General features: G+C 31.0%; 1 protein-coding gene and 1 non-coding gene across 4 annotated transcripts; both read right to left on the minus strand.

Moving 5' to 3' along the window:
• Positions 1-3,366: 3,366 nt before the first annotated feature.
• On the minus strand, positions 3,367-41,111 carry LOC129290264 (disease resistance protein TAO1-like). 3 transcript variants are annotated; one of them, XM_054926987.1, is made up of 2 exons: positions 40,493-41,111; positions 3,367-3,477 (listed from the first exon to the last, which is right to left on the minus strand). In XM_054926987.1, exons 1-2 carry the CDS (start codon positions 40,978-40,980, stop codon positions 3,447-3,449), a joined length of 519 nt encoding a protein of 172 aa, XP_054782962.1. In that variant the 5' UTR covers positions 40,981-41,111; the 3' UTR covers positions 3,367-3,446. The 3 variants fall into 3 exon arrangements, with proteins under 3 accessions (XP_054782962.1, XP_054782961.1, XP_054782960.1); XM_054926986.1 differs by lacking the exon at positions 3,367-3,477 and adding an exon at positions 3,697-3,939; XM_054926985.1 differs by lacking the exon at positions 3,367-3,477 and adding an exon at positions 12,283-12,503.
• Positions 19,675-19,781, minus strand: LOC129291900 (small nucleolar RNA R71). The gene has a single exon (XR_008588795.1). It is a non-coding gene; the product is annotated as a small nucleolar RNA R71 (small nucleolar RNA).
• Positions 41,112-72,089: the final 30,978 nt, after the last annotated feature.

Here is a 72,089-nt window from a genome sequence, read left to right on the forward strand (position 1 = left end):
CTAAGCAAGGAATTCATGATAAAAAAATTTAAAATAAAGATGATAGATCACTCAAGATTATAATGTTGAATCAGCCTTAAAATGGCTTAAGACTCAATTTGGCAAAATGTGTTCGATTGACTTGATGACATATCATGTGTAGATACCTTCTAAATAACGCATGAAATGAAACTTTTTAATATGCAAGGGAACACATATGACAATTCAAGCGCGCGTACCTAAAGGTAGCTTATGTAAAATGGAGCACAAAAGCAATGTCAAGGCATCACACAAACACAAGTGACAAATCACATGTGGATCACTCTTGATTCAGGAGTGAAACATAATTTGGTGTGCCTAATAGGATAAATCACATGCGTGACTATGTTGAATCATGCGTGAATCATTAAAAAGTGAGAAGCTCAACTTCTATGATTTAATACAGGCTAAAATGACATAACTCACAAGTTTAAATATATTAAGATAAGTCTTAAGATGGACAAATGAGACTTATGAGTAAAGATTTATGCATTCATTTCAAGGAAAATAATTTTTGATTAAGCTTAAAAGTTTTTAATTGAATATAAGAGAATTAAATAACTTATCCCATAAATCTTCATATTCTCTTGATTCTTCATGCTTTTGACGTTTTGTCTTCATCTATGATTTTTTATATATCTATACACATAACAAATATCTCTTCTTTTATTTTTGTAATCATCAAAATACATGATCCAATAGGAGCCATACGAACTGCCACATGTTAATTTTTAGTCAACAAAGTTTATTTAATAGTTAAATTTTGCTCCAATTAATGGCAGGGTAAGAATGATCTTATTTTAAAAGTTAAGGGCAAGTATAAACTAAGAAGAGTTTAGAAAAAATGGACTTTAACCCTAACAACAAAAGAAGAAAGAAAGAAAGAAGGGTAAAATAGTGAAGAAAAAGAGAAAGAAAGAAAGAAAAGACTAGAGAGGTGGTGAATGTGAGATTGAAAGCAAAAGAATAGAGAGCAAAGTTTGATTTTGGAATAAAATATACTACCATAAACACAAAAGCATTGCGAGATAACAATAAGAATGAGAAATTATAGTCATGAAAATCCAAAATAGATCGCTGTCTTCTCAGCATTATTCATGCAATCATATGTCCTTTGGGCTTCCTTTAATATATAAATCTTTTGTCAACATCCTCACCATACACCAAGTATATTACTATTCTCTTTATATCAAACTTATGTGCAAAAGTTACTATAAAACTCCACTTCATTGTTGGGCTCCAAATTAGAAATTATGTTTTCCCATTTATCATCATTAGAGGTAGTTATTGCATCTCGTTTGAAGAATTCAATAGTAGCCTTAGTGTGATTTGATATCAAGACACTAAGAGGATATATAGATGCCATGCTATCTTCAGAAGAAAAATAGACAATGTATAGGATCAATCCTTTCAAGCTTCTACAAGGAACTTGAGGAACCTTAAACAATAATGAGGATCCTTGGCTATTAAAGTTAAGCTAATTTGGATAATTGTCTCCTGGAAGAGAATAGTCACCAACTTTGCTCAATCCCTAACTCATCAGTACAACAAGACAAAGGGCACATAAATTAGGATGAGAATAAAGATGTTAATTATGATCAAATCACCAGTGTAGACCTACATAACTAATATGGAGTTTAAAATTAATTAGGTTTCCAAAACTACTAGGGCTTAAAAGTGTATGAGCTTGATGTAATAAATTATACTAGAATTCATGTGTTGGGGGGAGTGTGTGTATTAGTATGTGAGTTTTACTTAATCAACATTCTAGTGGATTTATATGAAAATGAAATGAAAGTAAAACTACCATAAAAGGTGAAAAATACAAATAAGGCATTACCAATACATCACATTTACAATAATCTTTTGAGTCATGCATGAAACAATTATAAACTATATATTCATATCCTTGTATCAAGTATATAGATATTGCACTTTAGAGAATGCCTATGTTCTCCTCAAGAATTATGTGTAATATTGATCATAGGAATGGGGAAAAAGTCATGATTTAATAATTTAACACTTTATGTGCCTTCTAAATATATGTTTCTACACAAATTAGGCATACTGCTTGAGAACTTTGTACATATTATTGAAATATATGAAATTGAAATAGTAAGGTGAAGGAAAAAGAAAATGGATAAGGCATTTTACTAAAGATAATCAAAATGATCATGTCTATGTTTGACATTTGAAATTAGTCAAACTAATATGTAAATGACTTCACACTAAAATGTCAAAAAAAACACCACTTAGGTGTAGAAATAGGTGAGAAAAAGTGTTGTTCATCATCATCATCATCTCATTTTGATATAAATTAAATGAACCAAGGGAAGTGAGATAAAGAGAAGAACCTGTGATATACTCTTCAAAAGTGTATCTATATCTTTGTTGAACTCTCCTACATGAATAGTTAGAGAACTCATGAAATTTTATAACCTTGCCATGTGAACTTGCTGAGGAAAATCAATTGTTACCGGAGTGTTCTTGCATGAAACTTGAGATTTACTGATCTTGGTTTGAATATTGCATTACTTTTGGCAAATAAACTATTTGAAAGACCTTGGAGGTAATATGGTATAGTACTCCCAAATACTTAAATCAAGGACTTTGGAATATTTTTTGGCGATGTCCAAGACCAAATGAGAGATGGAAATACATCATGAGAGAGTCTTTCATGGCCGCACAAAGACACATATTTAATGCTTTTTGATCTTATCAATGAAAAAGGCACTTGTGTTATTGCAGTTTGATTTGCCATTAGAGTAGTCAAAGATTCCATATGCTCAATATCTTCTTCCAACTTATCAATTTTTGTGCAACCATCGATATTGAGAGTTTTTAAACTCTTTAAATTACAGATACTTCTTGGGAGATAGATGAGCCCTTTACAATCCTTTAAATTTAACAAAATAAGATATTTAAGACATTCGATAGATGAGTGAACTATAGACAAACTCTTGCAATCTTCAAGAATCAACTTTTCAAGATTTGGCAACTTTGAAAAGTCTAGTGTTTGTGTCAAGTAACAAGAGTGACTAAGATTAAGAATTTTCATCCTCTCCAATTTTTGCAAAATAAGAAATTTTACATGAAAACTTTGATATCTATTGAAAAGAATTAGAAAAAGATAGAAATATAAATATGATTACTAATCCTAAATAACAAGAATAAATTAAGTACCTGGCTATTCTTCCACACTTGTATGAGACTACTATATTCTAAGTCAATAGCAACTAAATTTTCTTGGCAGAAGTTATCTGGCATGTAACTTAAAGAAAACCCATGCCAATGAAGCCATCGCAATTCTTTTAAAAGATTCTCATAGTTCCCAAAAAGTTTTACATGATTAAGTTAAAGCAATCAAAGTTTCTTCATCCTCTTAAAAGCTTTAATGTTGAAGGATAATGTATTTTTACTTGATAAGTTCAAAGCCAGCCCCTTAATAGTTTTAGTCCCCTGCAAAATAGTAAGTGAAGGAGAATCAACTTTTAAAATTTAAATAGTAAATAAAACATTCAGGGAATTTTTAGATTCAGAGAATAAAGGAAAAGGAGTGATTACATCTAATTTCTCCTTGGAAATTTTGATTGAGAAGAACAAGTAAAAAGTTATAATTTTTTTAACAAGATCATAATCAAAATGGTATTCTTTTACTTCCCTTTTTCTTTATTCTCCTTAATACAAATACAATCACTTGAATTAGTGCATTCAATTCATTAAGAAAAGATCTCACAGTATTATTTTTCAAGACATGGAGTACATCATCATGAAACCATAATCTGCTATGCTTCTTAGGCTCCGGTGATATCTCACAAATGATCTCTCTTCCCATGTCACATAATAAACTATGCATGCCAAGCTTGTTATTCTTGTCAACCCTCACAAGGCTATGCTGTACAAGTCATGTAATTCCAATTTCTGCATGAAGTCCACACTTATTTATATTTGTGTAACATAACTTCTATCTTTACCAATGAAGAAACAACAAATGTCAAGAAATATCTTTCTCCATATGATCACTCAACCCATCATAGCTTATTTTCAACTTTTCATATATATGATCATGTGGAATTCCTTATAGCTTTTGCAAAACACTCTCCTAAGCAGATGTTGTCCTATCAAACAAATATGAACCAAGAACTTCAAGAGCCAGTGGCAATCCTTTAGAGTAAGCAATTACCTTTCTTGAAAGTTCAACATAATTTTCTATTGGACTTGCTTGCTTAAAAGCATGCCAACTAAAAAGTTCAAGGGATTCAAAGTCATGCAATTCTTTTATATTGTATACTTTATCCACTTGAAGAACATCAAGTATATGCTTATCCCTAGTAGTTATAATCTTCTACTTCCTGGACCAAACCATTCACGACTTCGGCATAAAGCATTAATTTGGACCAACTTATCAATATCATCAAGCACAACAAGTGCCCTTCTATGACAAAGCCTTTCTTTCATCACATTTTTCCCCAATCCATTGTGTTGTAGATTTGTTTTTCTTTCTTTCAAAATTCCTGAAAGAAGTTGTTCCTGTAAATTGAATAGGCCACTACCTTGCTCCCACAATTTCCTTATATTTTCTAGGAAAAATTTCCCCTAAAATTTCTTTCGAATTTATTGAAAATGGCTTTAGCAATAGTTGTTTTGCCAATACCTCCCATTCCCCAAATTCCGACCAAGATTATTTCATTTGAGTTACACTCAACAAATTAGTAATCTCTTGCACACGAGACTTAACTCCCACTAAGTGATTAGCAACAAACAAGTATGTTGTATCATCTAGTTTCACCAAAACATTTTCAACAATAAGATTAATTAAAGCTGCATCAGTTTGTTAAAAAAATAAAAGATTGAAATTAAAAAATGGGAAATCATTTACAAAATCTTTATAAATATCCAAAACAAGTTATTATAACAAAAACATGATATGTGCTTTAAGCTAAGTAAGGGCATTATCAAAACTAGGAATAAAACTAGAAGATAACTATCTTTTCTAGATTCTGTGTGGAGAGGGGAGGGGTACGAGTAGAAAGAGATGTAAAATTTGTAAGCTTTTAGGTAATTTACATTTGTTTATATATAGTAGTATGATATGCTTACAAAACAAAAATCAATTATGTATTTCTTATTAGTTAATCATCTTTCATTATAGTGATATTGTTAATGGGATGCCTGTAGGATTATATAATTATAACTCATGAATAGTATGTACCTTATGAAGACCCTATAGATTCTTAATTAATCTCTCAAAAAAATGAGAGAAGCATTAAAAGGTGGGGCAATATCCTTCTAAATAATATTTTAAGAGTAAAACCACTCTTCCATTAAAGACCCTTCATCTTTTTCATTATATACTAATATGAAATAATATAAAGCTTATGCACAGTGATAGCAAGGCATTTTGCCCCATTTTAACTATCTAACATGGGCCAATAGAGTTGAAAGTGAAAGTAGTAGGAAACAGGCTTGATTTTGGTAATGAAATTGTAGCAAAACGGGTCAAATTGCCTTATTGTCACTATGCATGAGCCACACAACTATTCCATATCAACAGATAATGGAGAAGATGGCAGGTTTATAAAGAATGCGTGATTTTGCTCCTGAAAGAAATTATTTAAGGGATATATTATCCTACTTTTAGTATAAGATGCCCAACCTCTTAAAAAAAATTAGGGAGAAAAAATGGTCTTCTTCCCTTTTTTTCTTTTTCAAAGCATGTGCAAATAGAAACATTTTCAAGTTTATGAGAATCTAAAATAGTAGGCAAGTAAGATAAAAAGATTGAGTACATTTACACTAATAATACTATAACTCAAACATTAGCTTTGATGATTCCTTTGTTTTCAATTTCAAAGAATACATAAAAAAAGATGTCTAAAGTTTTAAGAATCCAAAGTGATAGGCAAGTAATAGAAGATCACCTGTAATTATATAAGTCCCACCCAAATATATTGGTAGCTGCAGTGAGCTCTTTCCTCCAGGTTTTTTCTTTTCTAGCTGACGTTCTAGCAATAAGTTCATCAAATGCTTTTCTAAAATTGCCTAATTGTTTTCTTACTTCAAAATCTTTCACATCATAGAATATAGGCAAAATTTCTTGACCAGTATTTCTGTGACACTCTAAAATTTTCTCCAATTCTTGCAAGCACCAACTAGAATTTGCATAATTTATCGAGAATACAACAATTGAGATTTTAGAACCTTCAATTGCGTGTAAAAGTGCAGATGAGATGTTTGTTCCCTTTTTGAGTTTTTCATCCATGAAAACTTTTAAGCCAACATTTTTCAAAGAAGCATAAAGATGACCAACAAAAGACTTACGAGTATCTTCACCTCTAAAACTCAAGAAAACATCATAGATGCATTTGGGTCGGGTCTTAGAAGGATTCATTCCTTTTCCCATCTCTTGCAAATATTCATGCATTTCAAGCTTGTTATTCTTGTCAACCTTTAGAAGGCCTCAAGCAATAAGCACACTTATGTCAATTTCAGCACAAAACCATAATCATTTAATATTTCTGTCACATATTGTCTATCTTTACCCACATAAAAAGAAGCTATTCATGGAATACATCTTTCTGAGAATTTTCTAAGTACTCATAGCTTAGTTGAAGCATCTCAAGTATTGCATTACTCCTAAATCTTGGAAGCTTTTTGAACAAACTTTTCCATTCTCGTGATGTCTTATCAATTAAAAGAGATCCAAGGACTTCAAGAGCCAATGGTAACCCCGCACAAAGAGTAACTGTTTTCTTGGAGAAAGTTATGAACTCACTTGGAGGACTAAAATGCTTAAATGCATGCCAACTAAAAAGCTCAAAAGATTCAACTTTGTCCATCTTTTTCATTTCATACAACGAGCTCACTTTAACTTGATCATGAACTTTAAGTTGATTGAGAATATGTTTATAACGGTGGTGATGAATACAACACTCCCTACACCAAGCCATTCAATACTTCTACACAATACAATTATTTGGTCTATTTATTGACATCATCAAGCACTATGAGCACCTTTTTCTTATGCAGTATTATTTTTATTTGTCTACTTCCCATTTCAATTTGATGTATCTTATCATGTTTTGTTTCTAATATATCAAAAATAAGTTGCTTTTGTAAACTAACTAGACCATCTTCTTTCTTTGATACATCCTTAATATTTGTAAGAAAACTGTACTCTCAAACTTATTTCTAATTACATTATAAACAGCTTTGGCAATAGTTGTTTTACCAACTCCTCCCTCTTCCCATATTCCTATAATTCTTACTTTTTCATCAAAGTGACACAATTGAAGCACTTTTGCCACACGACGCTCTATCCCTACGGGATGATGTGAGATGAATAACAAGGACTTATCATGTAGTATTCTATGGATAGAATTAATAATATGACTAACAATTATAGAATCACTCCTGCAAAAAAAAGTGATAAAATCAAGAACACGTTAAAAACAAAATTAAAATATGTATCATGACAAAGTACATGTGATTTATTCAAAGAAAAATTATATGTGCATAAATTATAAAGATAGTACATTTTGTAATAGAAGAATGAGACTAGGAGACAACCATTTGATTTTGTTATATGACATCACAAAAAACATTTTTTTTTGTGTTTGACCAGAGATGTGTCAACTAATATTGCATATAACTAAAAATGTCTTAGCATTCTTATATAGCCTTGGTTTTTTTTTGGTTGAATAATGTAGTGCGCATTACTATAGGGTTTGACTTGACTAAATGTTATAGACAATTTAAGGGTCTATTTTTATTAATTGTTCAATCATGGTTAGGTTATATATTTGTTTGAAAAAAGAAGTAAAATATGCATTATGACAAGTGCATATGATTTATATATAAGAGAAAGTTATATGTGCATGATGCTTAGAGTACTATCATCATACAAATTCCTAAACAAATAATAAATGAGGTGTAAATTATAATGATAGTACATCTTCTAATTTAAGGATTTTTTGTCCTTCCTAGTCATGCCACTAAACAATCTTGTAACATAAAAGGGTATTTTACTATGACATTTTTTGCTTAAGGAAACAATTTTATTTACAAAAGTTCCAAAGTATTACCTAATGCAAGTATAAGCAACAATTTTGTATGTTCCTATTGAGTATTGGTTTCCTAATTTAAGCAAACAAATTTTTGGCATCATTTAAAAATGTCCCTAAAGTAGAATAGGCAACAGTTTTCAAGTGTTGAAATAAAATTTTTAAATAAGCAATATAAAAACATTGCTTGTGAAGGTTCTTTATGGAAACATTTCAAAAATGCACTCTATCCAATAGGCAACATAGATATAAATGTTGCTTATAGATCTTTTTTTTTTGCTACATTTAAGACACACATAAAAATTTATTTTTCTAATTTTTTATATACTTTTATTTATTTATTCTCTTAATTTTTAATAATATTTGCATAAATTAAAAAATGAATTTAAAAATTATACATGTCTGTATGTATATAATATTTTGCATTAAATATTAAAATGTCAAGTTAGTAGAGTGATTAGAATCACCTCTTCCTTTCAACAGGTTCAGGGTTTAAATCTAGGTATAGAAAAGAAATATTAAATTTTATTTAATCATTTCACAATAGTTTTTAAATGTTTCCTATTTTATGTAGTCAACATCTCCAAGGTGTTACAATAAGTCTTTCAAAAACTATTGCCCATTCTTATAATTTTGGGTAATGGTTTTACAAATGATAATGTGGCCTAGTGGTTTATGATTGATTAAATCAACTCATTCTTTTGTTATAGCTTTTTATTTACTTGTTTTCATTTACTAATTTAATATTCCCTTAATCCCATAATTGTTTACTTGAAAGTAACAAGGATCATTGTTCTCCTCTATGTACAACCTAAATACTTTGCAATTTAACTACATCAAACCTACACACTTGTATGGCTGATCATAGCCAGAGGCTTACTCAGACATAGGAGATTGACTATTAGGAGACATTTTCTATAACATCATGAAATTCCTAATTTGAAAACAATAGTTGATTAGGAGTAAATTGGTAAATTAGTGTGATTAGGATTTTAGATGATGAAATGATGTTTTGACTCTTTGAGGTGTTGAATAAATAAGATCGAGTGAAAGAATAGTGCAACATCTTTATTTCTTAATCTTAAAATTAGTTACTAATTGAAGGCAAATTGGTAATTAAAAGTGATTGGGTTTTGAATGGTAAGTTGATATTTGGTTGATTTGGATGTTAAATGATCATATACGAGTATAAGAACAATATTTTAAGATGAAGCCTGTGTGCATAGTGAGAATTTTTCTCGCTGTATCATGCCACCACAGCATATGGCGCAGAAAATGAGTTCGTAAGTTCAAATTGAGCTCAAGAAAAATAGAAGGAAACCTAAGGAAAACATAACAAGGAGAGGGAAAAGAAGTAATGCTCTACTAGGGCATGGATTCCTAAAATTGAGGAAGAAATTTCTGACTGATAATTTATCAAGTAAGCCTTGTATTGACCTAAGCTTCTATTTTACTATAATTTCTCTTGGAATAGTTGAGGGAGAAATTGAATCAGGGAAATTAAGAGATTTATTTTTGATTCCACCCTAATAAAAGATTCTTGGGGTTCTAATCAAGGTTTTGTGACTGATTTGGGATTGAATGATAAAGCTTTGAAGCTATATGCTTAATTTAGCCCTAAACCAAAAGGAAACTTGGGTTGAAGGAAGAAGGGAAATGAATTGGAACTTGTAGAGGTATAAAAAGTGGTAAATGAGTGGTGATGGACTTAATATAACTTAGTGGAAGTGAATAAATGATTGACAATGGCTTTAAGCAATATTTAATGCTTTTGGTCAATTGTATTAATTGTTTTATTATGCCAATTGTGTGTAGATTAACACATTACACATGTGACTTAGGGTAAAGAGTTAGTGTGGTGGCTTTAGACGAGTAAGAAACCCACGGGTAACTTTTTTTATGATAGAAGCATTGAGGTAACTGAATAATTTTCTTGATTCGATTATCTATCGTAACTATTTAGAAGTACAAATGTTATTACATGAAAATATTTTAAAAAGAGTATGTTTGCCAATTGATTATTATTATGCATGAAACTAATTTCTAGCAAATTTATCTTATAAATTTACATCCTTTGTGAATGAGTATACACACACACACAAAAAAAAAATATATATATATATAAATATAATTTTACATATGAAAGGAGGTGAATTATACGAAAGCATGATCATAGGGGTGGAAATTTACTCATATGGAGGAGTAGTAAAAGACCATATGGCATTATTCTCCTTAGTACCCGATGGAGTATGGTGTTGGAGAATTATTTTCTTAGTGCCTTTTGAGGTGCGGTATTAGAGATTATTTCCTTAGTACCTATTGTGGTGCAGTGTTGGAGATAGGAGTTCCTTAGCATCAATGATGCGGTGTTAGAGCTAACAATACTCCATTGTGTGTAATGGGGGAGACTATAGTCTAGAAGTGAGTTAGAACATCTTAGCCAGGTAATTCTATCACTAAAGGTGAGTTTAAGGTTAATAAGAGTTTATATTGGCCTGAGGTGAGCCTATGGTTTTAAATCGGGGTGATTTGGAGGTTTGGTTGAAAATGATCATGGTATTATTTCTATAAGTGATGATCTGTGGTGAAAATGGCTTGTGAAAGTGAATAAATGCTATATTCACGTGATTTGAAATGAGATTTTACATTACTACTATGTTTACCTATATATTATGTAATACTTGCATATGGTTGCATGTGATAATCAATAGTAGTAAGTTATTTTGTTACTGAAATGTTATCTCACCCTTTGTTACATTTTTCAAGATACAGTAGTGAGTCGAGTAAAATGAAAAAGATAGGACCAGCTTAAAGTTGTGAAAGCTGTGTATTCATGAAGCTTGTGTAATGAACCTTTCTTTTGTATTATTGTATATGAAGTTGCTGTAGGAATTTTCATGTATGTGTATAGTTGTGATATGTTGAGAGCTGTGGTGATTTTGTGGATCTTAGCCTATATGTTTGAATATATGGTGAAACAATAACCAAGGGCTAAGATTTAGCTTAGAATGTATTGTGAATGTGTAAATATGAGAAATTATAGTGAAATTATGGAAAATGTGACTGAACTTGTGTTTTGAGTAAAGTGGTGAAAAGTTGATTGCTGTGAAATTAGGCTATTGAGTCGCCAATTCTTGATTTATGAATTTGAATGATGTGAATTGTGTTCAATAGGTGTTTAGGTCCTTTTGGATTTTGTTCAAGGCTTAGAATGGTCTAATGAGACAATGAGTGTGATTTGAACGCTTGAATGCATGGAAATTTTAATAAAAGTGACTTTTGATACTCGAGTGTTTAAATTTTGATTGAACTATTAGATTATGCCCAATCCTATATCATTAGCTAGCTTATGAAATAAGCTTTGTGTGGATACTTATATCATTCTAACTGGATGTTATACGTGAAAATGATGCATACCAAAATTCATGCTACTAATTATCAAATGACAGTGGTAGAAACTAGCATGTGTATTACGATACATAGTACGATTATTCCATGGTGCATGACACAGAGGATGCTAGCTTATGGCTTTGTGCCACATACCGTGATGCATGTGGTACATGTCGTTACATACCCTTATTTTTTAGACTTAGTTTTGTTGTTTTAAATAAATGCATTGGGCATGGTGAATGAAATTGTTAATCTTCTACTGTGTAAATGATATTTTATATTGGATTTCAAATGATTTTGATGATTTGAAAACCATAAGTCTTAGGATCCAAGCTTTTCAAACAAAAATATTTAATACAATATGGTTTGTAGTGTGGTAAAGAAGTTAATCTCTCCTAATAAGTGGTAGGAATTAAGGAAGGTTACATTGTGGTATTAGTTTCTTGGATTCTAATACCTAGTTCTTATGCTTTCTTGTTGCATTTATCCTAGCTGTGGAAACTTTTCAATGTTCATTCTTGATGCTTGCTTTTCTTATTTTTTGTCCTTAGGAGGGGAGAAAGTTGTATACTATGAGCAGAGGTACTTGTGCTAGAAGTGTTGTTTCTAGACGAGCTTATAATGAGGAACAAGAGCTAGAAGTTCAATCAATTCAATCATAGTCAAGAGATAAAAGGGATGAGCTATTGGAAGTGCTCAAAGATATAATGGTAGATATAAGATAGATAGAGTGAAAGCACGATATAATTTTAAGAGTAGAGAACAACAAGAGAGAATTGAGGCTCAAGGTATCCCAATACAATAAGAACATATAGTAGGCCTAGACCATCTCAAAGTTTGGGTAGTAGACAACAAGTTCCTAACACTAATCCATCAATAGATCGTGCTTGGAAGACTTTCATTCGATTCAACCCACTTACATTTAGGGAAGGGAAGCAAAGTTATGGATTGAGTGATTGGAGACCATCTTCGAAGTGGTAGTCTGTGCTACTGAGCAAAAATGTGTCCTTGCCATAGTGCAGTTGGTCAAGACTGCAAAGAGGTGTTAAGAATTGTAAGACCTATCAGTAGTGTTCGTTTGAATTTGGGAGGAGTTCAAGAAGATATTCTTTGATCAATACTTCCTAATTTCTTTCAAATCGAGAAAGAATAAGAAGTGGTAGGAATTGGCACATGTTACATGTGCTATTGTGCATGGCATAAAAAAGTGATAGTTATTAACATGGATAGCTTATGAAATTCAGAAGGAAGGGAGTGAGGAAACATGAGAGAGAGAGAGGTAAGTTTCATACTACCTTTAACTTTAATTCTACCCTAATTTCTCTTAGTATAAGTAATAGATAAATGAATGGAGAAGTTTTAAGGGGATTATTTCTTACTTTTTGGTAATAAAATGATTCTCAAGAATTGAGTTAAGTTTTTTTGACTAGTTTGGGAGTTAGTGATTAGGCTTTAAAGCTGTAAGCTTGAAATAGCCCTAATTTGGGATGTATTGAAAGATGTAGAAGTGATAGAAAGGTTGATTATGGTGCTTGAGGCTTATATTTACTAGTGAAAGGAAATAAGTGGTTAGTTAAGATTAAGAGTAATAATTAGCACTTGTGATCAATTTGTAAATTGACTAATAGTGTTAATTTATGTGTAAATTATTATGTTGTGCATGAGCTTTAGAAAAGAAGTGTGTGGTGATTATAGGTGTGAGAAATCTAAGGGTAATCTTTCTAGTAATAGAAGGGTTGAGGTAACCAAATAGCTTACTTTCTTGAATCATCTAGCTTAATAGTTTAAGTAATTGTATTATTATTTGAATTTTTTTCATAGTTGTACATGTTTATGAAATTGGTGTTTTTATGCATGGAAATGGTTTTAAGAAAATGAGTTTGAAAATATATGTAAATAAGTGGTTACATGTGGATCAAAATATAGACATGTGATTTGTATGTGAGCATGATCATGATATGGGCAAGAGTTCACTTGTAAGGAGAAGTAGCGAAAGTCCATATGGCATTTATTCTCCTTAATGCCCGATGGGGTGTAGTGTTGGAGAATTTCATCTCCTTAGTAGCTAATGAGGTGTGATGTTAGAGATTATCTTCTTAGTACTCAAGTAGGGTATGGTGTTGGAAATTTGAGCTTCTTAGCATCTATGTGATGCAATGCTAGAGTAATGATGCCTCGATCATGTGTGATAGGAGGAAACCATAGTCCAAAAGTAGGGTAGAACACCTATGGATAAGTGATTCTACCATTGAAGGTGTGCTTAGGATCAGAAGTATATTATCAGCCTAATAAAGCCTATGGTTGCAATTAGGATGATATAAAGGTTTGGATGATAGATGATCACGCTAGTAGTGACAATTTGATATGAAAACAATTTCCTAAAAAGAAACTTATGTTTATATAGTTGTACTTATTTACAAATAAGTTTTACTTATTTACATTTATGTGTGGTTGTTAGTAGTAGTGAGTTATTCTATTATTGAGATATTTATCTCACCCTGTGATTACATTTTTATAGGTTTGAATAGTAAGGTAGGAAATAGGAAAGGCTTTGGATAGGCATAGTGGTACTATAGTCGTGCTAATACAAGAGTGTGTAATGAATTTATTTTGGTTATAAATCTATAAATGATTTAAGTTGCCATAGGATGCATGTGCATAATTTGATTATGATATGTGATGTTTTTGTGAATCTTATCCTTGTTTGTGTGAAAAGTGGTGAAATATGATTTTTTGGGCTAAGATTGAATTATGTGTAAATTTGTATGTGTAAGAGTGGTGATTATGTAGGGATTTTGGCTGGGAAAGTATGTAAATATGAATTGTGAAAAAAGGCCCTATTTTATGTAGAAAGGGTTATTTAATGGCCAAATATGTGTGTAAGTATGTAGATGATGACACTGTTGGTCAATCAGGTGTAATTAGTCCTTATAGACTTAGTTCTAGTTCTAAAGTGGTCTAATAGGACAAAATGTCACGTTTGAATGCTTTGCATTCTTGAATTTTTCAGAAAAGTAACTTTTTACACCTGGGTGTTCAAATTGAGATCAGATCATTGGATCATATCCAAACTTATCTTATTAGATAGCTTATCAAATAAGTTTCATGTGGGTGTTTGAATCACTTTGATTAGATATCGTATATGAAAATGGTGTATGTCAAAAATTCATATCTGTGAACTATCATATGACCATAAAAATTTATCATGTGTGTCGTAGTGCTTGACATGGAAAGGGAACCTATGGCTCTATACCAAGTACTGCAATGCATATGACACATGCTGTGGCGTATGTCCCTTTTTTGAAGTTGTGTTTTGTTCCGTTTTCATGTAGTGAGGGCTATGTAGGCATCTCATTAGCTTTTGTTGTGCAATGTAATGATACTTTTAATAGTTTCAAATGTTTTTGAAGAAATTTTAGAATCCCAAACTTTATAAAACAAATATTCTCTTTTTAATAAATTATTGAATGTGGGTAATGTGATAATCTTTTCTAATATCATAGGGATATTGGGGTAGGTTACAGTTTGGTTTTAGTTTCTCGAGTTTCAAGATCTAGTAATTGTGATTATCTCTTGCATTCATTCTTAGATATGAAACTTATCTTCATCATTACACAACTCTTTCCCTTTTGCTTACTTTATTTTATGGTTTTCATCCTTAGGAGGGAAGAAATAGATAATAAGGAGAGGTACTTGAGCTAGATGTGTATCGGTGAATAAGGAGGAACCAATGCCAAAAGTTTAGTTGGTAGAGTCACAACTGAGGGATAGGTGTGATGAACTATTAGAGGAGTTGCAAGACATGATGATTGATATAAGGCTAATTGTCTAGAGACATAATGTATTGCTAAGTGATAAAGATTAAGGAGAGAGGGTTAAGCACCAAGGTAGACTAGTTGATAAGACAAATTATTTACATACTCTATCTACACAATTAGGACCCATTTTACATGTTATATTTCCCACTCTAGTGCATTTGTAGTCTTAATTGTGAAAAAATGGCCTACGGGATAAAGTTATGCATTAGGGTATTTTGGTCCAAAAATTTGACTTTCAAAAAAATGTACAATAAAATTAGTCTAAATGTATTTGATTCCTGAGAGAATGAATATAAAATTAGATTTTGAAAATTCAATGTGGCTTGGGAGATATTAATTAAAAATCCTAAAATTAGGGTTGTTGTCTTTGTTGACCTAATTAGGGTTTTGTGCATGTGTGCGCATATTAATTTTCACATAAGGCAGCCCTTGGATTTCATTTTCTTATTTATCTCTCATCTAAATAATTAATTTCATGTTTGTAAATATAAATTATTATGTCACATGCATTTATTTGATCAACTTTATTCTTTATGTGACATAAGTGACACGTGAACTTAGACTTGTATCAATTGGTCAAGAAAGTGCAAGTAGGAAATTTTGGACAATAATGGCATGCTAAATGGATAAAGATGGGATAAATCAGATTTTTTAAGTGTAAAGCATGGAAATATTCATATGATCATATGAATTATCACCCAACTAATGAGAAAATACCACCTAAGGCCATGTGCACATAGTGTAAAGCCCTCTAGCTTTTTTAATTTTTTTCTTTTATTTTTAATAATGGGATCAAATTGATCAAACCATTTTGCACGTCCCTTTTCATTAAAATTCAGATTCAAACACTCATTTAAACACACACTCATTCATCTCTTCTGTTTTCTCTCTAGTTCATCTTATTCTTCATTTTCTCCTCCTTCTCTCTAGAAACCTTATTTTTCCAGCCACTCCATCTCCAGTTCTAGCCATTAAACCTCTACAAAACCACTCACCATTCCATTCCTCTCACTTGGTTGAACCTATCCCTACCATTTATAAGGAGATTTGAAGCTTAATTCCACCATTTCTTTATAGCTCTACTTGACTATGTCTATGTCTAGTTCCTAGTAGAGTAAGGCATTCTTGATGTTCTCTAGCTAAATTCTCTATGGAATCCTAGGAGGAGTTGGTTGAAGAGGAGCATTGAAGACTACATTTAGCTTAGCTCAACTTATTTCTCATCTTGTTACAATTTCATTAATAGAGTATGACTATGATTGATTGTAGTTCAATTTGACTCTAGTTTCATGGTTGGATTGTAAATATTTGTGTTGAAACAAGTTTGTTGACTTGAATTTCTTCTTTTATTGCTGGAGATTTTGGCTACTATGGATATTGCATTGTAATATGTGATTTTCCAATGGTGAATGTCTTGCATTAACTTAGTATGTAATTGTTTAGTAAATGTTTATCAAAATGCTCAAGTTGCATGGTTTTGTGCTTGGGTATAGCTTTGACTATGGCATAAAGAGAGGAGATTTAATCAAACACTTGGTTAATCTTGAAGATAAGCTAGTAAGGTTACTTAAGGGACTTATAATTAGCACTTAAGGAATTGAATTAGTAAGGCTAGATTGCTTAGGATATCTTGAGTAATCTCTTTTTTCAGCCAACGGAGAGAAGTTGAGTAAGGTACCATTATCATTTAGAAGCTAGGATTCCTCCATCAATGATACCTTAGGTTTCCTACTTTAATAAGGGAATTCACTAATCACACTTTAGGTTAGTTTGCAATTTTAATTCCTTAGATAATTAGGTAACAATTTCACTCATTTGGTTAATCTATTCACCAAGTTAATTTTCCTAGGAAGATTAAATCACCTTCTTATGAGAAGACCTAGGGTTGGCCTAAATACTACATTTAGGTTAGTTCTAGAATTAATTTTAAGGGTTAAGTGGCTACGCTCCATCGAAATTTGGTGCCATTGCTAAGGAGGCTAGGTTTAACTCTTAGGAAGGTTTACTTAGTGTTTTAATTTGTTTTCTTTGCCATTTTATTTTGGAGTATGTCTCTATGACTTTTTTGTTTTGTGTCAAAAAGTTTGAAAAAGAAAAAAAATTTATGTGCATTTTCATTCTTCTAGTGTAAAGCTTGATAATGCTATGTTTCCAATATTTCTATCTTTAATTTTAAAATTGACTAGGAGAAAGTTGGGAATAGTTTGGACTTTAAATTTGTTCATTTGAAAGCTATATCCCTTAGATTCATTTTAAAACTAGTTTGGTCAATTTTGGACGTGGAAATAGTTTTGTGCACATTTTATAAGCTAACAAGGTCCAAGGAGCCGTTACAATAGATTCTCAAAACCTTAAGCAATTTTAAGTGGGCATAATTTTCACACCGTGTGTCCAAATTGTTTGCCTCATGTCTCATACTATTCCTTATTTTCTTGGAATTATTTCTTATGTTTATTATTTTATTTAATTCTACCTTTATCTTGCTGGAAAGTTTGTTGGAAGCTTATAAGGTCATTTGGATGAAACTCTGTTTCTCCAAAACTTTGGAGCAAACTATGAAAAATTCTAGGAACAACTGGGAAGGAATTTTGAGCTGGAATTTTTATATCGTTGTCCTGTATATCTCTTCTATCTCTCATAAAATTTTTAGGGAATTTCTTGTGTGGATTTATTGTTACAAAATCCAAAAGTGCAATATCTCTAGAGAACCGTTTACAAAACTTCTAGAACAAGTAAAGTTTCTTCAAATGACCATTTCTAACTTTTTTCTCTTTTAGTTTTACTAATTTTTGTTTGTGTGTGATAATTTGATTGTATTTGAGTGAATAAAAAATTTCCTTTGCTTTTGTGGTTCAATGTAGTTGATTTTTTATTCTTGTATCTAGAGCTAATTTAGGGTGCATTTTTCTTTTATGTGAGTCTTGTGTTTTTTGTTTGTCTTACTCTTAGTTGAATTCTTTAATTTATGACATGTGCCAACCCTAATACATTTGTTAAAAGTAGACCTCAAGATTGAAAGTACTCTTTAGAAACTCAAGAGGTCACAACCTTAAGTTGATAATCATTTAGTGGTCAATTCATTAATGGATAGGGTAGATCCACTTTTAGGTCAAGGCAATGGCCAAGGGTTAGGAAATAATAGTGGTAACAATAGGAATGTGGGTCAAAACTTGCATGATGCACACATCAATAGGAAATTTGTAGGAATGCATAATCCTGGATGAGAGATCCATTCTAGGCAATTGACTTCTCTTAATTGGAATGATAATTCTTATGGGATTATGGGTTGTACATGGCTCATAATGTGAACTTCTCTGAACTTAAATCTTTATTGATCAATGCTTTGCCAAATTTTCATAGATTACTAGGTTAGAATTGCTAAATTTTAAGCTAGAATTTTTATATGATTGTCCTTTATATCTCTTATGTCTCTCATAAAATTTTCAGGGAAACTTCTTGTGTGGATTTGCTACTACAAAATTCAAAATTTCAATGTCTCAAGAGAGCCATTTGCATAATTTCTAGAACAAGTAAAGTTTCTTCAAATGACAATTTCTAACTCTTTCCTCTTTTAATTTTTAGTGATTTTTGTTTGTGTGTGATAATTTGATTGTTGTTGAGTAAAAAAAAAATTTCCTTTGCTTTTGTGGTTTAGTTTAGTTGATTTTTGAATGTTATATCAAGAGCTAATTTAGGGTACATTTTTCTCTAATTTGAGTCTTGTGTTGTTTTTTTTCCATCTTACTCTTAGCTGAATTCATTGGTTTATGATATGTGCCAACTCTAATACATTTGTTGAAGTAGACCTTGAGATTAAAAGAACTCTTTGGAAACTCAGAGGTCACAACCTCAAGTTGATAATCATTTAGTGGTCAATTCATTAATGAATAGGGTAAATCTACTTCTAGGTCAAGGGAATGGCCAAAGGTTAGGAAAAAACAATGGTAACAATAGGAATGTGGGTCATAACTTACATGATGATGCACACATAAATAGAGAATTTGTAGGAATGCATAATCCTCAAGTGGGAGATCCATTCGGCAATTGAGTTCCCTTAATTGGAATGGTAATCCTTATAGGTTGTACATGGCTCCTAATTTGAACTTGTTTGAACTTAAACCTTTATTGATAAATGCGTTGTTAAAGTTCCATGGATTACTGGGTGAGGATTGCTATAGTTTCTTACATACTCTATTTCTTGTGTGTGATACTATGAAACCCATTAATGTTAATGTTGATGATGTGCAGACTAAAGCTTTTGTCTTCTCCCTTGAAAGCCTAGCCAAAGACTGGTAGTTCAATTATCCCTCCCACATTAGAGTTTTTATATAGCTGAACTTAGAAGATTATTTTTAGAAAAGTTCTTTCCCTTTTTTAAAGTTACAAATTTAAGGAAACAAATTTATGAGATTGAACAAAGTGTTGATAAATCTTTCTATGAATATTGGATAAGGTTCCAAGGGTTACTTGCTAAGTGCCCTCATCATCAAATTTCTAGTAAGAATCTTGTACAATATTTCTATGAAGGACTTTGTGAAAAGGATAAGGTTTACATAAATGTTGCTAGTGGGGGTGTTTTAATTGATTTAACATAAGGCTTGGGAGTTGATAGAGAAGATGGCAACCAATGGTACTCAATATAGAACAAGAGAAAGGAAGGTAAATTCAATGTCTAACATATTGGATGATAATTAATTGGATATTTTAGCCTTGAAGATTGGTATGATGTTGGCTTCCCAATTGAGCTAAGTTCAAAATGTAAGCAATGTAGGTGCTTTTTCTCAAGCTCTAGTTTCTTTTTCATGAACCTTTTTGTGATTCTCCCATGCATGTTGAGTATAATTGCCCTATTAAGTTTGAACATTTTCAAGTTAGTGCTATGTTTAATGAGAGAGGGAACCAAAGAAATTAAGGAAACTTTGGGAACACTTACAATTCTTCTTAGAGGAATCATTCCAATTTTTCCTATGCTATCTTAAGTAGATCTTTGAATAAGAGCTAATCAATGGGACCATTCCTTGATGCTCAAGGTCATGACCCTCCATCTTACTTTCAAGATGGTAATTCTAATTCTTATCAATGAAAGAGGTAATGCCTTCAACTCTAACTCTAATAGGCAAATTCCCATTGAATTTCCTTCTTTTAGTACTTCTAATTAGGTGCAATTCCTAGCTAAGTAAATGGTAGAGATGAATAACATGTTTAGGGGAGCCTATGATAATTTTCATAACAAAGTTGATGCTTTAACGTCTCAAATGTGCATGTTTTCTAATCATGTTAGTTCATCTAACGCATAAGCACCTATACATTCCAACAACGCGATTGCTAACCCAAAAGCAACTATTAATGCTATAACTCTAAGAAATGATAAGGAAGTAGGTGAAAATGTTGAGAAGGAAAGAAAACAGGGGGAGGTTATAGTTATGTATGATGATTCCTTTCATAATGACTTATCTTTACAAGCTTTTTCTTAGTATTGCTAATGTTCTTTTATATAGGGATGATGATGATAAGGAGAATATTAAGGATTTGAGGTGGAAAAACTACCACAAAAATGCAAAGGACATAGTAGAATGAAAATTTCAAAATTGGTGTAAGAGGGAAAAAGGAAGATGAGGCCAAGAAAGAGCAAGAAATATTGATAAAACGTCTATTTCCATAAGCCAAAGTGATCAAGCATCAACCAAAAAGGGTTCATGACAAATAAGTAATAGATTACTTTAATAAAATTTATGTGAATATTCCTCTTCTTGATGTTGTGAAAAAAATTCCAAAATATGTGAAATTTCTTAAGGATTGTTGTATTAACAAGAGAAGATTTACACTTGATACTATGGTTCAATTACCTTCTTCTATTAGTGTGATAATGAAACCCCAATTACCAATCAAGTGTGAAGATTTAGGTTCTTTTACCATTTCATGCAGAATAGGAAATACCATGTTTACTTTAGTTGATTTTGGGTAGCTATCAATGTCATGATTTTGTCCATTTACACTTCTTTGAAGCATGATTGCATGCATAAGATCCCAATGATATGCTAACTAGCGGATAGGACTTTGAGAAAACTATATGGTATGGTTGAGGATTTGATTGTTAGTGTAAAAGACTTGCTATTTTTAAGTAATTTCTATGTGCTAGACATGTCTAAAGGGGGAAAAGAGGATGATGTGTTGATTCTTAGTAGACCTTTCATGAGAACAGCCCATATTTTAATTGATACGATAATGGTACCTTGATTTTAAAATTTAAGGATGACAAATTAATTTCAAGATCTGAGGCAATGAAGAGGCCTTTTGAGGATTATTCCCTACTTGATGTTAATGCCATTGACATTTTGCTTGATAAAGCTATTGAGCACTATGCATTTCCCTTACTCATGAATCTAAACTTGCTACACTTATATCTTTTGCTCTTGCATTGATACTTTTGTATGCCAAAATTGTTTAGGTGTTGATGCATGCTTGAAAATACCTTGTCTCATGAATTATTAAATGATGATAAAATGTCTACTATGCTTAAACTTCATAGGCATAAGAATGGTATTATTTCTTGTGATGTAGGTATACACACTAAAGGGGCTAATTCTGAATAATTTTCTCCACTCAAGCTTGGTGTCTAAGACATTCCCAAGCCATTGGAGGAAAAGTTTCCTCTTGAAAACCTTAAGGTAGTACATTTTCTTAGCATATTAGAGGGGACCATGGCAAGTAGTGAGGACTTGAACAAGGAATTCAAAGTAGCTCAAGAAGTCAAGGAGGTTGACTTGTATAATTCGTCCATTACTTTTCATGATACTTTTGGTGATAGTTTGTCTTCCTTGCTTTCTTGTACTTGTGATGTTCACAATTTATGCATGGTTTGTTAAGGAACTTTTTTCTCTTAATTGAATTTATTTTCTTTAGATCAAAACATGCTTGACGAAGGTTCTTTGGTTGATTTTATAGGTCCACAAAGTGATATGGCCAAGAACTATCATGAATTTGAATGATTTGTTTTTGAAAGTGAAGAGGTCGTGATTACTATTAAAGAATGAATTCAATAAGTTCAAGCTTTGGAGCTTCAAGATGTTCCTCACATAAATGAAGAGCTTGTTCTTAACTCATCAAAAGTGATCATTTCATGTGATCTTGCACAGGACAATAAAAGGGAGTCGTTTGAATTGAATTTTATTACTTTCCCTCCATTCATTAATGGTGCATTTATTCATTCACCACTTGATTTAAATCCATGGATTAAGGTGTTTGATTTTCTTATTATGCAAGGTCATTATTTTGTTGCTTATCTTTTAGACCTTTTCTAATTGAGTCTAAGCCTCTTGATGTCTTCAATTGAGAATTTTTCAATCAATGCTTACAGAAGGAGCTCAATTTCATCATTAGAGATTCCACCACTTATTTTGAGTCACCACATAAGGTTGTATCTCTCTAACTTAAGCTTTTACCTTGCTTTGTTTGATATATTTATTGATTAGATATAGTTCAAGTATGGGGGGAGCAACCTAGTAGGAAAAAGTAGAATTTACTTGCTTTGTTTTTTTTTGTTTGTGTTTTATTTGTTATTTTTTTAAGGAAAAAAATTCTATACTTGAATTTTTGTTATGCATGCATCCATATTGATCTTACCTTATCATATCATTAGTTTATGTATATATTGATGACAATGCATGATTTAATACTTGAGATGTAGTATTTTTTAGGATTGAATAGGTGTGAAGTAAGCATTCTTTTACCTTGAATTAATGATAAGAGTGGTACATTACCCCTTGTTGGAAGAAGCCAAAACATTATTATGTGTGATTAGTTTTCTTAGTGATGATATCCTCTAGAATTTGTCCTACTTCTTATTTGAGGCCACATTTCATGCACTTGCTTGATGGAAAATGATAGATGGCATTTATAAAAAATAGCCAAGAGTCAAATAGCCAACCCTTTATTATTGATTATCCTTTATTAGCTACTTTGAGCCTCTAGTTTGATTCTCTTAAAAAATATTCACTCTATTTCACCATGGGATGCATGTTATATTCTTATGTCTTACAAATGTGCATTGCATGCTATAGATCAAGTGAATGGATGTCAATTGTCATTTTTCTATCTATTACTTTATATCTTTCATTGTCATATCATTATATTCATTATTTTTCATTGTCCACAAGAAGAGTTAGGGGAAAACAATGAAAAAAGAAAAAAGAAATAGAAAAGCAAAGAAAGATTGAAAAAATAGTGAAAATGAAGAAACAAAGTTTCTTAAAAAAAGAAGAGATAAAATAAAAGAAGGTGAAAAAGAAAGAAAAAAGGATAATGAATTCGCCTAGCTCTTTTACATTCATTTTTGTCATTTCTCTTCACCCTTATTGTGTTAAGATTGCACTCAATTGAACTTTGTTATGCTTTTCATAGTAGGATATATTTCATTCGGCCAAAGCATTATCTTGATGCTAACCCTATCTTCTCACATGCATTCCCTTAGTTATTATTTCATAAGCCATATTACGATATAATAAAGTCCACTTGATTCTTAATTGCAAGTGCTATTTTAGTGGTAGAGATATAGAAGGGCCACAAGCCTATGGTAGGGTTTGTCCTAAGGAAACTTAAATGAAATTGAACGCCCTTTGAGTGAAGAGTATAAAACTTGACCTACTAAGGCTTATTTTTTGAAATTAATTCTTGGTAAGGGTTTATTTTTGAGGTGTATAATTTTTTCCTAATTGCTGCTGCATTGATTGATAAGTTGTAGGAGTTCATGAGCTAGTGATTTGGTAATTGTGAGCATTGTTTTTCTTTATTTGGTTTGTTTTTCTTGGGAAGAGAGCTTCTTTTATCATTATTTTGCTCAAAGTGCAAAAGATAAGTGTAGAAAAATTCATAAAAAACATTACTTACACACTTTATATACTCATTTAGGACTCATTTTACATGTAATATTCCCCGCTTTGATGCATTTGTTGTCTTAATTGTGATAAAATAGCCTAAGTGGCAAAGTTATGTACTACGGGTAATTTAGTCTAAAAATTTGAATTTTGGCAAAATGTACAATAAAATTAGAACAAATGTGTTTGATACCTAGGAAAATGAATATGAAATTAGATTTTGAAAATTTCATGTGATTTGGGAGATATTAATTAAAAATCATAAAATTAGGGTTGTTGACTTTGTTAACCTAATTAGAGTTTTGTGCACGTGTGTGTGCATTGGTTTTCATGTGAGACAGAACTTGGATTTCATTTTATTATTTATCTCCTATCTAAATAATTAATTTCATGTTCCTAAATATGAATTATTATGTCACATGTATTTATTTGATTAATTTTGTTCATTATGTGATATGGGTGACACATGTGCACTTGGATTTGTATCAATTGGTCAAAGAAGTGGAAGAAGGGAATTTTAGACAAGAGTGGCATGCTAAATGGCTAAAGGATGAGATATATCAATTTCTTAAGTGCAAAGCATGAGAATATACATATGAGCATAAGAATTATTACTCAACCAATGAGAAAGTGCCACTTCAGGGCATGTGCATATAGTGTGAAGCTCTCTAGCCTTTTTAATTTCTTTTTCTTTTATTTTTAATAATGGGATTAGCTGATGAAATCATTTTTCACTTCCATTTCCATTAAAATTCATATTCAAACACTGATTTAAACACACATTCATCTCTTTCGTTTTCTCTCTCTAGTTCATCTTGTTCTTCATTTTCTCCTCCTTTTCTCTAGAAACCCTATTTTTCAGCCACTCTATCTCCAGTTCCAGCCATCAAACCTTTATAAAACCACTCACTATTCCATTCCTCTCACTTGGCTGAACCTATCTTACCACTTGCAAGGAGATTTGAAGCTTGATTTGACCATTTCTTTGGAGCTCTACATGGCTATGTCTAGTTGCGTGTGTAACTTGAGACAGAAAGCATGTAAAGGAGCATTAATTATTGAGAAATCCATGGGTAACCCTTTCTTATAATAGAAGGGTTATGGTAACCAAATAACTTTCTTTGTGTGATTATCTTTTGTAATTGTTTGTAAGTATTATAGCTACTATATGAAATTATTTTGAACTATGCATGTTTTAAGAAAAAATAAGTATTTATACATGAAAAAGGATTTGAATGAAATGGATACCAAAGAAATGACTTTTCGTGTAAATATATGACTATTTGGCTATGTATATGAATTTAGAATAGATACTACTTGTTTGTATGTGATCATGATCATAATGGGTGGGAGTTCACATACAAGGAGAAGTAGTGAAAAATCCATATGGCATTATTCTCTCGCTACCTAATGGGGTGCGGTGTTGGAGAAGTTCATATCCTTAATACCTATTGAGGTGTGGTGTTTGAGATTATCTCCTTAATGCCCATGTGGGGTACGATGTTAGAGATTAGAGCTCCTTAGCATATATATGATGCAATGTTAGAGTAACGACACTCTAATCATTGTGTGTAATAAGGGAAAATCGTAGACTAAAAGTGGGACAGAATACCTTTGGCTAAGTGATTCTATCACTGAAGGTGTGCTCAAGTTAATGAATGTATGTTAGCCTAAAAAGAGCCTTTGGTATTGGTTGGGGTGATATGGAAGTTTAGATGGTAGTTGATCATGCAATAATTGTTTGTAAAATAGTTTTATAAAGTGAAAATGATTTTATGAAGTGAAATTTATGTTATATAGTTTTCCGTGTTTATATATATACAATACTTGTTTACAGTTACTTGTCATAGTTAGTAGTAGCGACTTATTTTATTATTGAGATTATTATATGATCTCATGATTACATTTTTATAGGACAGAGTAGTGAAATAGTTAAAGGGAAAGATTCTAGACTGGTGTAGTGGAGCTACTATCATCTAGCTAGAGCTTGTGTAATGAACTTGTTTTTATTATGCATTTGTAAATGAATAAGTTGCCATAGAATTCATGTGCATATTTTGTGATGAAATATGTTAGCTTGCAAATCTTAGCCTAATTGTGTGGAAAAAGGGTGAAATGTGATTGTGGGCTAAGATTGCTTTATGTGTATATGTGAAAATATTGATAGTAGTGAATTTGTGGTGAAATTATGAATTGATTGGCCAAGAAAATGTAATTATGTACAATTGTGAAAAAAAAAGGCCTATATGGTGTCATATAGGCAATTTAAAGATCAAATTTTGATATATGTGTTTGTATGAAGATATTATTGTTCAAGAAAGTGTAAATGGTCCTTTTGGACTTAGTTCTTAGCCCAAAATGGCTTAATGAAATAAAGTGTGCTTTGAATGCTTTGATGCTTGAAATTTTTTAAAAAAGTAACTTTTTGCACTTGAGTATCCAAATGTAGATCAAATAGTTGAATTGTGTCCAAACTTATCTCATTAGTTAGATTATGAAATAAATTTTATGTGGCTAGTTGAATCACTCCAATCAGACGTTATATGTGAAAATAACTCGTGCTGGAAGTTCATCTCAATAAATTGTTATATGACAATAAATTTTTGTCATGTCTGCCACAGCGCATGGTGCCATATGCCACAGTGCATGGCATAGATAGGGAGCCAATGGCTTTATGCTACATGCTGTAATGCACATGGTACGTGCCGCATGTGGCCCTTCTCTTGGTCTTGTTTCTTTTGTTTTAAATCATATGTAGGGAGTGATGAATGTAACAAACTATTCTTCGCTGCGTATTGCTTTGATATGTGACTAATTTTAAATGATTTTAACAAAGAAGTCTTAGGTTCCTAAGTATTTTAAATTGAATGTTTCTTTAGTTGTGTATTAAAGGTTGTGCTGATTTTATTAACCCCTTCTTATACCAAATTACTGGTGGGACTATAATTTGGTATGGGAGAGGTTACAGAGGAGGAAGAAGGTCAATTGAGGGTTTGAATAGAAAGAATGGTGATGAAGAATATTTTCCAATGAATAAAAAATTTTCCTTAAGGTTTAACAAGGGACCATTTTCCAATCTCTCTTTTGAATTTTGGTTCCCAAGAATTAATGTTCATGCCAACCTATTAAAAGAAAAATCCATTTTCCTTTTCCTGACATCTATTTCTTGTGAACTAAATGAGTACTAAGAAAGAAAAAGTTAAACTCAAAGAAAATGTGCTTGAGTTAGAAAATATAATTGAGTGTGATAAGAGAACATGGAAAAATATGAGAAAAGTATAACTTGTATGTGAAGGAAAGAGAGGTTAAGAGTGAATTCAATTGTTTGAATGCTAACAATCTTACTTGTTCCTTTCCTAGCTATGTGTAACATCCTAATTTTTAAAATTTGAGAATTTAATGAGGGAAATATGTGTGATTGAGGATTTATTAGTGAATTTATGTTTTATCGAGGTTTGTTAAGGTTCATGAATTATTTAGACATCTAATTATGGTGAAAATTAGGCTTAAGAAATATAAGAGGGTTATTTGGGGGTCTACTATAAATATTAGGCTAGGCTAATATGCTTAGTTTACTAATGATAGCATGTAAACTAGCCTAATAAAGGGCTTTATAGCTTGCAAACATCAAAAGAGAAGGTAGGAATACCTTAAGTGGCAAAAATCACATGTAGACATGAAATATGAAGGCCCAACCAAGTGTGGACAAAGATACATTTAATAGTCTCTATTCTAGAAATTAGATCAGTTTGCATAGGAGAAACTAGAGAAAAATGCAAGAGTTTTATTAGGGCATGAAGATCTAGCAGGATGGAGTGGTTTTCAAGGCTAGGAATAAGTTGAGGTAAGTCCCTAACCTATTTTTCTCCTATTCTACCTAGTTTCCCTTAGATTTTGAGAAGTTTGTCACTTATAGTTTTCTATAGGAATGTGAAATCCAAATTTTTGTTTTTAGGGAGAAATCTGGTTGTTGAGCTTAATGGGAGTTTAATGAATGCTCTAGAACATTATTTTTATGTTGAAATTTGAATTTCATGATTATGGGTTAAGCCTTACACTATTATGGTTAAGTTTATGCAAAATTTGAAATTTTAAAGGTATTTTTGTAATGATTAGGAGTTTATCTTAGGTTTAAAAAAATGTTTGGAAATTATTGAGATGATGATTTGGAGTTTGAGTTAAGCTCTTGATTTTTTTGAGATTTACTATAAGTTGCCCAAGAGTTTAATTGATATAATTGGAGAATTAATGGGTGTATTAGAAGTCAATTAACAATAGATATAGGGTTTAAGTATATATAGAAAGGCATTGGGTTAATGATATTAATTGACCTAACATTGGATTAAGATGTGATTAGTGCCTAATCACAAATATTAATTATGTTTAGTATTGTGTTGTGTAAATAAGGGTGTTGAATGTATTGGTAGTAACAAATCACTTGTTTGGGAAACTTTAATTGCTTGGAGAAAAGGTAACCTCTATTAATTTGTTATGATGTAGCCTTGCAATTATGTATGTTTTGCTAAAATGAATTATTATTTGAAAACTTCAATTGCCAAGTGAGCTATTAATTTTTTATGTGTATGTGTGTGTGTTGGTATGAAAAGAATATGTGTGAAAGCATATTTATTGTTCAAAATTATCTTTATTTAATATGTAAACTTATAGCTTTTGATGAAGTTGTCTCTAAAAGCCATGAGATAAACTTGTGAACACTTATGGTCTCCTTTGTTCTAATTTGAATTAATTGATATTATGCTTTGAACATGAGATAATAATGTGATAATTTCTTTCCATTTGTGTTGGGTGGTTGTAACCCAACTATCATTTTGCTTGTGTATAGTGGAAATTAAGAATGTTTGTTTTGTTTGGGATGGATGTGGAGTGGTCAAGTATTTCACCCTAAGTATTGATGTTGGTTAGATGTTGTCCAGTATGGCATTAGAAAACTCTATTTAGACCTTAAATAGGGTATCATATGTGACCTCTTTAATCATGCTATTTGTATGATTGTGAGAAAAGATTCCCTAGTTTAGACTAAGATGTCCCTTAGAACTCTAATTTTGTATTGGATGGAAATTGTTACAATATTTGAATTTTAAAGCCTTGTTTTCAATGGTCTCCATTAGGTGGACTTTTACACTTTTTAATTTCCTAGTAATATGAATAGTAGATCAGTTTTAATGTGTTTAACACTTTCTACCATGGTAGTCAATTTAGAAATGGTTTTATTAATTAAGGAAAATCTTTTTTACTATGGTAAGGTTTATAAAATTATTTTGACTCTTAATTACCATGATAGTCTCTTTTCTACCATGGTAGGGTTTTGAATTAATATCTAAAATTCTTTCTATTATGGTAAAAATAACTTTTACTCTTTATTACCATTGTAGAGACTTTTCTATCATGGTTTGTGTTTAATAGTTAAAGTTTGATTGTTGAATTATATTTTTGCAAAAGATTGTTGTAAATTTTAAGGGCATTACATTTGGTATTAGAGCCTTGTGTTTCAAGGTTCTATATATCGTTGGTACTTCTTAATTGTGTGGTAATGTGCATTGTATTATCATTGGATGGTCATCATGATTAAGCTAGCATCTCCTAAAGCATTAAAGATGCACTGTTCAGGTTCAGCTCTTCATAGTAAGGATCTAACTAACCAACTAAATATGATAGATCTATTCAATATATAAGTATATCAAGTAACTAAGACTTTTTAGTTTCCAAAGTTCTACCTCTGACATTTTTGTCATCCTTATTAGGCTGTAGTGTTGTATCTAATTAAAGCCCCTCTTTCCTACTAAAGGTTATTCAAGCACTACAAAGATGCCATTGGTTAGAATGTTATATAGGTACATTTCTCACCACTTAATCAATTATTTTTTATTTTCTACTTCAACAACTTATATTTGTCATCATTTATGTAGTGACCCCACCCCCACAAATAGACAACAACTATGATTATGGCTATTGTATGATGAGCTGTGCTATAGACATTATCACTCACGGGCACCTTACAATCCTTCCACAATATATATGATTCAGTATAAATTTTTATGTTACAAAGAATTTTAATTTTATCATGTACATTGTAGTGTTATCCAAACTATGCTACACTTTGTTCCAAGGATCCATACATTAATGAAGTCCTAGAAAAGTAGAGAAAATTTGCATATGACAAGTAGGTGACATTCAATATGGGGAAGTAATAGTAAGTAAGTTTAGAATAGTTTAGTTTAGTTGTGAGTAGTGTAGATTTTTTAGAAATTACAAGTTTAGTTCAATTGTGGTGACTTGTGAATGATTTTAAATTGTGAATAATTGAATTGTGAATGGAATAGTTTTCATGATTTTAAATTTTGAATATTTTGAATAATATAGTTTTGATTTCAGACTGTTCTAGGAATATATTTGTGTTTTGTATTTAAGGGGACTACTACAAAAGTAGTCATTTTTTAAAAGAAAAACTAGCTATATAGGACAATTATGGCCATAATTTCCTATATGGCTAGCTATAGAGGACAATTATAGCTACAACCGTCCTCTATAGCATGTTATGTGATATAGACGATAGTTGTGACCATAACCATCCTATATGGCTTCAAAGATTTAAGATTTTGTTTAATCTAGAACCTTATATAGGATGATTTGCTTACAATCATCCTATATTTAGAACTATATAGGATGATTATACAACCATTCTATATTTGTTTTTTTAATAAAGGATAGTTGACATAAAGAAAAACAATCACTCTATAACGCAAGCTCTTGTAGTGTTTGTTGCAGTGGAAAGGCCTCCTATATAACAAGCTAGTTGGGTTTGATTATTTAGGTTGTTACAGCAACATCTAGCTTTCATTATAACAAATCCTTGAGGTCAAGGGTTATTTTAAGGGTATGTTGATATGTAATTTGCAATTAAATAAATAGTTAGTTAGTAGCTAGGATTATTAGTTGGTAAAGGGAGTTGGGTCTAAACTAATACTATAACATATGTCAGGTGTATCTTTAGAACCTATGTTTTGGATTAATTCAAAAAGTATTATTAAGTATCTCTGTTTTCTCTCTTCTTCCTAGGGGTGAGCAAAACTGAATCGAAACCAAAAATCAAACCAAATCGAATTGAATTTTGTCTATTTGATTCGGTTTATTTGATTTTTTGATTCAATTCAGTTTTTTTATTTTAAATATTTTGATTGATCGGTTCAATTTGGTTAGTAAAATTTAAAATCGAATAGACCAAATCGACCAAATTACATATAATTTATTAATTTATAAATTATATTTAATTTATTTTTTTATTTTATTTTTATTTTTTATTTTAATAAATAATAAATAATAATAATATCACTTGAAACCCTATTTCGGTCAATCACCCTCAACCCTATTTTTATAAATTGTTTATTTGATTATCTATGCCTTTATAATATTTGGGCTTTATGTCATATAGTTGTAATTAAAATGGGCTGATACTGAAAAAAATGAATAAAAAAGGCCCAATTTGTAGTGTTGTTTGTTTTAATATTTTAAAAAAAATGGGCCCAATTTCAATAGCCCAATATTAAACTAAAAAACTGAATTAACCGATCAAATTGAATTATCAAATTTTGGTTCGGTCCTTGTTCGGTTTGATTGGTTTGTTCGGTTCGATTTGGTTTTCATTTTTAGTGTTATTCAGTCAATTGGTTCTACATGTTTTGGGATTGAACAAATCGACTGATGCTCACCCCTACTTCTTCCTCCTCCCTCTCTCATCTCTCCTCTTTCTCTATCTTTCCTATTCTTTCTACCACTACATAGTACATATAAAAAAATTGCATTTTCTCTTGCTTGGTTAATGATAGAAAAATGAGAGAAAAGGGGGGAAGACACATGATGTTTGCATGTTTTTCACCCAACTTTTCTCTTCAAAAAGGGGAGATTTGAAAGTGAAAAATCTTTCCAAATTTGCCGATAATTCTTTTTTGTTCCTCAACTAACCTCCCTAAATTTTTGTCTGACTGTCTTTCCATTTTAGTCAAATTATTCTATTAGGCTATTTCCAATATTGTGTGAAATTAGTTTCATCTTGGTCCTAAGTATATCCTCATTCACTTCTTCATTTTTTTAGTTTTATCATATTTCATGGTCCAAAAGTTTAGATTTTTTAGATCAATTTCACTTTCTCACAATGCATGTCATATCTTTCAAAAGCACCACCACTTTAATATTTGGTTTCCTTTTAAAATTTTTAAATCATTGTTTATTTAATAAATTTATAAATAAAATTTTAAATTCGATAAAAATTACAATTATATTTTTATCCAATAGTAATATATAATAGAAATTATATAAATATGGTAAAATATTAATTTTTATTATATATTAATATTTTCCCACAAATAATAAGGTTATTGTTTACAACAATCGAATAAATGTTTATTATATTGGACGATTGCATTGAACAACTTTTAAACATTAACATTTAAATCTCTAGTTTTCATAAAAAGCCATATCTACAATGTCTCTCCTTCGCCAACAATGCATATACCTACTCTCTCCCTTCAATTTCGAACTATATTTCCAACTAAACCCTTTATTTCCCCTCATAAATTTGTCATTGACATTCCCTAGTAGCTTGATGCTCATTAGTAATGTCATACCATTGTCTTGAAGTTGGAAAGATTGAGAAATGATGTAGGGATGCCTTTGTATATTAGTTCTATGAGTTTCTCAAAATTAACTGCAATGCTGAGATTGTACAAAATGAAGGTGAGATAAGGGTGGAGTGATACGAGCTTCACAAAATTGCTTTCGATTTTGAAAGAAATGCTATTAAAGGACAACAACATTATGACATGGGCATATGAGCCAAAAAAGAGTTGAGCTTAGTTGGCATAAACTGAGAAGATTCATTCTTGTCCCCATGATTTCATTTTATTTAGGAATGAATATGCATAGTTGAATAATGCCCTAAATGTCATTATAAGATGAATGGAAAGAGTTTAGAGATGTGTTATGGTATTTTCACATAATGCCTAGGTTTAGACACTATATGGTAGTGTAATAGATTAAAAAATTACAAGGCATGTAAATGAAAGGATTATAGATGAGATGCTAAGGCATCCTATTGACTCTACTCAATGGGAAAAGATTGACCGAGAGTAGTTGGACTTTACTCTAAGAACCTACACCTCATACTTGCTATCAATGGAATGAACCCACATGGCCTGCAAACTAGTATCCATAGTATAAGGAATGATCTTGATCATTTATAACATACCTCTATGGTTATGCATGAAATGTAAGTATTTGATGACATAGATATATGTTGAAGCATATGAAGGATACATGGGACATATATTTAATTTGAGACCCATGTTGTTTAGTGCAAACATGATTTTTTATCATGCAATAATTTGTCTAGGTACAGTATAAAAGAGAAAGTTGGATTCCTATTTGTGAAGATTATAACATCCTGGATATCAACTCTGGGAATTTCTAGTGTTTATAAGGGTATTTTGATCAAATTAAGTAAATTTTTGGTTAATGATGTTTTTGGGAGACTAATGTAGCTAATAGATCATTTGACAGTCTTAAAAGAGGGCTAGATCAAAGTTCAAGTAGAATGTGGCACAAGAGAGATTCAATTCATGTGTAGGGCTCTTTGTGTCATGTGTTGCGACCCATATGCATAAATCTGCATTTATGAGTCACAAAATTAGATTGAAATTCAAAAGAGGGAAAGAGAGAATGCGAGGAGATGATGAGCAGTGATTGGTGGGTGCTAATGCTTAAACTTGGGTCACTTTGGAAGCATTTGGAGCAAGATTTAGCTTTGGGTAAGCTTCTGACACCTCTCTCTCCCCTTATATTTGAATTTTTCTAATAGTTGGGATATTTTAGGGCTTTTATTCAGTTATTCTTGAAAAATGACCAAACCCATTGCCTTAGATAAGGTTTTGGAGAGTTAAATCAAGCCTCTAAACCTAAATTTATGGATTATGTAATGATATAGAATTTTGGGTAAGGTTTGGATGAACCCTAAGTAGAAATTAAGAGATTAAGAACCATGTGAGTAATGAAATTGTGTTATTTAAGTGTTTGGATGTTAAATAAAATTAATACAATGTGTTGGGAGAATTGTTAGGGCTAAATCAAGATTTTAAGTATTATGGGTACCCAAATCGTGTTATAAATAGAAGATTAGTATGTAAATTGACAATTAAGGGTTTAATCTTCTAGAATAGCCATTGATCAAGCATTATAGTGCTAAGTGGACACATATGAGCTATTGGTTGACCACGGTAACCCTTTTAATGAAAAAAGGGTTAAGGTAATTGGATTGTCTAATCTCGTTATTTGTATGTTTGGATGGCGGCTATGTGAATATCTTTGAAACTATTGTGTTTGTTTTGAACTAGTGTAGTATTAATATGAAATGTTTATGATTGAAATTTTATGAAATGGAATGGCAAATTTATGTTTAGAGTGGTTTTTGAAAGAAAAATGTTATTTTTAGGTATAATTATTTGTAAAACTATGTTTGAGTAGAAATGAGTATTTTTTTTTGTTGGGAAAATCATATGTTATGACCATGTGTTAGAGCATTAAGCATGTTTGGCATGATCATTATGAGAAGGTAGGAGTTCATCCTAATGTGTTGATAGGGGACATTATTTGGAAATTCATATAGTACACTAGTACTATGGAGGCCCTGGTGCTCAGTATTATATTGTTTAGAGGTTCTAGTACTACGTGAGGTAGATTGGGCATCAACACCGCAGCATTCACAGACAGAGAGAATCTGTGGTTCATAGTGGGGGAAGGTGGTCTTAGCCGAGGCTACCTCTAATTAATGGTGAGCTTAGGCCAGTTCAGTCACATGAACTTGGTCCTATCGAGTTGTCAACCTATAGGTTTAGTCGAAAGACATAAGGAGGGTATAAAATGGTGTGTTGATCAATATTTTATCCTACAATCATATGTATGGATACATGATTTGTTATATGTCTTGAATGCTACTTCACATACACACAAACTGTTCCAACACATGAATAGTTTAGTTAGACTATTTGGTTACTAAGTTCTCAACTCAGCTCGTGGTTACATTTTATAGGTAAAGGCTCCGATGGGGCAAGGAAAAGAAAGGTGAGACTGAGCATATAAGGGACTAGCATATAATTGTATAGTCCTTCTCATTTATTTTAGGTTTTATAGCAAATTGCATATGTATATGCTAGCTTAAGATTAATTATTGTTGTATAATGCATGTTATGAATTTTATTGTAAACTATGGGTATCTAGGCCTAAGGTGTTGTATCTTTGCTGTTGTAGATGTGAGAGGTCAAGATACTAGTGCAAGTGCTAGTTGGGCCACTGTAAAGATTGTTGTATGTTATACCCCTTTGAGATTTATGTGAAATATGTGTTAGTCTGGAATGTCATTATTGTGTTTTGATTGCTTGTACAAGTCATTTGTTGTCCATTTGAGTTAGTTCAAGTGGTACCACAGTTATTAGCACTTGTTTTAGGGATTTGGACACTTTGGTAGTGGTTTTAGAAAGAAGATGTGTCATTTTAGGTTTGAGTATCCAAATCTCTTGTGGGTTAGTGTTTGGGTATGAGATCAATGACAATAGCTAGGTGGTTCAAAGAGCTATAAGTGGACACATAAATCACTTGAATCAGATGTCAGACAGTAAAGTGCTCTGAAAGTTAGCCCGATGCTATGATAGCAGCTTGCTATCATAACAATGGTCGAGTGTCGCAACTCATTGTCCATCATACGCAGCGCGAGGCACAGAGAGGGACGTTTTCTTTATGCAGTCTGTCACAATAGACAATGCACTGTGTCATGGCACATTGTACTCTTGTTGCTAGAAATTTTTTTTCTGCTCATTATTTCATATGATGGATTTCTCATGCTTCTGTTATCTTATTTAAATGATTTTAAACTTTATTTTGAGCTCAAACAATCTTTCAAAAGGATTTTCTCAGAATCCTAATTTCTTAAACTTTTCTAACTCTTGTGTTATGATGACCATTTTCATAGGATTTAACCAATTCTAGTTATTATAATGGTCTTTCATGTATGGTGTTCTGTGTGTTTGGTAATGTCAGAGATTACATTACAAAGATAACACAGTCAGTAAGATTAGAATATAGTACAAAAAATGTCTATATCAGGCACCATAAATGGTTGCCTCAACAACATTATTACCAAAGATCAAGAAAATCTTTTCATGGTAATTCAAAAGAAATTGTTCTACCTCCACTATTATCTAGTGATAAGTTATTTGAAAAGATTAAGGATTTGATATTAATTTTGTGAAACCTTTTATAAGGAACATCAGTACAAGTGGATAGAAAAAGAGACATATTTTCTTTGAGTTGCTGTATAGGAGGACATTGGAGTAAGGCATTTTCTTGATATAATTCATATTAAGAAAATTTTGTGTAAAAGTGTTATTGGAATGTTACTACATATTTCAAGGAAGAGCAAAGATGACATTGAAACAAGGCTAGGTATAGTTTTTATAGGAATAAGGAAAGACATGGTGCTAAAGGAGAATGGAAGTCATACATTATGTTAGTTTCTTGGTGTAGTTAAAGTTCTAAAGCATTACTGTTCCAATATTAAAAACCTTGTGTCTATGAAAGTCATAAAGTTATAGGGTTTAAAATTTAATGACTACTATGTTTTAATGAAAAATTTTCTTCTAATGGACACATGTTCAATTTTACCAAATGAGGTGCATGATGCAATCACTAAACTGTGTTTCTTCTTCAATTTTATTTCCAGAAAAGTGATCAACCCTTGCAAATTGTTGAGGTTGCAAGGCCAAAATGCAAGGAGATTATGTGAACTTGAAATGTATTTCCAATTGCATTTTTTGACATAATAATTCACCTTGCTATTCATTTGGTTAAGTCATAGAATTTTTTACCTAGCTTATTTAAAATGGTTACACCCATTTGAACATAACATGAAGGAACTGAAAGGGTATGTTGAAAGTTGAAGTCGATTTGAAGGTTGTATTGTTGAGAGGTAGATTAATAAAGAGGTAGTGTAATTCCATGAGGAGGTCTTGAGAGATGGCAAATATGTTAGGCTTCTTATGGATAGGCATATAGGAAGAGAAGATAGGGAAGGAATAAAGCGACACAAATTAGTCACTATTCCAGAAAAATATTAGGAACAAGCACAACTTTATGTGTTGCACAACTCAAAGTTATTCACGAGTATGTAGACAAGCATGAATCTAAAATTAAAAAGAATAATCCTAGAAGAACATAAAGTTGGTATGAGAAAGAACACAGTGAGCATTTCATAGGTGGCCAAAAAAATATGTTTTGACAAGTACAATTCCGATTGTAATTCTATTTCTAAAAGACTAAAATAATTGGCTAGATGTTCAAAGATGCAAGTTGTCTCTTGCACTAGCCATCTAAGAAATGGATACACATTTTATGCTAAAGAACAAGATGATTGGAGTATAATACAAATTATTCGTGAAACTCTAGTAGCTTAAGTGAAGCATCCATCTAGTGTGAAGGACAAAAAATCTATATTGCACAAATGTCATATTTTAGAGTGATTGAGAACATATTAAAGTTGGACTATATTAAGTTTAAATTTTTAGTCTTCAATTGTAATTAGGTTGATAATAATAATGGCGTTTATGTTGATGCATTGTCAGGGTTTATGTAGATGAATTCCATGGTATGGATATAAAGATGAGCCTTTTATTTTGACATCATAGGCTAAATAGATGTTCTATGTCCTTGATCATACGAAAAGAAATTGGCTCATTATTTTATTGTCAAACAAAGCAATTGAAGAGGTGATTGATCCTCAAAATGAAGTTGTTGAGGAAGATCCATTTAAAGGATAGCACTTGAAAGTAATCTCATTGAAGATGATGCCAACTATATGAGATATGATCACAATGAAGGTATGTGGATTTCAAAGAGGGGAAAAAGAATTAAAGAGAATACTAAGAAATTAAATCAGGCTATAAGGGTAGAAAAAGTTCAACATAAGTTAAGGCAAAGAAAAAGATCAACTTAATCACGTGGTGATCAATTTTCTCATTATTTGTGTTTTGTTTGTGTTTTGTACGTTTTAAATTTCTTAATTACTATTTGTCTTTCATTTGTCACTTATATGTTTTAATTTTTTTTACTATTTGTGTCAAAATTTTCTAACTATTTGTCAATTGTATAATTGGTAAATGGCTCCCAAAATGCCTTACAAGAGACTTTGTGAGACCTCTATGTTGTGCAATAATGACCTATATATTGGATAATCTCCTAAGCATCAACAGTGAGCTCATTAACATGCCTACTAACAAGCTGGCTAGTGATCATCCCTCTACAACCACTACTAGACCCATGACTAAAGCTACTTAAGAAACTGTAGCTACATCGATTATAAAAGGCCTAGTACTGATAAGTGAGGTAAATAGGAGACAGTTGGTACTTGGCAGAAATATCCTTTTTTAATAGAATTTGAAGGGTCAACTAATTAAGACCAATAAAAACAAATTCTCTAGTTACATTAGAACTGTAACTAGAGGAGCGACTTTAGGCTTGTCAATTAATAGTTGGCACGATATAGACTTAGCCTTGATAGATTTCATATGGGAATGAGTTAAGGTAATATATATATATATATATAATATTAATTAGTTTATTATATTGTCATGTCAATTTTCTAACTTATAACTTGATTTTGTTGATTGAGTAGTTAACATTTGAGATTGACACCAATCAAAAACATTAAGTCATGCATGTAGCATATAAGGCACACCGAACCTTATAGTATTTCTTAGGAACAAAATACTTAACTCCAGCCTATGGAATTATTAGTTCTATAATCCTTGAGTTGATAAGACCCATTGTCAAATAAGAGCATTGGGATGCTTTTTTTGCGAGGCATCTTGACAAAGCATTCTTGGTAAGGATCATGGTATTTTGTGTAATAATCATACAAGAATTGATCATTGGACTCATTCTCTTTTCTTTTCTTTTGTTTTTTTTCATAGGAATTGAATCAAAAGAAGAAAGGCTTGAGGATGAAAAATCTTTTTCCCTTCCTTAAAGGGCGCTTAGGGCATTCAAGAATTGAGCAAGACATGGTATGTTTGTTTTTGTTAATAATTTTGAATTTATTAGTTGATATTCAATATGTTATGTCACTAAAACTTTCTTATGCATAGATCAATTAAGAGGGCACACCAAATAGCTCTATATTGTAGGCCATACTTTTTATATTAAGCCAAACCAACAAAGATGGAAACTATGTGGGTGAACATATTTAAGAAATTGCTAAAAAAGTTGTAAGTATTAACGTTCTTAGTTAAAGATAACATGTTAATAATTTATATTTCTAGTAACTTATGTTTTCTAAATTATGATGAATAGAGTACCATCTCAAATGAAGTCTCAAGAGGCAAGCTTCTAGATGATGATGATGTATTGAAAAAGGCATTTGGAAATCATTATTACTTGGGTCATGTTAGGGGTGTTGGTATAAGTATTATGAAGAACAAATACTAGCTGAAAAGAAGACTCTAGAAGGTATAGATTCTTTAGTTGATGTTCTGAGCTGAGAGAACAAATACAAGTGCAACAAAAGATGATTGAGGCCCACGAGATCTGGAAGTCTCTAGTAGACATTAGCCCCGGCAAGATAGATAGTTGAAGGGGTTTAATTATGAAATTACTTTATTTGAGTTGAAAAACTTTTTTACCCCAAACTTACAATCAACTAACTTAAAATTTGCTAGTATTGGAATCACTTTAACTGGGTTGAAAATTTAGTTTAAGGGGGTTGTGAAATTATTTTATTTGAGTTGAAATTTTTTTTTTACTCCTAGATGTGTAAACTCAATTTCATAATTCCGTAGTCTTGATTGGTTATTTGCAATATTTAGAGGTCTATTATTTGTGATTTTCCCTGTATTTTATATGACATGGTTTTTCTAAAAAACAAAACAAAAAGAAGAGAATACTAAATTTCATGACGAATCAGTCTTAATGTGATTGAATCATGGAACCTTTAAATTGTATCTTTAGAACAGAAACAAAAAAAAAAAACTTTCTGGAACTTGGGAAAAATAATTTAAGATAAATGATTATTTTAGGCCAAAAACGAACACATACAATTGAAAATCAACCAGGTTTGGTGGACAAATGATGTTAAAACTTAGTTAAATTTTCAAGTTCGGAAGTGCTGAAAATTTGCTTGCTTTTCATACAAATGACATATATTAGGATCATTTGATTTTATCAAGGGAGAATATCAAGTCACGTAGAAATTTTAGGAATATAATCCGCAAGATACCTGGTAGTACAAGTTGAGACGTCCCAACCAGGAAACAACGCAATTTGAGATAACTCTCTTCTCCATCTCATCTCCTTCTCTTTGCTCACGCACATCCCCTTCAGTAGTCCTTCGAACGCTTCTCCAAATTCACCATTCTGCTTTCGTACTTCCCACAGATTCACATCATAATAAATTGGCATTACCACTTGACCCTTTCTTCTGTGGCACTCCATGATTTTCTCCAGTCTCACTAAACACTTCCTGGAGTCTCCGTACTCCTTCGTTAACAATACGATCGAGATTCTAGATCCCTCGATGGCTCGCAATAGTGCAGGATTGATCTCTTCTTCATGATCGGGGTCGATGAATGCATTGATTTCAGCATCTCTAAGAGAGGATTCGAGGGAATTAGTGATGAAACAGTCGGTCTGTGAACTGAAGAACACATCGTAGCTCCATTTAGCAGGTTCTGAAGATGAAGGTTGGGAATTTGAAGACGAAGACATTGATAGCAAGAGAGCATATAATAATTAAAGCTCTGCAAATGGATTGATTAAGTTCAATTCCTGTTTTGGAGATCGAACAATTTGAGATTACGCGGTCTTGTATGTATGTTTTCTCTTTAGAAGGCTATCAATTCAAAGAAAGAAGTAGCTAGGAAGGATAGCAACGACACATACCCAATGTAATAAAAAAGGGAAAAGACTGATTCTTTCTTTCTTTCTTTTTTACTTTGTTTTTTTTTTTTTTTGACCACCGGGCACGAGCAAAGGACTAGTTCAAACAATGACAATCCATATTGACTTTAACACATTATTTTTACGGGTCCGATCCTCTTCTCATCCCTTCTCTCCTTTTCTTCTCCTCATCCTCATCTCCATCCTTAAACAACCAAATAAATGATCCAGATTTATTTATTTTTATAAAATAATGATCATATCATCATATAAAACTAAAAGCAAATTTAAACTGTTAAAACTTGACCTGCACAATTTATAGTTCTATGCTGTTATTAAATTTTCTATAAATTAATTTTATTTACTCATTTTACTACAGTTATAAACTATGCAGATTAAATTTTAACTGTTTAAAATTATTTATTTATTTTTTAATATAATATTATGAAGATTGTTTTATAAAATAATTGAATCTGAGCCCTTTCATTTTTTAACCAAAGGTGGAGATAGGGATGTGGAGAAGAAAAGAAGATCTCCTCATCCCTTCTCTCATTTTCTGTTCCTCATCCCTATGTCCACCTTTGGTTAAAAAATGAAGGGCTCAGATTCAATTATTTCATAAAAAAAATCATCATAATAGTATATTAAAAAATAAATAAATAATTTTAAACTGTTAAAATTTAATCTGCATAGTTCATAACTGCAGTAAAATAAATAAATAAAATTAATTTATAGAAAATTTAATAACAACATAGAACTGTAAATTGTGCAGGTCAAATTTTAACAGTTTAAATTTATCTTTATTTTTATATGATAATATGATAATTATTTCATAAAACATATAAATCTGGACCATTATTTTGTTGTTTAAGGGTGGAGATGAGGATGAGGAGAAAAGAAAGGAGAGAAGGGATGAGGAGAGGATCCAGACACTATTTTCACAAGTACAGCTATTATACTCTATTGGAGGTTGAACCAAAAAAGCCAAAGAAACTGTGTTTGAGATTAAATTTAAATAACGTACATTTAACATTTTACACCAAATATTTAATTAAGTTATAAAATGTAAATGAATTTAAACAGGTAAAATTAATGTAAATGATTAAAAAGAGTAGAAGAGTAGATGTGACAGGCGGAGTTAAACCGGATTGATTATGGACAACTAATTATTCCGATGTCGTTTTTCTTTTCTTTAATTTCACTAAAACTATGTACATCATTGTTTAAATGTTAGCATTATTAAGAATCTTGTATCGAAGATTTCAAAATACATAACTTTATTTTTAAATGAGAATTAAATGTCCACTTCAAAAATTAAATAATTTAAAGGATTAAGGATCATTTTTGTCCTCAAACTTTTTTCATAGGGTTTGTAGATGTCCTGAAGTCAATTTTAAATCATTTTTGCCCTCAAACTCTTAAAATCCAATGCCTTGTTTTCTTGCTATGGCATCCAAGGGGATGCTGGGTCAGAATTTGGTAAGGTCACTTTTGCCCTCAGAGTATTCATTAAGAAATACTTGGTATCCTAAACTCGATATTTTTTGGTCATTTTTTCCCTTAAAATTTAAAAAACCTAATAGATGTCCTGAAACACATATACTTAGATGCCACATGGATGTGTCCACTTAAGCAGATAACAATCAATAAATGACATGTGAATGGTAAGATAACAAAGCGTCCAATTTTAACAGTTCAAGGACAAAAAATGACTCAAAATAGAGTTCAAAACACTTGCATACTTACATGAAAAGTGTAAAAAATGCCCAAGAGAGAGATGAATTGAACTAATTAAAATTTAAAACAAGTGATGCAAAAATAAAGATAAGTAAAGAATGATATGACCAAACAAAACTGAGTGCAAAGAAGAGAAGTTTTGCATAGAGTTTATCCTGGTTCAACTCTATTTACTTGAGCCTATGCTTGGCCCCACAAACTTTGATTTGAACCTAGTGTCAATATCTGGGAACATCGCCTTGATTTTAGCTTTAAGAGAAAGCCTCTTACTAAGATTAAATAGGCTTTTGCTTGCCACAATATAGCATAGGCTTTTTACTAAGTAAAACTCTCCCCCTTACAAAGATAATAATAAATTCCCTTAAGCTCTCCGAACTTAAGTTTCCTCTGTTTTAGATATGAAAAACAGTGATAAATAGAGTAAGTTCAAGAATGAACTGCTACTGTTAAAATCTCTCTCAGGGAGTAAATCTACAATCAGTAAAGCTCACAAACAATGGAGATTGTAGCAAGAAGTTGGTTAGAAAAGCATGTGTATATTTGTGCAAATCACTTCTCTATGTCCGCTTTATAGATGAACCGTATTTATAGTGAGGTTAAGAATAGCCTTTGGAGTGTTGTTCTTCTTTCCTTCTGTGTTTCTCCAATAATGTAGTGATAAAACATTGCTTTACAGTGAAGTTGTGTGTTTTGGTGACTTCAAGAAAGTAATGGTTATATGCATTTAACACTCTAGCAAAATTACTATTGAGATGAAGACCGGAAAAACAAAAGCTATCCAAGTATAAAGAAAAATCAAGAATTGAATAAGAGTTTAATCTGACCCTAGAATATATTTAGAAAGCTTCTAGATATATGAATATGAAAGCCCAGCACTAAGAATATGAAAGATATTAATAACGAGTGAGCTTTGAATTGAATAGAAATGAGATCAAAAAACAAAGCATAAATCCTCATAGTTGTACCGATATAAGCAAGAACTCATGTGTGAAGAAGTGTTAAGTTACTATATGGGTATAAAGGATTTGTAAGAATTGATCAGTGTTTAATCTAACCCAAAGTTGTGTAAAAAAGGATTTTAGGAAGGTTATAAGGTTAACACAACTCATGAAAAGTAAAAGGAATTGATATTGAATGAGCTTTGAAGAGTAAGAAATCAAAACATGAAAAAAAAGACCATATTTCTGCATATTTATACTAGAATAAGTATCACTATACTGGTATAAGGAAGTTTTATTTCGGTATAAGGAAGCTTTGTACCGGAATAAGCTTTTAAGACAATATAGGTCAACTTCTAATGGGTATAACTTTTTCATTTTAAATTCAAATCAGGCAAATGACATATGTTTGGAAATCTTTGGATGTCTAGTTTCAAACGAAATAATAACAATATGAAGATTCAAAGTATTTTGAGAGATATGATCAAAATGATGAGCAAAGGTCAATAACGTTTTTCTGCAGGTCTGGAAGTTCCAACAGCCAATTTTGAAAAGTCATGTTTATTTCATATAAAAACTATTTTGAATGAAATTGAATCAAGTTCTTTGTAAAGATGTACAAGTCTATTTTTAAATGAAAGAAGTTTCACACCAAACCAATTTGTATATTAAGAGATATAGAGAAACTATTGATTAAAGGTTAAAACCAAATCTCTTCAAAACTGTTAATAACATAATTAAACTCAAGCTAAAACCTTATCAAAAACAAGATAGATTTAAGAAAGGATTTGTCAAAAATAAAATACTTATTTCAATAATAAATTTAAGTTTTGGGTAAGATGACAAAAAGGAATAGGGAGTTAGAAATTAAGCAAATAAACCAAATGCTCTTAATTTCCATTAAACAAAAATTAAAATCTCTATAAAAACAAAATCTTCTTTATTATGTAATCATCAAAATCAAGGTTCAACAAAAATTTGAAGGGTTAAAAAATACCCTTAACCCTAGTTTAAGATTCTCAACTTTTTTCACCCTTAAATTAGATGAGTCATGACCACCGACTTTAATTTATCTGTTAGTATCAAAAGTCACAATGGGAAGATGGGCGGAGCCTTCCTAGTCAATTGTGTCGGCAATTAGCAATATTGACTTGACTTCATCAATAACTAGCAACACACATGATGTCATTGTTTGGGAAAATCTGAGTCCCATTGAAAAATTCTAATTACATAGAAGTCTTGCAAAAGGAAGGAATTCTAATTACATAGAAGTCTTGCAAAAGAAGGAATTCTAATTACATAGAAGTCTTGCAAAAGGAAGGAATGGCTCTAAAGTCAATACTTAAAACAAGGCTCTATATAGCAATTTTTAGTCCTTAAAACAACCACCATATATTGAGGCTATATAGTCTCAAAGCATCTATATAACAGTTTTTAATCATTATATAATTGTTATTTCCAAATACCTATTATATATTTTGTTCTAGTTATGAGGCATCGATCCCGACAATTCAATAAATTATACAATAGTTTTTCTTGAAATAACTGTTAAATACTTGCCTTATATTCAGTGGTTATTTTAAAAAAACTGTTACATAGTTAGGCATAGTTTTGGTCCTCCTTAAGAGCTTGGCCATTAAACTATTTAGCAATTATTTCAAGATAACCACTATATACCAGCCCCCAACAATAACAATACAGACTATATAGGCCAGCAAAAATATCCAGTAACAAAATTCCAAATGAAATCAAATTTTGCATGCATTGATCATTATTTCAATAATCCAACTTTATTTCCCTAAATTCTATTATCTTAACAAAAAAAAATGCCTATACATTAAACTAATTCAACAAAAAATTTGCAAACAAGTTAAACCTCTTGCAAAGTAAATTGGCCAAAAAGTTTTAACCAAAAATCAAAACTTATAGCCAAAGTAACTATGCTTTTCCTAATCATGATAAAAGAACTGTAATATGATCCTATTTATTGAGCAATAAGCTAATGAACAAAGTGATTGTCTTCTTTGTACCCATTGCTTCAATAAATCTTGGGCCAACTCTCTGTAGACTTCTTCAATCAGAGCTGGATTATATTCCTCAATATATGCATCCTCAAAGTGACATTAAACCAACCATATGTGATAATATAATGTAAATTATTAAACCTAATAAAGTCGTGATAGGAGAAATACATGCTTAGGCATAATCTCATCAACTGGCACATGTTTGACTATGTCTTTCATATATTTCATGATGCTATAGCCATTGCACAATCCTTAACCTTGTCACATTGTTTTGTACACTTTTGATCAAAGAAAAAAAAATAAAGTTAGTCATAATATAATAAACTTAATTTGATTAAATAAACTTAGGTTAAATGTATATTTTAATTATCTTTTATCCAAATGCGTCATCAAAAGTAGAAGTTACTTGAGCGAGAGGCAACTTTTTATTGTTTCAAAACACCTGGATTGTCCTACATGAGAATATGAAACTTTATATTAAAGATCATATAGAAAAAATAAATTACACACATGTAGAAAAATTATTTAATTTTCTTATTAACCATAATCATGATATGTTTCTGATTTTTTGGATGCCCTCTAATAGGATCAAGGTATGACATCATGCCTCTATGTGCACTACAAAAAAAAAAAAAGACTTTTAGCGGCAACTTTTGTGACAAAAAAAGTCATCGCTAAAAGTTGCCACCAAAACTATAATTTTAGCAGTAGCAATTAAATGTCGCCACCTGGTGACAACCAATTTTGGCAGCAACCTTGATATGTAGTCGCTAAAAGTTCACTTTTGGTGACGACATATGTCACTGTCAAAAGTATTTTTATAAAAAAAATAATTTAAAAATTAAAAATAAATTATGTCATTACTTTTGGTGACAATATTTGTCTCCACTAAAAGTATTAAATTATTAAATAATAGTGAAGATGTGTTAAGTTTAATTATTAATTATTTTTAATTTTGTATTATTCATAATCTTTTTTTAGACATATATAGCTCATTTTTTAAGAATTATGTTATTAAGCTATTATTTTAATATAATAAATTAAAATCTTGATGGGTTATTATTTTCAATTATAATTAGGTTAAGTTATATATAAATTATTACTTACATACAAATACATAAATGATATTGAGATGTTAAAGTTATACAAATGTCATGAGATGCAAATGATATTATAAACTACTTTGTATATTATGCATTTAATGCTTAGTTTGGTATACACATGGTGTTTACTTCTTTTGTTGAGCTCTAATGCCTTTTGAACAAGGTTGTCATGTGATTTCGTCTAGTGTATTTAGGTTTCCATTGTTATAAAAAAAAAGCTACAAATAAAATTTTTGTAACTAATTATTACTCAGAATAATATGAATAATTATTTAAATTCACCTGACTATGAGGTAGAGAATGATTAGATGTTAGCTAACTTGATCACATGTGAGATCATTATAATTATCTTATATTGTAAAAGTTATTAGTATTGATTAAAAATTTAAAATTATTCACAATGGCTATTAAAAAAATTTATGTGATTGAAATTTATTTGTTATACTTTTTAAGATATTGAAAAATTATAGATAAAATATATTTTCAATAAAAGAGGGGGAAGCATTTAGCTACTTTGAGAGAAGATAAAAAATTAATCATTTAGTTTATCAATTTTTGAGAAAAATATGGAGAAGAAAAAAGTAAAACATATTTAACATAAACTAATATAATACATATTTATAAATAAATTTTATACTTAATAATTTTTATTTAAAAATAAAAATAAAATTTAAAAATTGGTTATAATGTATGTAAGAATATTAGTTAATATTTACAAAATTATTTATTTTAAGTTTATTCTCCCAACAAAAATAATATTTACTAGTAAAAAATAATATGTCATTAAAAATTTAAATTAAATATTCATATAAATTATTTTGTTATGTTAATAATTGAAAATAAAATAAAATATATGTATATCTTTTTAATAATATATTATTTGATATATGTTCATGCAGTTGAATAATATATATTTAATTTTACATATAATAACTGTAGGTACATTTTAATTCAATTAGGAAATAAAGGAAGCTTAAGCTTGGAGGTGGGAGGTCAAGGATTCAAAATTTAGCTTTGGCATATTTTATAACAAATATGTGATGTAGCATGGTGGTGATGTGATACAAGAGGTAGCTTGAGGAGGCACACACGTGGCAAGTGATGAGGCACGAGATGATGGTGTGGTGCATTAGGTGACTTGAAGAGGTGCACATGTGGCATGTGGAGTGGCATGAGGTGGCAAGATGAAGTGGCATCATCTGCCAAACACGTGACCTGTGACATGGCACAAGATGGCAAGTGGCATAGCATTATCTGTCGCATATATGGCAAGTGACATGACAACTCGTGATACATATATGGCGGATTGATATGACATAAAATAAATTATTATTTTTTAAAAAAAGTTTTGGCGGTAACATCTACAGTAGCCAAAAGTCTTTTTAGCGATGAAAGACTTTTGGCAACAACAATATCTGTCGCTACCAAAAACTTTTAGCGACGATTGATATTGTCATTGCCAAAAACTTTGGCAATGATCTTTTAGCCACTTTTGGAATTTTAGTGGTGACCTTTTGTCGTAGCCAAATTTTTTTTTTTTAGTGGTGGATTGAGCATCTATAACATCTAATGACCCCTATCATGATGAGCACATATATATTAGCATGTGTTATACAAAAAATGACTTAATTAAAAATATTCTGATAGAGGAAGAAGATCATCAAACCACCAAACAAATAAGAATGAAGGAGAGAAGGGAAAGAAATACCAACATAAGACAAGAGAAGTAGAATGGAGGCAAGACCCGCAGCTAAACAAATGAAAATGATGACCGAAATGACCAACGATAACGATGACGATGTTTTCTAGGCATTCAATAACGGCGATGGTCGGAAAAAGGGTCTCGGGATGATTGAGAGTGGTTTCAGGGGAGAGCATATCAATGTATTTCAATTTCCATAAACAAACAACTTATGAAAGTTGGAGGCATTTGAAAAGTTTTAAATGGTGCTATTTAACAGTTATTTTAAAATAACTGCTACATGGTGTCATTATATAATGGTTAATTTGTAATAACCACTATATAGTCTTTAGACTTAAAAAATTAAAAAAAATATTTGCCTATTTAGTGGTTGCTTTAAGTAACCACTATAGAGTTGAGATATTATTTAGTAGTTATTTCAAAGTAACCGCTAAATAGTTTCTTTGGGAAAAAATTTTAAAAATAAAGACCATATATATAACAGGTTTTTGTAGTAATCACTATATAGACCTAGGTTATCATATATAATTGTTATACAATCTAAGGAACCCAATCTCACTTCCTCTGTATAACACTTTTTGAAATAACTTTTACATAGAGGGCATTATATGTAAGTTTTTTTTTTTTTTCAGAAGTTAATCCCTAGGATTTAGATGTAAATAAGTTTTTTATGTCTAATTCAATAATGCCCCTGTTTGATTTGTAAATAATTTATATGTTGTTAAACTGACAAAAGGGTTAGGGCAATAACATGGCAACAGGCAATGACAACTTTTTCATACGGTATTGACAAATAAAAATCTATCAAGTGGACGAAGTTCATTTTAAACAAAATACGTTATATGTTGTGGAAATGGACCACAAAGCAATAGGTAATGACAACCTTTTCATAGGGTATGGACAAGTAAAAATTGATTGAATTGAAAATTTTCACTCGAAAAACTGCATATGTTAACCATAAAGAATTTCATTTGAATGTTAATTAATAACTAGACTTACATTAGAATATACAAGTTCGTATCCAAAAATATATATAATATAGATTCATGTGCATCATCCTTATAATTATCCTACGAGTTGTCATTACACTTTACTTCGTTGTTGTTACCTGTTACCTTGGTGTTAATATCAACAATGTATAACTTATGCTTTTTAAATGAAATTCTTCCGCTTAATAAATTTTTACTTATCAATACTCTATAAGGAAGCTGCCATTGCATTTTTCCTTGTCAATTTTAACAGTGTATGATTTACGCACTTTAAAATGAAATTCTTCCACTTAATAAATTCTTACCTGTCAATACTATGAGAAAGTTGTCATAACTCATTACATTGTTGTCATTATCTTTGCCTTGTTGCCAATTTCAACATATAACTTATTAACAAATAAGGGGCATCATTGATATTATTGGACACCACAACTTATTCACGACTACCTACCCATAGGGATTTTAGAATTATCACTACAAAAGGAAAAAAAAGTGAATTTGGAGATGGAAATTAATTCAGTTACAAATCCATCGCCAATCAGTCACTAATTTTTCCGTTAATATTAGCAATGGAATTAACAAAAGAATTTTTCCTTCGCAAACATGTTGTTATTCCATCACAAATTATGTCGCAAAAACATTTGCACTGAAAATTAGCAATAGAAATTTCCATCACTAACTTCAAGGATAACTTACTCTTGTTTTGCAACAGATTTATTGACAGAATATTTCCATCGCTAATGTCCGTTGATAATTTGTCACTAAATTTCATTGCTAAATTAAGAAAATAGTTAATTGTAATCTAGCATGTCTCTACTTGCATTTTGTACTCTTTGTTTGGTAAAATTCTAATTTTTTAATATGTTTGCCATGTATGTTACGTACGTATGTTTGCATGTATGTATGTATTTATTCACACACGCATATATTATATGTATTTTCATTCTTATCATATCACAATCACTACAAATTAGTTCATGCCAAAGGCAATGTCCTCAATTCTCATAGAAAATTACTTTCTTAAGTTCATAAAACTTTTTGTCATAAGTTGGATATTCAAGGTTTTTCTATTGTTGATCCAATTACACTACAAGAAATCACAAAATTTTGGCAAATTTTTCTCACCAAGTAAATATTAGTGAGAATTTCTTGCAATTTTTCTCAAAGAAGAGGATACCTTGACACCTTTTTCATGGATATTTTGAATTTAAAACTTATAAAGGGTTTAAAATAAAAAATAAAAATAATGTGTTTGGATTTTGGGGATTTATATTTGGATCTAGTTTTAGATTAAATTCCTCTTTTAGATGGACAAAAACTTATGGATATAGATTTAATTCAAATCCAAATCTATTTTTCATTATACTTCATTTCTAGTTTCAAATTCCCTCTATATCCTCGCCTTTTAAAATTTCAATCACTTCAAACCTTTCCTTCTTTTTGTGTTTCTATTATTGATCCTTCTATTACTGTCATATCTTCTTTTATCTCTCATTCCGTATATCATTAATTAAAAATAGAGATAAACTCATCACTTTTAATTTTTTTAGTTTCATTCCGAATCTCAAAAAGAGGAATTTAATCTAAAAACAGATTAAACTACCCAAACAAAAGATTTTTTTTAAAGACATACATTTTAAATGAGATTTGAAATGCAAAATTTTAAATCTACAATTCAAATCCAAAATCACTAATCCAAATATTATCTTAATAAAATTTGACTTTCTCTTAGTTAATCATGTTTTCTTTGATTTTAGGTATTGTAGTCTATCCTATATCCAATTTTTTATTTTTCAGGATATCAAAACAAAAATATCATAAATTTATTATTTTTGGTCTATATATCCACTCTTGCACACTTATTAGCTTCACTAGTGCACGAGATTGACGTAGTAATAAATCCTAGAGTATTCCAAGAGTTGAACTTAGAGGAAAGCAATTAACTTTGTTATTTTAGGAAATCAAAAAAGGTAGTTTTGAAAAGGATAACTAATTTAAATATGTAAAAAAAAAATAAAAGCTATGAAAACAATGAACTAACCAATCAAACAAGCACTGGGGATCAGGATTCACCTACCAAGATGATTTACTATAATTTAGTTAATTATTTTGCCTTCTTTTATAGTGACAATCATTTTTAGGTATCCTAGTTACCTTTTAGTATATTAAAATGTATTTAATTAGGGTTAAATCTAGCTCTTACTAAATTCTATTCTATAACTAAACTATAAAGCTATAATTTGAGCCGCCATAGACTCCTAAACTATTCCTAATTTAGTTAGCTATGTTTATCTCTCTGAGTCAAGGTAAGTTTTTTACCTTTCAATTCATCAAACTACCCATAAGCAGTCTGTTATGTTTTTATAATTCTAACATAACATTAGTTACTTTAGTTTGGTATAGCCGCTTGGGGTTATAAGGTCCTATAAATACTTCTCTATTCAATAGCTTTTTTGTTGTTGTTGTTGAATCAATAGACTTTGGATTATTGAGAACCTCTCTCTCTCTCTCTCTCTCTCTTCCCCTCTTACCTCTCGTCTCTCTTCTTTTCTTGCCCTTTCTTTGTTCTCCTCTCTACCTACCTTCTTCTATATTCATCAGCTGTAAAATTACAAATATCTAATAGTGGTATTAGAGCTAGACTATCCTTGGCACTTCCTTTATTCATGTTCAATGACATATGGTGAAAACTAGCACCCAGGAATAGCAACAAATGGATGATATAGTTGCAAGATTGGAAGAAAGATTCAAAAAATTAGATACCTTGTCAGAAATGGTAGAGGGTATCTCTAATCAACTCCAATTGCTTATGTATAATAGAGAAGAAGGCTTGAATAACCATGATAGACGAGGTTGATGCGAACATAAATACAAAGTACATTGGAACATAGACAATGGACTACACTGTAGAGAAGACTATAGGCAGCTAACCCAGTTTATGAAGATAGAATTCCATAAATTCTCACACTCCAATATGGTGGGTTGGCTCATGTACTATAAAGAATTTTTTGGTCTTGATAATACTCTAGATGATGACAAGATTCACATGGCAAGCATTCATCTAGACAAGAAGGCTTGGTCATGGCATGTCATAGTAAAGAAAACATAAGATGGCATCGAACCTACTTAGGAACAATATGCCCAATCCTATAGCTAGTTTGATACATCTTTATCAACAGGGATCTTTATTGGACTTCAACAACACCTTGACACAATAGCTTATAAGATGGATCTCCTATAAGATTTTCTAGTTGAAGCATATATGGAAGGATTAGTAGAAGGTTATGTAGGCCTAATATGACTTTTCAAGCCACGCATACTTCAAGAAGCACGAACTATGGCTCAAATGCAAGAAGTCATGCTACAGCGACAAACCGAGAGGAAGATGAGTGGCAAGGTACCTTCGCACATGGCCCTTCTTCTAATTTGTCATCACAAAATGCTTAAAACACTTAGGTTCTTATAAAAGTGCTTTGTTAAGTAGTGGGACCTAGAGTAAAGGGAAGTTGACTCCTTTAGCCTTTAAAACTTCATCATTTTCCACCGATAACACTTTAAAAACTCTTTCTACAGAAGAAAAAGCTGAACATGAAAGCAAGAACCTCTGCTTTTACTGCTATGGAAAATTCTCAAAGGATCATAAATGTCCTTAAAGATAAAAATTATAACTTCACTTTATTGAAGTTCCAGTGGATATTAAAGATTAGATTTCAATAGAGGAACCAAAAAAGAATGACAATATTGAGGTAGAAAAACCCTAGATTTCATTATATGCTATTGAAGGGGTTGATCATGCTTCCTTGATGAGAGTTGTGGGGTATTATGGTAAGAGGCAATTCCAAATCCTTATTGATAGTGAAAGTACCCCTGACTTTTTCAATTTAGGATTTGTAATAAAAATAGTGTATCGGCTAGATAAAACTTGTGAATCATAGGTTAAGATTGTTGGTGGTCAAAAATTAAAGGTGTGGAAGGGCTTTAAATGGCATATGCAAGGCCTAGACTTTACTTTTGACTTCAGAATTTTAGAGTTACATTCCTATGACATGATTTTAGGGCTACATTGGTTAAAAAGCCTTAAAAATGCCTTTTAGAACTATGAAACTCTTACCATGATTTTTTGGTATGAGGGAGACTATGCAAACTTTAGGCTAACATTTCAAATTAAATTAAAATGTTTTAACCGAAACATTTAGGATGAAGTTTTCCTAAGAAAATCAAGTCTACTTTCTACAACCCATTATAGATCAGTAATGCAACTTGCAAAGTTTTTCCCTTTTAACACTCAAAGAAGTTATAGCAGTGATTACAGCTGCTTTGGATGAGTTCTTTGAACTTTTTAAGAAATCTAAGGGGTTACCACCATTTAGGGAGAGTCATAATCATCCTATTATTTTCTAGAAGCATAAACCCAATAAATTTTAAGCCTTACAGATATTCAACTACATAAAAGGATGTTATAGAAAAATTATCAGTGATCTTCTACAATCAAGGGTCATTCAAGAAAGTTCTTCTCTATTCTCAACCCTTATTGTCTTAGTTAAAAAAAAATAGCACTTGGAGGATGTGCATCAATCATAGGGAGCTTAACAAATGGATAAGTAAGAACCAATACCCCATTCCATTAGTGCAAGATATATTTGATGAATTAAGCATAGCAAAATGGTTTATAAAGCTGGATTTGTAGGTTGGATATCATCAATTTAGAATGATACTGGAAGATGTATACAAGACTACTTTTAAGACTCATAGCGGGCACTATGAGTAGTTAGTTATACCTTTTGGCTTAACTAATGCTCCGACGATAGTACAAGGAGCCATGAATAGCATCTTTCAATCATTTTTATGGTTTGTTCTTGTATTTTTTGATTATATATTAGTTTATAATGCTAGCCTTGTTGACCATGTGAAGCATTTGAAGCAAGTTTTCTCTATTCTAAGAGAAAACCATTATTGTGTTAAAAAGAGTAAATATTCTTTTGATGCCACTAAGGTGGAATACTTGGGACATTTAATTAGAAATGGTAAGGTCAAAACTAATTCAAAGAAGATACAAGTAGTGGCTGATTGGCCTAAACCTCAAAATGTCAAGCAATTAAGAGCATTTTTATGGCTAGCAGGTTATTATAGACGCTTCATTAAGGGTTATGGGGTTTTAACTAAACCATTAACTCTTCCCTTAAGAAGAATGGGTTTGTATGGTTACAAATAGCCATTGATGCATCTAATAATCTTTACAAGGCATTGATTCATGCCCTTGTACTCATACTTTTAGATTTTTCAAAAGCAATTTGTAGTTGCAGTAGATCCATGTGGAGTAGGAATTAGAGCTATTTTAATGCAAGAGGGACAACCTATTGCTTATTTTAACAAGGGATTGGCTAAGAGACATCAAGGGTTATCAATTGATGGAAATGAGTTTATGATAGCATTGTTAGCTGTGCTTTTGTTGGCATCAGTATTTGGAAAGGCAGAAATTTATCATTCAATCAAATAAGAAAAGCTTGAAGTATTTTCTCGGATAGAAATTAAAAACATCTTTTCAGATGTTTTAGATTGCTAAGTAACCAGATTTGATCATGAAATTCAATATCAAAAGGGGCACAAAATTCTGCAGCTAATGCTTTATCTAGATTGCCCAAACAGTAATTATTGTAGATCATTTTGGACACTTCTTCCACTGAAATGCTTTCAAAAATTAGGGAAAGTTGTTAAAATGAGGTTGGAATTACAGAAATCTAGAAAAAGGTTTAAGTAAATAATGGATTTTGGAGTCATTTCTCTTGGGATGGTAATTCATTAGGAAGAAAAGGGAAGTTGTAATCAGCCATGATCCTATTTTGAAACAACAAATTCTTGAATGGTTGCATTCTAGCCCTCAAGGGGGTCATTTAGGCATTCAAGCTACTTACCAGTAGGTTAAGGCATTGTTTTGGTGGAAAAAGCTTATTAATGATATCTCAAACTTTATCAAACAATGTGATACCTGTGTTCGACATAAATATGAAGCTATTGCATCTCCAGGGCCGTTACAACCTTTGCTCTACCTAGTCAAATTTGTGAAAGCATTACTATGGACTTTATTAAGGGACTTCCTAAATCTGATGGTAAGGACATGATTTAGGTTTTAATAAATAGGATGAGTAAGTATGCAAATTTTATTCCGTTGACTCATCCTTATTCAGCATTTTTATGGAATTGTGTTTTAAAATTACATGGTGCTCTTGCTAAAATTATAACTGATCATGATCCAAATTTTTGTAAGTAGGTTTTGGAAAGAATTTTTTACAGATTTTAGGTATTCAACAACATCTTTTTACAGCTTATCATCCTCAAACAGATAGCCAATCTAAAGTCCTTAATAGGTGTTTAGAAACCTATTTGAGCTGTATGTATTAGAAGCAGCCTAAGGACTAGAGTAGATGGTTGTCAAAAGTTGAATGGTGGTTTAATACTACCTTTCATACAGTAACTAAGACCACTCTGTTTGAACTTTTATATGGTTAGGGTTCTCTTCTACATTGTTCTTATTCACCTCACAATTACGTTCTAGATGTGTTAGACAAGTCCTTCACAGTCAAGGAAGAGATGATAAAGGTTTTGAAGTATCATTTGCACTATAATGCCAATATGATGAAGCAACGAGCTGATGCTCATAGATCTAATCAAGAATCTATGGTATGATATAATGAGTTTTTCTTAAGCTACAACCTTATAGACAATTATCTGTTACTACTAAGAGTTCTTACAAATTAGCATAATGATTTTTTGGCCCTTACAAGGTGCTGGGAAAAATAGAGGCTGTTGCTTACAAACTTGACTCGCTACCTGACTTTAGGGTTCATCCTACCTTCCATATGTCTTTCTTGAAGTTGTTTCTAGATCCTAAAGTGAAGCAAAGACATCCTCCACTTGATTGGCCAAAAATTCCAGGCACAATCAAACCTAAATAAATTTTGCAAAAAAGAGTGGGTCGTAAGAAGGGTCAAATAATTAATAAAATTTTACTTAAATGGAAGCAAATTGCCAGATGAAGAAGTATCTTGGATGCCTTTATACTAATTTCAAAAAAAAAATTCCTAGCTTTGTTTTCACTAATCCTTGAGGCAGGAATCTCTTTTAAGGGGTATTGTTATGTTTTTATAATTCTGACATGACATTAGTTAGTTAGTTCGGTATAGTCGTTGGGGGTTAGAGGGTCCTATAAATACTTCTCTATTCAATTGTATTGTTATTATTGTTGAATTGATAGACTTTGGATTATTCAGAACCTCTCATCTCTCTTTCTCGCTTCCCTCTTTAACCTCTCGTCTCTCTTCTTCTCTCACCCCTTCTCTATTCTTCTCATTACCTACCTTCTTTTATATTCATCAGCTCTAAAATTACAAACATCTAACATAGACTATATAGGAATTATCTATATAAATAGTTATTGAAACAAGAGAGATAGATATAAAGAGAAACATTAAAATATCATAAACAAGAAATTAAGCTCAATTGGAAAAATAAAATTACAAAATAAAAGAGAAAAATCCATCCTAGTCAGGCTACTGCTTACCCTAACTGGGAGTTTAGCAACAACTCAGTCAATACAAAACATCCCAATAGAAACCATATATGAAAGAAGAAGAATAAAGAAAAGTGAAAACTCCTAATTTGAAAGAACTCTCTTGACTCTATGCTCTGTCTCCTAGCTCTCAAGTGATGAAATTAGATATTGTTGAATAACCTAGAAGCCTTAATTTATAATATTTAGCAGCTAAAATCTCCTAATCATTCTAAAATATTAAAAATGTTATTTTTCTATATTATTTTCCAATTTCCAAAATATATCATCTCTCTCATATGTGCAAATTAGGTAGCTCCTTTATGTATCATAACTGAGAATGGTTCCTAGGGAACAAATCATAATTTTGAACTATTTCTTAGGCAAAAGCATATTATTTTTAGAAACTTTAAGGAAGTGTTTAGAACTGAGAAATGAGCAAGTTAAAGTCTAGAAGCGTCCAAAATAGGCTAAGGAAAGAAAGAGAAGGAAAGGAAGTAAGAATAATAGCCTATCTAGGACTAGATGGTAATTACTAATGTTCAAAGGTAATTATATATAATAATATAATGAGATTATAAAAAAGTACATAGAGTTAAAAGCAAACAAGAGTAAACATTAACCCGAAAATATCAAGCTCAACTGACGTCAAAGTGTAATTTTTGAGAGTTTTTGGTCTTAAAATATAATTATAGAAAATTACCCAAAATTCATAAAGAATTAAAGCAAATCAATTTATGAAAGGAAGAAATATTTGGATGAATTATACCAATTTTATTGGTTAGGAATTGCTCAAAAGAATTACTTCACAATTTAAATTGCATTAGGTTTAGATAATACCAATTTTTCCTATGTTGAGAAGTTGATTTTATCAAGAGCCCATTTAGAGCTCATTTGGAGGGACTAGTGGCATCAATTTGGATCTAAAATGGAAGAATAAGGCATTTACATGGCCCAAAATTGATTAAAATATTGGTTGGAATAAAAATAGGAAATTAGATATGCTAGAATCCAAATATTATTAAAATTGGTTCAATCTTCCATTTAAACACCACCACACCCACTTCTTCTTCCTCATTTCAGTCAACATGTAGGAAAGTGAGAGGAAGAGTAAGCTTGGGTTCTTCTATGGTGGATTAGAGAGAGAAAAGAAATATGAAGCAAAATCATCATCTAAACTACATGTCTACATCAAAGTGCTTCACAAAAGTTGAATTTCAAGAGGAAAGAGGTTGAATTTGTCAAATCTAAGTAAAATGAGTTATGCCAAGGCAAATGATGGTACAAGAATTTTTATGCCAAGTAAAATTCATGTGAAAACTTGAGATAAAGAAAGCATGAATTAAATAAAAAGTAAGTTGTCATGTATTGACAATGTGATTATTGGCTCTAGTAATTGTCATAAATATTCTATGGCAAATATTTTGGGCCAATGAGTGTCATCGAAAAGGACTTGGAGGTTTGGTCATGGAAGATCAAATGGATGCAAGGAAAACAAAGAAGAAATAGAAAAGCTAAAAGATAGTAAACTTACCCTTCATTGCATGTATATATGATTTGTTTCCTTGATTCTATGAATCATGAATGAATGTTTGAAGCTTTGTTTTTAAGTTTTGGGAGAATGGCAAATAGTTCCAAGGAGACCAATTAATTCAACTTAGATCTTAAATGCCAAACTCTAGGAATTTACAAGTTCAGCTTTCAATTTTGTAACTTTATTGTGATGAATCTGCAACTTGTGTTCTAAATTTTAATAGAAACAATAATTTTTTTATTCTTGAACCATATTAAAATTTGGAAAATAAATTGCAAAGTCATCACAGCTAAGTTGCAAAATTGAGAGTCAAACTTGCAAATTCTTGGAGTTTGGTGTTTAGGACTTAAGTTAAATTAATTATTCCTTTTGAGACTTATATGAAATATACTTGATGATCTTGTTAAACAAATGTCAGATTAATAATTTTTTAAAAAAAATTAAAATTATATACATACTTGATGCTTGTTTTGAGATAATTGTCAATGACATACTTGACAGTTATCTCAAAACAAGCGTCAAATATGTAATACTTGATGGTTATTATGAAATAACCATCAAGTATTATCATTTAAATTACCCTCTAGAAACTTTTTTGTTTTGCATTTCTGCAAATCCTTCATCATCGAAAAAACACTCGGAGCCATCAAAACCTATTTTTCATCACTCCAATTGCCAAAAACGCACATTTTTGCTCTTGATTCTTGGGGGCTTTTGATTCGTCGCCTCCATCATTCTCGTGGGTGCTCGTGTAAGTGTATCCTTGGCCTTCATCATTCTCCAGGATCCTCATCTCTTTGTTTTTCTCCATTTTGGCTTTCCCTCTTCTTGTTGGAATTGGTTCTTGCTTTCCCAATCATTAATCTTCATTTTGAATCTATGGGTTGTTGATTTTGATTTTCATATGCAATAAGTAGTTTATGTGTTGATTATTTTGATCTCTATTGTTGTTCTTATTAGTGGGTGTTTGAAATTTTTAGTTTTGGGTGTTTAATTGGGTTTGTTATATAATTAAATGATTAGTTTAGATTTTTATTCCTTGAGTTGTCAATTTTCAGATTACTACTTTTTGAAAATTGGCTTATGTACAAATATTTTTGAGGTTTTAAATTGATATATAGGGTTTGATGTAGTTTATATGATTTTAATTAAAATTGAGCTTCTATTAATGTTGTTATTATTGTTGTTGGATCATATATAGTCTTGTTATGGATAATTTGATTTTTCTAAAGGCATAAAGCCTAGTAATACTCATTTTAGGCCGTTTTATATACTATCATTTTTTTTAAAAAATTATTCTTGGATATAACTTTATGTGATTGTTGTGGATGCTACTATTATTGTCATTTAGATTAATTAAAAGAGGGCATAAATTCAAAGAAACTCTCTTTTTTAAGTAGTTATGCTACCAAAATTATTTCAATGGCTAGCATTAAAATATAATTATTAGTTTTAAACAAGATTAAGGAGGGAATGTGCAAACATGTGGTTAGTAACTTATTGATTGATTGATCCAAATTTGAAAACAAATGTCAAGTATTTGTTCAGAGAAGCAAAATTTTATTTATATACTTGATGGTTTTTTCCAAATAACCATCAAGTAATCCCTAAATAATTGATGGTTAAAAACTATAAAGTAAGGTTGCCTTAATATATGTTGCACCCTTACTTGATGGTTAAAAACCTTCAATATTAGAAAAAATAAGCATCAAATATGGGGCTTTTCTATGGTAGTGGATGTATGAGATTGTAACGTGTCAATAAGTTAGTTATGAAGTCTTGTAATACAAGTATATGTTATGTATGAAAATTTTCTCTTGTATGCTTGAATGGTATTGTTCACTATTGAGGTTCTCTTGAGTCTCACCCTTAATGACTAACCATGCTAGGTTATAAGCTTCCAAAGGAAGAGCTAGAGCAAGAAGCAAAGGTAAGTGGACTAAGAGATGATTTTCCTATAGCATTACTTTTACAAAGATGAGAAATGTATAAATAAGTCCATAAGCTATGTATATGTATGATGAGACCTTGGTATATATAAGTGATATATGTTGATGTATGATGGCCAATTCGGAGTCTTAAATTAGCTTTGAAATCATGAGTTTAATATGCATGAGTGGGATTGCCCAATTTAGACTCTTTTTAGATGAGGGTTACCATTTCATTGTTTAATATATAGTAACCCATGTCCAATGCTCATGATAATTTTTATGAGAAAACTAGACACATAAAGCTTTCCAAAAAGTCCTAAACCAAATCATTTGGATATGTAAATATAAAGTTATGAATTTTTCAGTTATAGCACAGATCTTGTAAGAGAAACAAAGTAGCTTTAGAAAAATGAATAACTGTGCTATTTGGAACCAAAAATGTTTAAAATGTACTTTTTATCATTTAAAATATTTCTATAGCTTTCAATAGAATTTTAGATAATCCTCATATGAATTTTTTAGATTTAGTTATGAATTTTTAAAGTTAATTAAGAAATTTTAGACTTACCAAGCAAGTACCAAACGAGCAACAATCCAACGATTAATTTATACATTTTAATTTATGGGCTTTAATTTTCGTTTTGCTTGAACCATATCATCTCTAGTTGTGTGTAGAAAGTGTTAAAAATTAGTCTTTAACATTTTGATATCAAAGCTGGTTCAAGCAAAGCCCATGTGAGCATAGCGATACGGTACATGTGCGTGATTTGTAACGTATCCCAAAAATCTTAACTAACATATTAAAATAAATTAGGAATTAATAGTGATTAATGTGGGGTTACATTTTAAGAATTTTATTCTAAGTCATACTTTTAGAAAAGGAGGAAAATAGATAAAATTTGATGAAATTAAATTAAATTATTTAATATATTGTTCCAACTTAACTTATTATAAATATTTTAATAATTATGAAAAAAATTTTAAGCAAAAATATGCAAACTTAGTTCAACCCTTTGAATTTTAGGCAGAAATAATAAAATTTAATATATAAATAAATAAACATATAAAAATATAAAGTAAAGGAATAATAAAATTAATAATATTATAATATATACATATATATATACATGTCCACAATTGCAAACCGTTTGAAGGGGTATAGATTAAAAAAAATTGAAATAAATGAATGGGGGAATGATATGGGACCCACACCACTCATTTTAAGATTCGCATAAGCAAGCTTTCACTTTTGGCTTTTCCTCTCTTGGTCTTCTCCAGCACTAGTGAGTGATTTTATTTTTTTTAACGTTAGACTCCATTATATTATCAAACATTTTTAGTATGATTTTGAGATTTTTCAAAACTTGATAAATTTTTTAAATGCTTTTCTGATTTTATTTCTTTACTTTATTTTTAAATTTTTGATAGTGAAAGATTTGAGATTTTCTATAAATTCAAATTTTAGTTGTTTTGACTATGAGAATAGTTTTGGCTGTCATAAGGGGATGAAATGGAGTTATTTGGAATATGTTATTGTTGTTAGACGGTGGGTATGAATTATTTGACTATGTTATCTTAATTCTTGTTGATTTAAACAAACCCTAAGTTGTAAATGGGTAATGTGAGGATTATGTTAGTGGTTAATGGGTTTAGCTAGGCCCATTAGGGTTTAATGGAGCTAATGAAACTATTAAATAGCAAAGTTATTTAACAAATTAAAATTTGAAATTTTTGAGTAACATGGATAGTTAGGAAAGTAGTAAAATTAGTATTATATGGATATTTTTGAGTTGCTTAATTATAGACTAAACTCTTTTTAGCTTTTGGAGCGTTTGAGTAAAATGAGTAGTTACAATTCCAATGCTAAACACTTAAACATGCAAGTTTTATAAATAACAAGCTCGAACTCCTCACACTTAAATTTTACAGTATCCCCACTATATATGCCAAAGCAAAAAGAACAAGGGAATGACAGAGAAAGAAACTAATACTCCCCCTAGAACAAGTGGTGCAGCTATGTAAGGGTGATGATATGCATAGCTACTCAGTTGTTGTAGCTGTCTGAGTCCCATAAAATGCAATGAATAGATGCATAGGATTTGCAAAAACTCGGCCAAGTATGGGAACAAAACCAAACACTATTTCGAGACTTGCAACAATTAGCAAAAACAGAAGATGAAAACATGTGATCATTAAACAAAAAAAAAAAAAAGGGTAAGCATAACCGCAACTAGTACAAGAACAAGAGCATGCCAGTGAGTAGAAGCAAGGTGCAAATATGGTTAGGAAACACCACAGGCTAAAATTCATTACTGTACTCCAAATTAAAGGAACAAAGTCATGAAAGCAAGGCAACAAGTAACAATAAGCAAGCTCAGAAAGGGGACAGGTTATGACAAGAATATTCTGAGTGGAGATAATTAACTCAAAATAAGCATCAAAGCAAAGTATGCCTGGCAACAGTATCTCAAAGTCAATCTAAAGGAGGGAACTTTCTTTTAAAAAAATAAAAAAAAATGTGATTGACATAATAATAAATCTCAAAGTATTCTGGGAGTGCAACTCAAAGGAAAGCAATTAATTTTGTTATTTTAGAAAAGAAAAAAAGGTAGTTTTAAAAAGCATAACTAATTTAAACAATGAGAATTAAAAAAAAACAATAAAAGCAATGAAAACAATGAACTAACCAAACAAATGAGCACTAGGAATTATGATTCACTTATTAGGATGATTTACTCTAATTTTGTTAATTATTTTCCCTTCTTTTATAGTGACAATCATTTCTAAAGTATCTTAATTACCTTTTAACATATTAAGATGTATTTAATTAAGGTTAAATTTGGCTCTCACTAAATTATACTCTCTCATTAAACAGTGAAGCTATGATCTAAGCCACCATAGTGTAACACTTACCCCGAGTGTTATCCAAAAATCACACAATTCAAACAAACTAAGTGTGGTTAAGGAGTTGATCCTAAAACCAACTTAAAAAATAAATCATTTAAATTACTAAATAGATATACCACTGCAAAATAAACATCTAAAACCTTTTTTTTAAAAAAATTATAGGTTTTACCTATAGCACAAGGAAGAAAGCTAGGCGAAAGCAGGGTAAAAAGATGCTATCATGACAGCATTAAATTACTGTCATGACAGCCCTCCAGGGCCAACTTTCAAGAGGCATCATTTTGTCATCTAGTCCCTGATCAAAGTAATTTTAAAGCTCACATGTCACATTCAAAGGGTACTATAAGTGTATCAATTTCAAAAAGATCTAATGGTCAAATTAAAAATTGGACATGTTATAAGTTTGGTCATTTTTGTTGTCATAACAGCTTTTTAGTTGTTATGACAGCACCTTTGGACTAACTTTTGTAGTGCACCATTTCATCATCCGACCTCCAATCAAAGCGATTCTAAAGCCCACATATCACTTTTAAAGAGTACTATTAGCATATCAAATTTTAAAAAGATTCAACAGATGGATCGAATTTTGTGTATATTGCAACATCAACATGTTGTTGTCATGACAGCACTTTTGCTGTCATTACAGCTCCTCGGGACCAAATTCTGGAGTGTGCCGTTTTTCCATTCGGTGTCCGATCGACATGATTCTAAAACCAACACAAAGCTTATAAAAGGTTTTACTTGTGACCCAAATTTTAGAGAAATCTAACAGTCAAATTAAGATTTGGACACTCAAATGTAAAAGTACAATTTTTTGGTAAAAACCATTTTTAAAATTGTCCAAATCTCATCCTAATGGTTACAAACCTATGGGAATGCTTTGGACACGTCAAATAGGACTGAAAACACCTTATAAAACATTTAAATGATAGAAAAATCCTTTATACTAAAATAAGACCACTCGGGTGCCATTTCCCAAAATGGACCCTAAATCCCCAAAATGCACAAATCACATAAGAGTGGCCAAAAAATATTTCAAATATCATATACACATATGAAATTACACGCTAAACATTTTCACTTGGCTCAAAGATCTCTGTGGAGCCACGCACCCACTCTCTTTATCTAAAGTATATGTTTGCCTATAGCATACCATTTGCAATGCAATCACTTTGCATTTGCTTGTGGAATTACATATATACTAAAATAGGTATTTTCTTATAGTGAAAACTTGGTCTGCTAAATAAATCCATCAAAACTACACACCATAACCAAGTTTTCTAGCCATAAGTCTATAAGCAAATAAAAATTCATACACAAGCCATACAATCCACACATACTCACACACATATATACATAATCAATCCTATTGGCACCCTAATCCTAAATACATTACAATAGATTTGCTCAAAAGAAAAGGGTTGCAGTTCTTTACAATTCACAAACAACCCCTAGCTTGCTCCTTTCCTCGTCCTCCACTGGTTCCTTCGCCTGGACCTGAAAATATTGAAAAGAAAGGGGTGAGACAACCACAATCTCAATAACAAAGAAATCTACATTGATTATTATAAAGAGGTATCGAACACTGAGAGGTGTCGATCACTCAATCTACTAACCACTTTAGTGTACTGAGCCCACAATACGAAAGGCAACATTGAGTACTGAAAGTGAGCCATAAAATATCACAAGACCGCATCTTCCCCATTGTTGAACTCCCATCGAGATCATGCCTCCTATCCTTTTTTTACCTTTCCTGAGTACTGACCACTTCAACACTTAAGGTAGTATAACAATCATAATTTCATCCCTTAAGTAGTTCTTTAGCAACTCCTCATTTTTTTTATGATCACAATGCATGCTAATAATCTTATTTCTATAAGTAACATCATATAAATAGATAGGAACATATATGCATTATAATAAAGCAATACCCCATAAACCCTTCTAAAAACATTTTATTGTATTCAATTGTTTAAAAACATGTAATGCATGCTATATAATATTATCTACTCAAAAAATAGCTAAACAAGCAATAAAAAATATAAATTTCTCTATTACCTCAACCATTTTATACCAAAAAGGTTTCCTTGTACAAAAATATAACTTGGCTTGTCCTTAACTTCTAAAAAAAATTCACCATCAATCCCTACAAACATAAGTGACCCACATCACTTATCATGGCAAATAGTATAAAAGAAGACTATAACTAATATCACACCACTTGGGTCAATAAGCTATAATCTATCCCAATGATCCATATATCAATCGACCATTCATATAGCATCATTTAACCACCAAAATCATTTATTAGCCAGCACTAGGCCAATTTTCAAACCATACAATTTTAAATCAACCAAAAACCTTCACTTCGTATTACCAACTTTCACAATGAGCCCTTATAATGAAAACTAAAGTTTAATTTAAACCTTATTGCATTCAAATAGCACAATTATAACTAAATCAATAGCCTTAAACCATTAAGGAGCAAAACTCAATCTCTCGAGGATTAATTTGTGTTCAAAACAACCTCTTTTCATCCAATTATCTACTCAAAATATTAGAGCACAGTATAGAAACTCAAAACATCCTCCTAGGATCTAAAGAAACTAAAGCTTACAAGAATAAAGGCTTTGGGATGAAAATCTAGAATTTACCTCTTTCAATAACTCAAGAAAACCAAGAGGAAAGGAAGAAGATTGAAGTAGGGAGTTTACATATCGTATAGCTGAGTTCATAACGGCCGCAAAGCCTTCTAGATCCGAGCTCTAGCTTTCTTCACTTTCTTCCTTGTTATTCTCTCGTTCGTTCTCTCTCTCTCATGCTCTTTGTTCTTTTCATTTGTTTCATTTTTGTGTTTTCTACGTTCTTTGCCCTTTTAAAAAATTGATCTAACTTTGGAGAAATTATAAAAAAGGACCCAACATTTTTTATTATAGTACAAAAGGTCGGGTCAACTTTGATAATTTTCCATAATAAAAATAAAATAAAACTAAACTTTTTCTAAGTAAAATTTGAACTCTAGACTTCTATCAAATTATTCTAAATTTTAATTTAATTATAGATATTTTATTTTATTATTATTTTTTAAAATAAATTCGAGTCTTAAAATTTTTAAAATATTACACATAAGCTCCTAACTTATTCCTAATTTAGTTATCCATCTCTATCTCTCTAAGTCTAGATAAGTTCTTCACCTTTTAGTTCACTAAAACCACCCACAGACAGTCTATAGTGGCCATCTATACAAAAGTAATTAAAATGAGATAGAATATAAATAGAAACATTAAAAATCTCATAGACAAGAATTAAGTTCAAGAAAAAAATAAAATAACTAAATAAAAGAGAAAAATTCATCCCAGTCAAGCTACTTTCTACCCTAATTGGGAGTTGAGCAACAACTCAATGTATACAAAACATCACAATAGAAAACATGGAAAAAATATGAAGAATAAAGAAAAGGGCAAACTCACAACTTGAAAACTCCTCCAAAATTTATGCTTTATCTCCTAGCTCTCAAGTGATGAAATTGGATCTTATTGAATAACCCTAAAAGCCCTTATTTATAATATCTAGCGCTAGTGTAAAAAGTCTTATCTAATCAGTTAAAATTAGTCATTTAAATTGGTTTTACAACTAGTTTAGACGAGACCCATTTAGATAAGTGATGGATATCTAAATCGGTTATATAACCAGTTTAGAAAAGGAACATTCTAAACTAGTTTTAAACTGATTTATATAAAATTTAAATTAAAATATTTTAAATTTTTTCCCATTTTAAAAATATACTATTAAACTAGTTATGACCACTACTTATTTAGATGTTATTTATATCTAAGCTGGTAGTTGTCATAACTAGTTTAGATATCATCATACCCAATTTAGGTATAGATGATATCTAAACCGATCATGGTCATAACCGATTTAGAAACATTGTTTTATTAAAAAAAATTATTCAATTTTTTCATTTAACCCACCAATGATAGGATGCAAACCTACAAATTAAAAGCATATATACATCAAGGTAGCTAGGATACAATCCAACTCAATCAAATTAATTTAAAAATATTTACAATTTCATTTAATATTCAATGTCCAAATAAATTCAATAATTTTTCCTAACTAAACTACACTATCCTAAAGTCACTCATTCAATGGATTATTATTGTGAATCTCTAACATAAATAATCTCTAATGTCTTTTAATTTATTGTATCTCTAATTATGGAAATAGAGACAAATCATTGAACATTTGAAAAAAAATCAAGGAGAAGGAATTTAAGTTAGCAATTCCAAGTAAACAAAAGATATAGTAGACCTCTAAATTAGATTTATCTCTTCAATAAACTCTATCAAGAAGGCCATGATGATGTTATACACATGTCTCAACACATAAAAGTCACACAAGTTAGTAGGGGGTTGACACATAGCTCTGTAGAATAACACAACATTGTCAAAATTAAATTCAAATAAAGCTCTACAAAAAAAAAATTACGATGATAGATGTTAATTATCTTTGGTATTATCCATGTAGGATCCTTAACATCACGTGGGGCCTTGTGTAATCGAACTTGCTAGCCACTTTTCATAGCCATATCATTAACATCACATAGTTAATAACTTAATCATATAGAGTAATGTATTATGGAAACACACTTACTGTTCACAAGACTTCTTTATTGAAAAGAGGATAGAATTGCTCTTTATAAAAAACATTATAAATTGCCAAGTGTACTGCAAAAAATAAAGTGATTTAAGAAAATATTCAATACTATTGCAAACAAATTCAAACACATTTACTTATAGATGGAGAAACAGGAAAAGTAATACTCCTTGCCAACTCATTGAGCCTCTGATTCATGTATTCCTCCTTTGTCTCTTTAGTGGTCTCCTTATCATTAGTGTGATGTGGGCAAAAAATTTGTATTGTTTGTCTTTGCCTGAGGAAACCAACATTTGATGTAAAAACCCGACCTAGATCCCATTCTCAACAAAAACTTGGTAGTTGTTAGTGCTAATAAGATTAGGAACCACTTTAAAAACTCTAGGAGGAAATGATCCACCATATGCCAATAGGACAAATTGGTCTCATGGACTTAGCTCATGCAACTCTGTCTTTCAACCTACTTCATCAAACAATGGGGTCTCCTATTAAATTAAAAAGAGTTACTAAAACATGCTTAAATTTAAGGAATGCATGACATTAATTAATTTTATTAATGAATCTTGAGGAATCTTAACAAGTCTCTTCGGCCATAAGATAAAAGTGCCTTTAGCATCTTTTACTGTCTTAATCTTATCAGTGGTGAATGGAACATAAGCATAATCAATTTGGACCTCTTCAATTATGACCTTGACAACATCTTCTTTGACATTTTAAAAGTGGTATTTTGACCCTTCATGGATGCGATCACGTGCTACTAAGTATTTCTTTAAATCCTCTATATATAAGAAGTATAGCTCAAGGTCAGGAGCTAGGTCATCCTCTGAAGGAAGTGGAATGATGTTACTTCCTTTAGTGCTTGGATGATAAGCAGGAGAATGGGTATGTGAGGCATTTGAATCCTTCTGTGAGCTCATCATAATTAAACATTCCTCGTTCATCCTCTGTAATTTGCTTTAAGGGTAATCTTAGCCATTGCCCTTACCTCTACTCTTGCTTGAGCAAACATCATAGTTATCTCCTCCTTGTCACAAGTCTTGAAGGATGGCATTGATGAGGTGGTCCAAATACATCTCTTATGATCACCCCTGATCTGACTCCCCTAAGATACCTATGATGCTTTAGTTTTCCTATAGCAACAATCAGGATGTCGTTCCTCCTTCTAGAATGAATGATCGATTAGATTGTTTTTGTTTAAGCTTATTAACACATAAATAACAAAAACAAACAATGAGTAATGTTTTATGTTAAAAAAAAGCACAGAGGGAAATTGCTATACTTACATTTTAGCAGTAACATCACAAGCATACTCGCTTGAAAAGGGGCCATCCTTCTTTTAGTGAGCATGGATCCCATCTCTTATTGTGATGTAATGGAGATGGTAGAGATAGGAAAATAAAAAGATCAAATCAAGCTTCTTCTTCTCTTTTCATCCTCTTGGCCTTTATCAATACTTTATTGGTTAAGCATAACCTCCTAGAGACATTATTTGGGAACAATTATTCATCCTCCCAATCTCCTATGCCCTTCTCCTTCTTCTCTGTGAATTAAAATTAACAAAACACATGTAAATTAAATGAACCATAGAAAATAAATTAAAATAAACCTACTCACCAAAGCCTCTACCATAATCCAAAGCCTAAAGAATTCTTCAAAAGTAGCTGCATCTAAAAATGTATACTGAGTGCAAGGATTAGGCTAAGGCTGTGCTTCTGGCACCTAGACATGCACATATTTGTGAGCTAGTGATGTCCTAAAACTCCTATAATACTCATAAGCCTAGATCATTAACCTATGTTTAAAGTCTACATTGGTAGGGACTTTATAGGTGACCTACAATACATGCCATGCTAATTGTTAGTGACATAATAATAATAATTAGTGACAAGAAGAGATGAAAGTGCACTTTTTATACATTGATGGCTTTTCAAATCTATTCTTTAACATGTTTTGGGACATCATCCCATTTAGGAGCTAATGTACTTGACTTGCTGCAAGCTAGAGGGCTGTAAAACTAGTATACTTAGTATGTTAGGCCCAATTAGCTTCTAATTATAATCAAACTATATTAAAATCTTTTCACCTCTACTTCGACTTAAGGCCACCTCTCTTAATCATGGCCACTTCTAGGTCTCCTTGTTCATGCAAATTAGTTGTTGGGCATGCTTTGATCTCCCATATAGGGATGCTTTGGCCACTAGTAATAGAACACAATTCAGAGTAAAAGGGTTAGGCTAGCCCTGATTAATGCTTTAATCCTCCATAATCCTATTTAGACAATAAAATAAAATTCATGGGTGATATCATGAATAAAACATGTTCTAATATGAATCAAACACAAAAAATAACTAATTTAATAAATCATAATGTTGTAAAATGATAATACAAGAAAACTAATTTAATAAATCAAACATAATGATAAATAACTAACTTTTAAGATAGTTTTAAATAGTGACATTCTCCCATATCCCTTTACAGTAATCATCTCTTAGGCTATGTTTATCATTCACTTCATCTTTTACATTCATTACAGGTAGGCCTCTTAAGAAAGAAAGAGTCTTGAAAATATCAAAATTTGAACAATCCTTCCCATCAATATTAACCACTTTTTTTCCTTCGAGAGCCACTAACCATCTTTTATTTTTTAGATCTATGGCATAAAATAATTATTTTGCTTGGTCTGCCATAATAAAAGGTTCATCGCCAAAACTTAAAGTATTTAGATTGACCAATGTAAATCCCAACCTATCATGTTGAATACCATTATTAACATCAACCCATTTGCATTTGAAAATAGGGATTCTAAATTTAATATAGTCAAACCTCCCAGATCTCTTCAATAATCCCATAATAAGGCATAGATGTGAATAAAGGATTTTGGTTTTTGAATTGGAGAAGTGCATGCTTGAGGCCACTAGCATAAAACTACTATTCTACACATTACTCCTGTTATCTAAAGACTTTATGTCGAACCTGTTAATTTTAAATGCAGTTAGTATATAACATCACATTCATGACCTTGTGCTAGGCCTTTAACAATATCATAAGCACAACCCTTCTCCTTCTCAATCTTATGTTTGACTACTTGCAAAAGTATTGTTATGTTCCCTAATCAGTCTTTGTTCATTCATCCTAAGTCAACTATTTTGCTTTCTCACAAGTTCTTTATGCTCATTTACATGGTCTAGCCCATAACTTTATCTCCCTTACTAGATGAACAATTATTTGTATCATGATGTTAAAAAATGATAGAAGAAAGAGTTTTTTCAAGTTGGCACAAGATAAGATATGCTTCCTTCTTTAGTTCATCCAATTCTTCAATCTCATGGACTTTATGGCATACAGCATTAAAGAAAAGAAAATTTTAATTATGATGTCTCTCAATTCATCTTTCCAAAAACCTCAAGTAGCCATCGGGAGTAGTTGTTGCATTAAACATGACAATCATGAGACTTGAGGCCTATTAATTTTAAATCCTTCAATGATACAAGCTTCTTAAAATTTAAAGAATATCCTGAGGGAACTTTCATATTCTGTAATATTCTGTAAGCAATCACAAAAGCTTCTTTGCCTGTGTCTTGCACAATGTATGTTCAGCTGAAGGACAATAAATTGCTTACCATCTGGCCTTAGATGTATGTCCTTTTTAATTTTCATATCTACTAAATTCAATCCTGCCTTTAAAACTATCCTTAAACTTGCTTGGTATGTTGAGAAGTATTCTAATAATACTATCACACACATTCTTCTTCACATGCATGACATCAATACAATGACTCACATCAAGAGGCACTAATATGGAAGGTCAAAGAAGATAAACCTCTTTTTTTCACATATTTTTTTTACTACTCTTTATAGTTTTACTAAA

The sequence above is a fragment of the Prosopis cineraria genome, unplaced genomic scaffold (assembly GCF_029017545.1).
Source record: "Prosopis cineraria cultivar Desert tree isolate PC_DT_omini unplaced genomic scaffold, ASM2901754v1 PC13, whole genome shotgun sequence".
NCBI lineage: Eukaryota > Viridiplantae > Streptophyta > Magnoliopsida > Fabales > Fabaceae > Prosopis > Prosopis cineraria.

Bases quoted from the DNA above. Each gene is read 5' to 3' on its own strand.
- LOC129290264 (XM_054926985.1), bottom strand. From the start codon at position 40,980: ATGTCTTCGTCTTCAAATTCCCAACCTTCATCTTCAGAACCTGCTAAA. The intron at 12,504-40,492 runs GTATCTTGCGGA...ACCTCTTTGCAG, and splicing joins GTCTCAACTTGTACTACCAG to TCTTGACCAACTGCACTATG.